This window comes from Malania oleifera, chromosome 2, assembly GCF_029873635.1.
Source record: "Malania oleifera isolate guangnan ecotype guangnan chromosome 2, ASM2987363v1, whole genome shotgun sequence".
Lineage (NCBI taxonomy): Eukaryota > Viridiplantae > Streptophyta > Magnoliopsida > Santalales > Ximeniaceae > Malania > Malania oleifera.
The window spans coordinates 136,622,422-136,694,510 of NC_080418.1; the positions used below are offsets into that span (position 1 = coordinate 136,622,422).

At 36.7% G+C, this 72,089-nt stretch overlaps 2 protein-coding genes across 6 annotated transcripts; one reads left to right on the forward strand and one right to left on the reverse strand.

The window, feature by feature from the left end:
• The first annotated feature begins 8,555 nt into the window (after positions 1 to 8,555).
• Positions 8,556 to 13,586, forward strand: LOC131149093 (non-specific phospholipase C2). Its single transcript, XM_058099175.1, has 2 exons — positions 8,556 to 9,710; positions 12,666 to 13,586. Exons 1-2 carry the CDS (start codon positions 8,639 to 8,641, stop codon positions 12,929 to 12,931), a joined length of 1,338 nt encoding a protein of 445 aa, XP_057955158.1. The 5' UTR covers positions 8,556 to 8,638; the 3' UTR covers positions 12,932 to 13,586.
• A 1,020-nt stretch (positions 13,587 to 14,606) lies between these two features.
• On the reverse strand, positions 14,607 to 60,280 carry LOC131149094 (hydroxyproline O-arabinosyltransferase PLENTY-like). Of its 5 annotated transcripts, none has more exons than XM_058099177.1 (9): positions 60,244 to 60,280; positions 56,331 to 56,973; positions 54,755 to 54,822; positions 54,460 to 54,661; positions 54,274 to 54,371; positions 54,081 to 54,150; positions 53,906 to 53,977; positions 53,581 to 53,694; positions 14,607 to 14,934 (listed from the first exon to the last, which is right to left on the reverse strand). In XM_058099177.1, exons 2-9 carry the CDS (start codon positions 56,736 to 56,738, stop codon positions 14,860 to 14,862), a joined length of 1,107 nt encoding a protein of 368 aa, XP_057955160.1. In that variant the 5' UTR covers positions 56,739 to 56,973; positions 60,244 to 60,280; the 3' UTR covers positions 14,607 to 14,859. The 5 variants fall into 5 exon arrangements, with proteins under 5 accessions (XP_057955160.1, XP_057955159.1, XP_057955162.1 ...); XM_058099176.1 differs by lacking the exon at positions 60,244 to 60,280 and adding an exon at positions 57,411 to 57,489; XM_058099179.1 differs by lacking the exon at positions 60,244 to 60,280 and adding an exon at positions 57,221 to 57,444.
• Positions 60,281 to 72,089: the final 11,809 nt, after the last annotated feature.

Genomic DNA, 72,089 nt, shown 5'->3' on the forward strand with positions numbered 1-72,089 from the left:
TTCCATTTTTCGCAACCGTCATTTCTACCGGAGCGGATTGGTCGTAGGAGCGGTGTAGGCATATTTCCTGGGGTAAATTAAGTTTTTACTTTTACCTCAATTTCTTATAAATCTTAAGCTTAGTTAATGATTGGACACTACCACGAGAATCTAGGGATTATTTTTTACAAGTCTAACAGAGCGGATTTCTCGTGAGATCGTCGTAGGATTAACCCCAAAATTGGGATAAGGGGATTATTAAGGGGCTAATTATTATTTAATTAATATAGATTTAGAAATGCTAGAATATTAGGCATTTTGAAGTGGAATTTGGTTTATTGAATTCAGGGTTCGGATAAGCACCACGGGTGTAATTTCGGGACCCTGGAGGCATAATTTAAGAAACCAGATAAAGGTGTTAAATATTAGTTTAAATGTTAATTTGTAGTATATGGAGTCTAGGGAAGGTTATATGGGTATTATTTTGGAAAATGAGTTAATTAATCTGGGAAAAACGTGAATTGCTGGATTTGAGTTTCGGGCGCTAGGGATGTAGGATGGTTTTTAACGAGTCTCCCAGTAAGCCAGGTAAAGAGAATAAATTATAGCAGTAATTTTATATTATTGATTGAATGAATATGTGAAAAATAAAGTTATGGTATTTTTCCTTGTGAAATTAATATATTATGAATATTAGATGAAAACTGTGTGATATATGACGCATATTGAAAAATGTGAAATATAATGATGAGTAATTTCAAAGAAAATAATGAAATGAGAATTATTGATATGTTAGTGGAGAATAATGAAATGTGATATTTATATGTGAATAGAAATGATTTTTATGAAAATGAGATTGTATAAATTACTGATATAGGTATTTTGAGAAATGTTGAAATACGTGAAACACGATATATACTATTATGAGGTGATGAAATGTGTGCAGAAAATGATGAGAATATTTTTATTAAAATGAATTGAGATATACTGATATGAGATTAAATGTGTATATTGATATGGAAATATTGAAACGTGAAAATGAAAATGTGAATTCTGAAACGTATACACTAGAATATAAGTACTGGGGAAATGTGAATATTGTAAAGTGCGAAGGCTGCAATGGGATCATTGAAATATGATTGATGAAATGCCAATAACGCATAATGATTGCGGGTATGTGGTAATGATAACCTTGATGGATGGTTATGGAGAACCCTAATGATGGGTTGTGATATTGAGCATGGTACCATTGCTAGTGGTGTAGTGCAACCACACTGACTCTTGGAGTGTATGACGTGACAATCGACTGAGCTTTTTAGTAGAGTTGTTGTGCCCCCCCGAGTTCGGATTAGGGCTATAGGCTGGCTAGTCGTACTACAGACGCGAGATATGTGATATGATATTTTAATCTAACTGGATTGGCCAACCGCGGTTAGATCCAATTTTCGGGCTGCACAACATTGACCATGGGGGGAAGCATGGCATGGAAAGAAAGATCCTCAAGGTAGCCATGAGTTACAGACATGATGTTGGTACTAGATACCAAGGATACTCATGAGTTGGATAGTGAAATGGAAATGGAAAGTGAAAGAATAATAAAAATGGGCTAAAATGAGAAATGAAAGAAATAATGGAAAATGAGAAATAGAGAATGATAAAATTGAGAAATTGATCCGTGTGAATTAATAATATAAATAAGTGAGGCAAAGTGAAACTCTCCGCCTGAAGGCTTACTAAGTAAGGTGAGTGCTTTGATAGGTATCAGATGTGGCCATACCTGACTGCATAACGTATTAAGGCAGAGAGAAGTTACTCGTATGAGCGAGTAATCTTCCTTATTTTCAGGAACTTAGCGGGTAAATATGTTTTGAAAATGAATGAACTTGAGAAATGGTTTTAAAGTTTATAAAAGCTTGTGTTGTATATCTATATGATTATGAGAATGTGTATATCAGTGTATTTTCTCAGATGAAAAGATGATTTGGCAAGTAAAGTATGTTATAACTGAACTTATATTGTCACACACTGTAAAAAATTTATTCATTCTTACTGAGATGTGTCTCACCTAAATTATCTAAATTTTTTAGGGAACATGGATAGTCAAGGTGATAGAGTTCCGAGACCATAAGGAGTTGAGACCTTGATACATAGGGTGAGTTCTTGGGCTAGGGAGGTGTAATTCCCATAGGATTGTATTGTTTTTGAGTATGTGATGGCAATGTATACATATGCATGTTGATACTCTGGGTATAGTATTTTGATTGTTATGTATATACCGTCTTCCGCTGTTAGGTTGTATAAATGAAATGACTATTTACCTGATACCCAATGCCAGTCGGGTCATATAGGTGGTAACTGGGTTGTCGACGTAGCTGATTTGTGCATATTGTTGATGATGTGTGAATATTTATTATTGTTTGTATAAAAAAAAATTGGTATAAAAATCGAGTCATCACACAAACCTCGTAAAAAACTCGATCTCACTCTTAACCTTTACTCTTTAAATTTTCAGCATATATAAATTGTGTTTCTAAGTGCAGGTAGCTGAAAATTAAGATTGAGAAATCCTTTAATTTAAGAAAACATGTTGATTAATCTTTTGCGGAAACCTTAAAGAGCGCTGATTAATCGTTTGCGAAAATCTTGGTTAAAAAAAGTGCACCGATATTCATTCATATAGGGTTTTATTTAAAACTCTAAACTGAGTTTTTGCAAACACTAAATCAAGGAAGTGTTGCAACTCTTACAATTGGTTAAGTATTGTGTGTTTGAATGATTGGTTGATTGATTGATATTGTTAAAGGTATTTGGCTTGTATTTAGTGTGGATTGTGGTTGGTTTTGTTGAGAATTTCACTTGTGAGTTTGTCACACATTAAAAAAATTGAATGGATGATGGGTGCTTATATACATGGTTGGACCCAAGACCTAATAGGTTTAAGCTTTTGGGTCAAGTTGGTGTTCACCCATGTGTATCAAGCCCACTCATGGGCCCTAACAGGTTTATTTAAGTATTTAAAATCAAAACATTCTTATGTGTTTGTTAAGTATACAAAAGATTGTGAATTTGTAAAAAGACTTAAAAGAATTTTATAAACCCAATTCACCACCTCTCTTGGGACTACACCTTACCTTCCATGAAATATTCAGGTTATTACAAGTGGTATCAGAGAAATTTGAATGAAATTTTCTCAGATCGCCACATTTATGATCGCATAAATTGAAGAAAAAAGATTCATATAGCCGACCTCCACCTAACGGACTTAAGACTTGATTTTGTTGTTATTGTTGTTGTCATTTCAAAATCAGACTACGTATGTCCTATTCCATTGCCTCCAAAATGATTATATTAGAGCTTAAAGGATTCTTCAAGATCCATTCTAAAATATGCTAGTAGTTTGGAGATTTTATTGAGTTGATTATTGCATCATTATCCTAGGTGATACCATCTAACCAATAATAATAGGACAATAAAACTCTAACTTTCTCAAATTAAAGAGAACCAAACACAACAGTACAACTAGTCATTGAATTAATGGCGCCAACAAACATGATATCCAGCTAGTACTCAATATTTATTTTATTGATTTTTTTTTCTCTTAATTATCTTCATGTTATGGACTCCTTTTCTGGATAAAGATTAGAATTCTAATCTTATCCATGGCTACCGATGAGAGTGTGTTTATACCATCAACAAATAATTTTATATTACTAATGACGATGAGGTAAATCTGATATTACCTTCCTTTTATATCTCTATTTTTTAGAAGTTGAAAGATGTCATCACATTAAGGGTGCACTTCTATAACTTGAATTATAGAATAAAATCACTTAGAGTGGATCAATGGGCGGACAACTTTCATCTCTTCAAGTTAGGCGTTGCACCATAGTATTCAAAGTGACGCGATAATGGCTGGAGTCCTCGAGTTATAAAAAAAAAAAAAAATTATTTTATTTCGTAGAAACTCTGAAACATCGATATTTATAATGCAAATTAAAACAAATACACTTTAATTGGACATATTGTGCTAATTGTGCTTCTAGCTCGTTTTTATTTAGGTGTCAGAGAGTTCCATCTACACCCTTGTTAATTTTACTTTGGTTGGGTGTATCTAAGCCTTAGTCATATTATAAATATTTAAGATCATTAGAGTTAAGTAGTAATCAATCCTGCAAAATATTTTTTTAATGTCTTCTCGAATTGATTAAAATTTGAAATAAAAAAACAATCTTATACATTAAAGTACCAAAATATAGGCAGCTAGATATGATGCTCGTATGATTTTTTTTATTTTTATTATTTTTTATTATTAAGCAGTTTTAAAATAAATTAAGTAATTAATTTGTAATACTACTAGGATTAGGACATAAAGAACCTTCCTCCAATGAAAGGAAATTAAACAATTTTCATGTATGTCAATGTGGCCCATAGTTTTACATTCAAGATTTGAGTCAAAACGTTGATTTTACTCATTTATTTATTTTTTTAATGGGAACTTGTGTATTAATCATGCAATAAAAATAGTCGAGCTGAGTTAATTCAAGTAGTAAGAGCGACTTGCGATTCTGGTGGCCCCAAGGTCATGTGTTTGTTTCTCCCTTGAGAGGTTACCCCAATGAATTACCAAGAGTGTGTGAATGGGCGGACCACTTTTATCCTTCGGGTTTGGTGCCGTACCATTATATATTTAAAGTGGCACGATGATGGCTGGAGTCTCCGAGTCATAAAAAAAAATGCTCAAAATAAAATTTCTTAATTAAAAATTAAGAAATATATATATTCTAAGTCAATTTTACTTTAGATTGGGCAATTAGAAGCAAAAAACTAAAAATTGAAAACTAATAATCTGTTCGGTTATTGTTGAGAATTCCACTTGTGAGCTTGTCCCATATTAGAAAATTAGAGTGGATCATGGGTGCTTATATACATGGTTGCGTCTAAGACCCAATAAACTCAAGCTTTTGGGTCAAGTTGGTGTTCACCCATGTGTATTAAGCCCACTCAAAGGCTCCTCTAGTCCTAACAAGTGGTATCAGAGCCGACGGTTCGTAACTCTGGACGAATGACATCATAAAAGTCGAGACGTGAAGCTAATTCTCTTGACATGCTAACAGTTGGAGGACCAATTGTGTGACCGACGCCAATAAGGATCATCTAGCCCTGGGATGGATTCGAATAGGGTTAAGACGTGGGAGGTAGGATTGGTTCGGAGGCACGTGGAATGCAATTTGAGGCACGTAAGACACCAGTGGTAAGGCCCACTTGAGCAATTGTTGGGGAATTGGGCTTACTCCCATAAGGGAGATGGTTTCTGTTCAAGGGGTAGCGGTTGGAACTCACAAGTGAGGGGGAGATTGTTGAGAATTCCACTTGTGAGCTTGTCCTACATTGAAAAATTAGACTAGATCATGGGTGCTTATATACATAGTTGGGTCCAATACCCAATAGGCTTAAGCTTTTGGGTCAAGTTGGTGTTCACCCATGTGTATCAAGCCCACCCATAGGCTCCTCCAGTCCTAACAAGTGGTATCAGAGCTGTCACGCCCCGAACCCAATAATGGGACCCAAAGGTGAATTAGTAACCTAACCTATCCCTATATCATATAAAAACACCAATGATACAATAATGAATGAGAGTCTGACCCCGTGGGGTTCCCGTACACCCTATGCACATGTACATTCACATACATGACACATACACAACGGAAAATGTTCTTTCTGTACATACATTGTACCATACCAGAGTCTATACAAGAAGAGTTTAACTCCATAATACAAAACATATACCTAGGTGCTAGCCAAAACCCAAAATGACAACCCAATATAGTCCTAGTACTTACATAAGTACTTCATGCAGTACACCAACCACTACGCTTCTAACACAAGGACGCTAGTTCCAGTTACTCGAAGGACCTGAAAAATATGTACGTACGATAGGGGTGAGACACCTCTCAATAAGGCAGATCCAGGTTATATTGGTGTGTGACATATGAGTGTTATCATGACAAAAAACATACACAATTCAATACAGTTCTAGTATTTTCTCAAAATAGTTCCAGTGTAGTGCTCATCACACACACACACACACACACACACACACACACGATTAGGTAACCAAATGTTGTCACACCCTTCGGCCCGAAGCTGACCCGCATTACACTGCGTCCCCGGAACGTGGCATAGCCCCAGGCTTCCATGGCACCGTACTGGTACATCGGGTGGATCCACACCCTTCGGTGATCAGCCGGAAAGACAGTGTTGCACGTCCTCGGATATAGAGTCGGACACTCTTGCCAGCCACTTGCAGGTGATATTTCACACCCTCGGATATAGAGCCGAACACTCTTTCACAACTTGGAACAATTTGGAACCCCGTTCCTATATCTCATTTTAGAAAAATCACAACTCATGCATGTTCATATAACAATTCAATCCACACCCATTTGGTAATCTCAATATGATTTTCAAAATACAGTTTAAAACAAGTCAAGACACGACCATCTCCATAACACAATATATATCACAATATATCCACGATTTTCTAACGAAACCAGAGATGCAACCCAATGCCCCCTTTTCCCCAAAACTGTAACATGAAAATCCCATAATTTTACCCGTTAGATTTTCCCAAATAAGTAATCAAAACATACACTGGACCATAAACTACAGTTCTACCGAATTCGATTTTGAAAATAATCGATATAAACAGAATCCCCTTACCTTTCCCCAAAAATTCAAACCCGAACTCTACGACTCCTAAACCACGAACTGAGTTCCCAAAACCTATAAATCGCAGTACAAAACATACTTACAATCTCATTCCCTATAGAACTACCAAAACGAAAATGAAAACCGAGCCTTATCTTGATTTTGGGTCAAAACCCAAAAATGCTCGAAACGAAGATCTATTCCATAAATCTCAAAGAAAATCCTTCCCTGATCCTTGTAGTAACGTCGGATTGTCAATTCCAGCAACGTATGACGAAGAAATCTAGAGAGAGAGAGAAAGAGAGAGAGTTTCGAGTTCTTGGAGAGAGAGAGAGAGAGAGAACAATTGATATCTTAGTTTCTAAGCAACCAAAAGGATATTTATAGCACCTTTGACTCGCCCAATCTCGTCGACAAGGCGGCGTCTTCGCCGAAGAGTCAACAAAGGCAGTTCATCGACGAAGCGGTGGTCTCATCGACGAGCTTGAGATTTCCGGATTTCTCGAAACCTCTCGGCTTCTCCTTGTCAACGAGCACTTGCATTTTTTCGCCAAACAGCAGAAGGGTCTTCGTCGACGAAGCCTGACGAACTCAGGCTTCGTCAACGAAGCTTGCTCAATTTACTGTTTTGCTCTTTTCTTACTTATTTATTCCAGATCTCACGGATCGAGTTCTTACAAGAGCGGATGGTTCATAACTTTGGGCGAGCGACATCATAAAAGTCGAGACGTGAAGCTAATTCTCCTGATGTGTTAACAGTTGGAGGACCAAGTGTGTGACCGAGGCCAATAAGGATCATTTAGCCCTGGGATGGATTCGAATATGGTCAAGACGTGGAAGGTAGGATTGGTTCGAAATCACGTGGAATGCAATCTGAGGCACCTAAGGCGCCAATGGTAAGGCTCACTTGAGCAATTGTTGGGAAATTGAGCTTACTCCCATAAGGGAGATGGTTTTCGTTCAAGGGGGAGCGGTTGGAACTCACAAGTGAGGGGGAGATTGTTGAAAATTCCACTTGTGAGCTTGTCCCACATTGGAAAATTAGAGTGGATCATGGGTGCTTATATACATGGTTGGGTTCAAGACCCAATAGACTTAAGTTTTTAGGTCAAGTTGATATTCACCCATGTGTATCAAACCCACCCATAGGTTCCTCTAGTCCTAATAATTATTATTCATAAAGTTAATATAAACTAAAAATTTGATTAAACAAAATATTATTTTTGATTTTAAATCAAATAATAATTACAAATATAATGAACATAATAAAAGTATAGAGTAATATAAATTAAAAATATCATAATAAAAAAATTATAATTATTTGCTTAATTATTGTATTTTAACAAGAACAATCTTATGATACTTGAGTATTAGTATAAATTAAAAATATCATAGTGAAAATATTTTGTAAATATATTTTATTCTAATTATATAATAAAATTTATACACTCACTTTATCTTAATTTTATTTAAAAACTATAAATAAAATAAATAATTCAATCTAAAAAAAATTTAATTCTGATTACTAAAATGTTCTAATAATAAATTGTCAAAATAATTATTTTAATTTTTATAAATAATTTAAAAACATTTTTATAATTATTTTTTTACTATAAAAAAATAAAAAACAAAAAATAAAAAACATAAACAATACCAAGCCCCAGCCAAACCAAATTTCTTAATACATGAGACATCCAAAGCGTCCAATAATTCAAGCGTAAAGTCGAAGGAAAGGACGCCCCACAGATCGTTCCTTCCTCCCAGTTGCAGTTGCAGCCAAAAGATCAAGTACTATATCAGACACGTGATTTTCTTAACAATCCTCCACGCGTCCCCCACTATTTAAACCACTGCCGCATCGGAAAAAAAAAAAAAAAAAACAGTTCACTTCACGAGCTCCATAACCAAATCGCAACCTCACCACCACCTTCTCTCTCTCTCTCTCTCTTCCATGGCCAGACCTTCACTGTTCTTCCTCTTCACGCTCATTATTCTCCATCATGCATCCTCTTCTTCGAGCCCAATCAAAACAGTGGTGGTTCTGGTCATGGAGAACCGCTCCTTCGATCACATGCTCGGCTGGATGAAACAGCTCAACCCCGAAATCAACGGCGTCGACGGCACCCAGTCTAATCCGATTTCTGCCGCGGTCGGCGGCGGCGGCTCCCCTCGGATCTTCTTCAAGGACCAGGCTCACTTCGTGGACCCAGACCCGGGCCACTCCTTCCAGGCGATCCGCGAGCAGATCTTCGGATCCAACGACACCTCCGCCGACCCTCCGCCCATGGACGGCTTCGTCCAGCAAGCCTGCTCCATCAACTGCTCCTCCATGCCTCAAGCCGTCATGAACGGCTTCGACCCTGACAAGATCCCGGTCTACAAGTCTCTCGTCTCCGAGTTTGCCGTCTTCGACCGGTGGTTCGCGTCGGTCCCTGCGTCGACCCAGCCGAACCGGCTCTTCGTCCACTCCGGAACCTCCGCCGGCGCCACCAGCAACATCCCGAAGCTCCTCATCAAGGGATACCCCCAAAAGACCATCTTCGAAGTCCTGGACGACGCCGGAATCTCGTTCGGAATATACTACCAGAACATTCCGGCGACGCTGTTCTACCGGAATTTGAGGAAGCTGAAGTACGTGACCAAGTTCCGGTCATACGACTTGGTTTTTAAGAATCACGCGAGGAAGGGGAAGCTTCCGAATTATGTTGTGGTGGAGCAGCGGTACATGGACAGCAAGTTGGAGCCTGCGAACGACGATCATCCGTCGCACGATGTGGGCCAAGGGCAGAGGTTCGTGAAGGAGGTGTACGAGACACTGAGGGCGAGCCCGCAGTGGAACGAAACCCTGTTCCTGATCACGTACGACGAGCACGGCGGGTTCTTCGATCACGTGCCAACTCCGGTTCACAATGTGCCCAGCCCGGACGGGATAGTAGGGCCCGAACCGTTTCTCTTTCAGTTCAACCGGCTGGGAGTTCGGGTCCCCACCATTGTCATCTCTCCTTGGATTGCAAAGGGAACCGGTAAGTGTAGTGACGAAATTTCTTCTAAATACTTAAAAGAGTTCATATCATTAGATTATTTAATTTATTTATTTTTTTAAAAAATTAAAAATCAACAATTGAAAAATAATAATTTTAATGTGTCTTTATCTTTTTCAAAATTTAAGCCCGAAATCATGCAAAAATTTTAAACTTTTACCTTCGAAAATGGATCTAGATGGTTGCAAACTTTTTGAGTAAAATATTTTTGTGATTCGTAATAAAATTTATATATGTTTTAAAAAGCTTATAATATATTATTATAATTGACTTTACAAATGTTAAAGTATGAATATTTGAAATTATTCATGAAATGTAAATACTCACATTCTGATTAAAATATAAAATATAAATATTAAGTATGACTTACCATGTTAGTGTGTTTAGATATAAGGATATGATAAATGTTAAGAACATATAATATGATATAACGTGAATATTCTTGTCAAAATTCTACCAAATATTAATTTTAATATCTATATAAAAATTAAGTACATATATAAGTCACAAGTATGAATAAGTTTATCCTATGTTTCTTCTAATTCAAATTTTATAATTTATCATCTCAAACATTATCTTATATAATTTATGAAAAATTTAAACATAATTTATCTTTTTTAAAATGGTTTGAAATTTTAAAAACAAAAAAAAAAGAATTTCTTTCACGATATAATTAATAGGTCATTTAAAAAAAATATATATATATATATATATATATATTCTTTCATAATTAATTAGATTTGGAAACTTTTATGTTAATAGGTTTAAGTTGAAGCCTAATTTATATTAGTGGAAAGGGAAAAGGGTAGTGTGAAATGACACCCACATTACCCATATATAATGCCCATACCACAAAATCCCTTTCTGTCGGCATGCTTGTGTGACCCATCATACATACATCCCAATCCATTCTAGCTCTCCGTTGCTTCTGGCTGTCTCCCTCTTCCTTTTTGCCTTTTTCTAATTCCAGTGCGCTGTGTAAGAAAGCAAGTTGCAAGTTGCACGTCTGTTTAATTCCTATCTCAACACGATCATTCATTGCTGACATGGGAGGATGGCCCCTCACCTTTTTCAAACACTGCTTTCATAAAAGATGATAATAGATCCATATGCTTTTTAATGTCACAAAATTTAAGGCAAAGCTGTTCAACAATATATATCTTTTTATTTTGTATTTTTTGGCAAGAGTATGTGGTAGTAAATGCCTGCAACAAACAATAAATTTGAGAATTAATGGGAGAAAAAGCAAATGGGGTTGTGGGCATTGATTATTATATTAATTAATACAACAACAACAACAAAGCTAAGCCTTGGTCCCGCTAGGTGGAGTGGGCTATATAAATCTTTTTTCGCCAATTTATACGATCATGGACCATTTCTTTTGATAGATTCAATGATATTGAATTCTTACTCATTATCTCTTCCCACATTATTTTAGGTTTACCCATACCCCTTCTACTATCCCACACAATAACTAAGTCACTCTTCCTCACAGGTACACTATGTGGCCTACGTTGCAAGTGTCCATACCATCTGAGTCGTCATTCCTTTATCTTATCTTCTATAAAAGTTACACCTAACTTACCACGAATATGTTCATTCCATAATTTATCTTTCAATGTTATACCACTTATCCATCTAAACATTCTCAACTCGATAACTTTTACTTTATGGATATTATGTTTTTTCGATGCCCAACATTCCGATCCATATAATATAACTGGTCTTATAGCGCTGTCTTATAAAACTTATCTTTCAATTTTAAGGGTATTCTACGATCACAGAGCACGCTGGAAGTATTTCTTTATTTTACCCAACCTGCTTTAACTCTATGCATTACATCATTTTCGATTTCTCCTTTAACTTGCATAATAGATCCAAGGTATTGAAATTTACAAGTGTTATTTATTTCGTAATCAAGTTTAACTTTGTCTTCAATATTCTGCCTATCATTACTAAAATTACATTTCATATATTTTGTCTTATTTCTACTTATCATAAAGCCTCTAGATTCCAAAGTTTCCATAATTCTAACTCAACCTCTACTCTGTCCCTACTTTCGTTAAGTAATACAATATTATCTGCAAACAACATAAACCATGAGACTTCCTTTTGAATACTTTTAGTCAATTGATCCATCACTAAAGTAAAAAGAGAAGAACTCAAAGCAGATTGGAAATTCTCTAGTTTATCGATCTATAGTCCTTGCACTAGTCATTACTCCATCGTATAAATTTTTAATGACATCGATATACCTACTATAGGCACCTTTTTTTTTCTTTCTAAAACTCACCATAAAACTTCCTTAGGTATCATATTATATGCTTTCTCAAGGTCAATAAATATCATATGCGAGTCCCTCTTCTTTTTCCTAAACTTTTCCATTAATTTTCTTAAAAGATAAATATCTTTTGTGGCAAATCTCCTAGGTATAAAACCAAATTGATTTTCTAAGACATTCGTTTCTAACTTTAATCTTTGTTCAACTATCCTTTCCCATAGTTTCATAAGTTTAATTCCACGATTGTTATTACAATTTTGAATATCTCCTTTATTTTTGTTTATAGGTATTAAAGTTGTTTTCCTCCATTCATCTGTCATTTTCTTATTTTTACAATTGTATTAAATAAATTAGTTAACCATATAATTCCGCTATCACTTAAGCATTTCCAAACTTCAATTGGGATGTTATCTGATCTCATAACTTTTCCATTTTTCATCTTTTTAAATACAAACTTAACTTCGTTAACTCTAATTTTGTGTATAAATATCATATTTTTAGTCTTTTTCTCATTTAACAATTCTAAATTTAAGCCTTCTATTTGATTTTCATTAAACTTACTAAAGTAAATTTCGCCATCTTTCTTTAATGTCTACATTTTTATTATATTAATTAATGAATGGGAAAAATGATGAATATCAATTAATAATTTGCAGTTGTGCACGGGCCAAACGGATCGCCGACCTCGTCTTCGGAATACGAGCACTCCTCCATTCCGGCAACTGTGAGGAAGATATTTAACCTCACTTCTCCATTTCTCACCAAGAGGGAGGCATGGGCCGGCACCTTCGAATCCATTCTCCACACTCGCTCTCAACCCCGAACTGATTGCCCACGTAAATTACTTAATTGCTTATCATATTTATCCGTATGTCTGATGAATATTGATGATGAGGCGAGGCACGGTGTGCATGTGTTTTAATCAACAGAGAAGCTGCCGTGGCCGGTGAAGATAAGGGAAGGGGAGGCGCAGGAGGAGGCGGAGATCAGTGAGTTTCAGCAGGAGCTGGTGCAGCTGGCGGCGGTGCTGAAAGGTGACAATGTGCTGACCACCTTCCCTGAGAAGATAGGGAAGGGGATGAAGGTGAGGGAAGCCAAGAAGTACATGGAGGGGGCGGTGAGAAGGTTCTTCGCGGCGGGGCGGCTGGCGTTGAGAATGGGGGTGGACCCTGAGCACATCGTGCAGATGAGGCCCTCGCTCACCTCCAGATCTTCCAACATTAATACTGATACCCATCACCATCCCTGACCTGCAAGAATTATACAGTATGCATGCATGCAGGGGTGTACGGACGCGCGCGCCCGTGTGATCTGTGTGTGTTCCATCATTAATTAATTGGCTCAGTAAACTGATCATAGTTGACCGAAATGTTCAATAAGGATATACAGGTTCCCTTGAGGGATCTTACGCACATATATAACAGGAGGAGAAAAGAAAGTTACACATATAAAAAAAGGAAACTGTTTGTGGAAGTCAAGTTCAAGATTAATCTCTAGCTAGGTTTGTAATATTGTATTATGCATAATGTTGTAATTGTCTACATTAAAGCATATTTAATGAATTAATAATTTCATCAGCTACCTAGCTAGCTGGCCCTGCGGAGGGGAATGCAATTTCAATTTATAACCAGACAATTAATTAACACCTATAGTAAGAAGTAGAAATCATAATTAACAACTAAAATAAGAAACATGTATATATACACACACATACACATACTTGTAATTGTATTTGAAGTGATTAATTCAATTTGGGAAATGGACCAACAATTTGAGAAATGGACTAAATGGTAGTTCGCCCATCGATCAGCATGATCAGTTATGAAGCAGCAGCAGCGAATCCTTTCAAGTTGCAAGGCTCAGTTTATGCTCTCGCTATAGTAGAACAAAGCATTCTCATTTACTTGCGTACTTGCACTTAATTGCCAGTCAATCCAATGGAATTGAAGACAATTGTGGAATGAAGCTTCCTCATATTGATTTTAGGCATTATTTTGCATGTTCTCACCAAATCAATATGCCAGCTGCTATGATGATGATGATGATGATGATTATTATTATTATAGACATTGTTTCACAATGACTAACATTTCCTAGATAATATTTAATTGGTTCTTTCGTCAGTTATCACTTAGGCCAGTTATATTAAATTTGTAAAATGTCTATTAATTTTTAGAGATTAAAAAAAAGAAGCAAAGTGTTGTTATAATAAAGTAAATAATAATGCAAAATTTTTAATTCATCCATAACCTGAAAAATAAAAATAGATAGAGGGCAATTACTTTCAAATTTTACCTTGATAATTCTATTATTATCATATTTTTGCATATTAATTTTGCTTTATCACAACTCTTTTCTGTTTATCCAATCCATATTATGACCATTCTTTCTTAAGAGTAGTCAGTCTGCCAGGGCTGTGGAGCACATGAGTTCATAAACAAGCAGTCGAGCACTAGCTAGCAGTACTAATGGTAACTGAACTCATTTGGCCCTGATATATAGCTAGTTAATTGTTGCGTGTTTGGATTGCTTCATACGTTTCATTCCAATCACACAATATTACTCTTTCCAGTTCCCAGTGTGCAGCTTCATTAACATTGAGCAAGCAAAAAATTCAACTATATATTTAAAAATGTAGTCTATACGTTTACAAAAGAATTTACAGTCTCGCGGTTTGATTTCGGACAGACAGAAACAAACACAAAAAAAGAAGATATTTTATGACTGGCCAAGTGAAGGCACTGCATTTCTCATTTGAACTATGCTAATGTTACCCGTGCTTGATATTCGTGGATCTTCCCTGGAAGCCACTGGGATCAATGATCAAAATAGAGATTCACAAGGTGGTCATCATGCCACTACTTGCTCGGTGTCCCATCCTGGAATATTAGCAGAAGCCTCATTCACCATCTTTACAAGTCGTACCTGCCAACATGTATCCGTTAAGACATGAACCACGATCTATGTTTCATATAGTGACCGCCAGGCATAGTCACTAATCACCAAAAGAGATGACCCTATAAAGAGATATGACCATAATCATGCCTGATATCATTCGTTAAGCACATATTCAGACATTGAGTAGGAAGCTCAGTAGATCTCCTTGGGTTGGAAAATGACCAACTAGGATCAACAATTTGACATGGCAGAAACTAACAGTATTCAGCAAATGAGAAACCACAGCTCAGAAACAATATTAAGTACTTAACAGTTGTTTCTTACCATGGTGATGACATCATGAGAAGGAAAAGAACATGAAAACTAATTGGAAAGAATCCTATATTTGTAGTTTTACTCATCCTTGAACTTCTTGTTAATTCTGCAGTCAATACTGCAATGATTTTTTTCCTCTGCATAAATTTTTACATTGAAAAAATACATTTAAATAGAAATATTCCAATCCTATTTTGGAAATACAGATATCACAGCAATTAGGATTTACATATACAGCTATCTTTCCTGAATTAATCTCTCACAGCTCACGTCAACACTCCCCCTCAAGTTGATGCATACAAGTTTCTAATGCACAACTTGTTAAGTGAGTTGTGAAACTCTATGCTTGATATCGCCTTTGTGAGTATGTCTGCTAGTTGGTCTTTGGACTTCACAAATGAAAATCGAATTATTTTTGCTTCCAGGTTTTCCTTGATAAAATGTCGATCCACTTCCACATGTTTTGTACGGTCATGTTGGACTGGATCGTGAGATATTGCAATAGCAGCTTTGTTGTCACAAAAGAGATCCATTTCTGAAGTAGAGGTGAAGACTAGTTCAGTAAGTAGTCTCTTGATCCAGAATAGTTCACAAAGCCCTTTTTCCGTTCCACGGAATTCTGCTTCAGCACTGGAAAGTGCTACCACCTTCTGCTTCTTGCTTCTCCATGTAACAAGATTCCCATCAACAAACATAAAAACCAGAAGTAGATCTTCTATCTGAGATATTTCCAACCCAGTCTGCATTTGTATGACCATTAATTCTTAAATGACTATTCTTTGAAAACATTAGTTCCTTCCTAGGCAAGGACTTCAAGTATCTCAGTATTCGGGTTACAACATCCATATAATCTTCACTAGGATTATGCATGAATTGGCTAACTACTCATACAACATATGCAATGTCTGGACAAGTATGTGAGAGGTATATGAGTTTGCTAACTAACCTTTGGTACCTCCCTTTATCCGTTGGTACTTGATCTAAGTATTCTCCAAGTCTGTGGTTTTGAACAATTGGGGTATCCACTGGTTTGCACTCCAACATTCCTACCTCAGTTAATACATCCAACACATACTTCTTTTGGGAAAGGAATATTCCTTGTCTGGACCTGGCCATTTCAATTCCTAGAAAGTACTTGAGTCCTCCCAAGTTCTTCATCTCAAATTCAGTGGCCAACTCCTTTTGTAATCTGGATATTTCTTCTTTATCATCTCCTGTGATAATCATGTCATCCACATATACTATTAACACGGTTACCTTGCCCAATTTGTGCTTCAGGAACAGTATATGGTCTAAGTTGCTTTGCTTGAATCTGTATTTCCTCATTGCCAGACTAAACCGCCCAAACCACGCCCAAAGCAATTGTTTCAATCCATATAGTACTCGTTGCAATTTGCACACGACCTTGGTTTTAGTGGATGCCGTGTAGCCCGGAGGAAGGTCCATGCAATACACTTCTTCTTCAAGATTGCTGTGTAGAAAGGCATTTTTTACATCAAATTGATGTAATGGCAAGTCAAGGTTAACTGCAAGAGATAACAATATCCTTACAATGCTTAGTTTCGCAATTGGTGAAAAAGTCTCTTGGTAGTCAATCCCATATGTCTGTGTATAGCCTTTTGCTACCAGTTTTGCTTTGTACTTTTCGACTGATCCATCTGCCTTGTGTTTGATGGAAAATACCCATTTGCATCCTACAACTTTCTTCCCTTCAGGTAAAGGAATTATGGTCCATGTGTTATTCTTTAGTAGTGCCTCCATTTCTTCCTTTATTGCCCGAGTCCATTTTGGATCAGACAAGACTTCCTGAATTCCAGTTGGAACTTGACTTGAGGAAAGTACATGCACAAATGTTCTGAGGGGTTCAGATAATCTCCTAGTAGACACGTAGTTGGCAATTGGATACTGTGATTTTCACTCTTCAATATCAAGAGAGTATCTATTTAGTAGCTTGCCACGATTTTCCCTGAAAGGTAATGTATACCTAGCAGGAGTATTCAAGTCACTTGTATTTGAAGGCGTGTCTAGAGTTCTTACCTCAGGGATATTCTCAGGAGATGGGTCTGCAGGTACTGGGGAAGGGGGGAGCTTGATTCAGTTTCTCAAGGTGTATTATTTCCTGAAGATGTATTATGCTTTATAGGCCCATCCGGCCCTGTAAGCTCAACCGACCTTGGGCTTGGTGCTTCATCTGTGGGCTCAACCGGCCATGGACTTGGTGTTTCATCCACCACTGTTTCATTGTTTGGCCAGTTAAAGTGCAACCAATTTTGCTTTTCATCTCCTATCTCCCCCTGAAGAGAAGAATTGGGGGCTGGCAAAAAAGTGTAGGACTCCAAGAAGGTGACATCCATAGTCACATAAATACGATCAGTAAAGGGATCATAGCACCGATCGCCCTTTTGGTGCACAACATAGTCCAAGAAAAGACAACGGAGAGCACACGAATCCAGTTTGATTCGTTGATTTTTGTGAAGATGCACATAAGCCACACACCTAAATACTCGAGGAGGAAGCATTAGGGTTGTGGGTAGGGAGACATGGGATGCCAGAACCTGAAGCAGAGTCTTAAAATTTAAGACTTTGGAAGGTAGTCTGTTGAGTAAATATACAGCGGTGGACACCGCATCAAACCAGTATCGAGTCGACACATGAGCTCCATGTAGTAAAGCTCATGCAGTTTCGAGAATATGACGATTCTTCCGCTCAGCTATGCCGTTCTGCTGAGGAGTCTGAGGACACGATGTCTCATGAATGAGTCCATGGTGTTTGAAATAGGTGCGGAAAACATATTCGCTGCCATTATCAGAATGGAGAATGCGTAGCTTGGCTGAAAACTATGTTTGGATCATTGCAAGGAATGATTGAAACATGTGTAACACTTCATCTTTATGTGTTATCAAGTAAAGCCAAGTCATACGAGTACAGTCGTCAACAAAAATAACAAACCAACGAACACCATACCCAATAGGAGAAGGACCCCACACATCAAAGTGAACTAAAGCAAAGAGAATAGTGCTTTTATTCATACTTAACGTATAGGAAATACGGTGACTTTTAGCTAAAATGTAAGTATTACATTTAAGGTCAAACAACACCATATTAGGGAAAAGATGGTAGTAAATGTTGCAGATAACTAAAATTTGGATGCCCCAAACATCGATGCCATAGCTAGATTTGTCGTTCCTTCCCATCACTTTGTATATGATGAGCATGACCAATGCTGACATCTTCCATGTAGTAAAGGCCCCCCCTTTTAGTACCATGCCCAATTATCTCCTTGGAAAGAATATCCCGAAGAAGACAAAATGTAGGATAAATTACGACAACACAATTTAATTCTATAGTAATTTGACTAACAGACAGTAATTTACGTGAAAACGATGGTACAAGTAGCGTATTCGATAATTGGAGGGAAGGAGACAGATACACAGAACCGACCCCTATGACTGGAAGACACCCCTATTAGCATTTGCAACACTAGTGCGTTGCGGTGGAGATGTCGTGGCAAAATTGGTAGTGGAAAAAGTCATGTGGTTTGTGGTTCCGGAGTCAAGAAGCCAGGCACCACAATCAACATCACAGGAGGAGATAACTAAACCAAAATCAAAGTTACCTATATTAGAAACGGATTCTGCATTTTGGGAAGACTCAGCCTGGGGAATCAAGGAAAGGTGGGGTTCGGCTGATACTACGACCACCTTGCCCGTGTTCACACCCACCGAGTCCTTTTTCTTTGCCTGCAACTCATACCACCAATCAGGATAACCAATTTTTTAAAAACAATTCTCACTTGTGTGACGCTAGTTACCACAATGGGAGCATTTCGCTCCACTAGGAACATTCCGTGACCTAGAGGTTGTGGTGGATTTTCTAGTGAGCTGGCTGGAGACCGCAGCAAAGGGTGAGGTGGTTGAACTCAATTTCAGCCCCTTGATGGCTAGAACCGTGCCAGAGGTATTGTCGGAGTCACCAGCGCTTACGACTGCCTGCCGAAGAGCCTCCTTGCAAACATGAGCATAAGCTTGCTTGATGGAAGAAAATGGGCGCATCTAAAGCACATCGCTACTGATGTTGTCAAGGCGATCATCAAGACCATCAAGGAAGGTGTAAACACGATCCTCTAGGAGTATGTTGTTGTAGTGATGGATGTCGGTGGCACATTCCATTGGATTTAGATGATGGAAATCTATTTCCTGCTAGAGTCCTTGTAGTTCGGTGTAGAACTTCTCGAGAAAGCCGCTGACTTGTCGTAGGCGAGTCACACGTTGCCAAAGTTCGTAGACTTGAGAAGTATCACTGCCATCAAAATTAGTAGTAGAAATGGCATCCTTGATTGATTTTGCAGTTGGAAATCGGATGAAATTACCAATGAGTGCCGGATCCATAGAATTTTTCAACCATCCTTTGACAATGGCATTGTCGGTACGCCATTTTCGAAAGGATGGATCTGACTACGGTAGTGGTGAACAATTGCCGTTGATATAACCCAGTTTTTCTTTGCCGGAGATGTACATCTTGACAACTTGGGACCAAAGGCCATAGTTGGTACCATCCAACTTGATACTGATCGGTACAGTAGTAGTATCGGTGGTTTGGATCGGGACTGCAACTTTGCTAAAAAATTCAGTCATTTTCGTGGTCAAGTCGGCTAGGATGGAGGAAGATGAAGATCCATCGATATAGGAGTTAGTATCGGCCATGGAGGAATTTTTCCCTTATATTAATCAACATGGGTAAGAGAGTTAACAAAAAACAAGCAATATTCTTCTTGACATCAATATGAGGACAAAAGTATCATACATGGGACTATCAAGGCAAGTTGGCGAAGATCTAACACACATATCAAGTGTGGCATGTGGAATAGTGGGCTAACTTGATTGTGAGTACTATGCAAATCAACAGTTGACTGACAAGAGTGAAGTTTACAGCTTTGGGGTTGTTCTTTTGGAATTGATTTCTGCAAAAAAGCCTGTCTCAGCAAGCTATGGCGCTGAATGGAGTCAGTGCCAGAGCACAAGGAAGAAGAGTCGCTTGCGGTGGAGGAGTCGGAACAACAAATACCAGAGAGATCAGCGGCGAAGCATGGTTGCGACAGCAACGGCGGCGATCTGGTGGCCAACAATGGCGAAGTGTTGAGGTCGCCGAAGCGTCTGAAGGGTCAGGACTTGTTGTTCATGATTGTGGTGCCGACGAGCAAATCGGGAAGGTCGAGGATTCAGAAGATTAGAGAAGAGACCATGGCGTCTGTAGTTGCTGTCATTGCAGTGATCGTGATTCCAAACACCCTTGCCGATGAGGTGATGAACAGGAAAATTTTTTTTAATCAATAGATAATCGGAGCAGAGGTCCTACAACCTGCTCTAATACCATGTTAATTCTGCAATCAATATTGCAATGATTTATTTCCTTTGCATATATTTTTACTTTGAAAAAATACATTTACATAGAAAACTTCCAATCCTATTTTGGAAATACAAATATCACAACAATTACTATAGATATTACAACAGTTAGGATTTACATATACAACTATCTTTCCTAAATTAATCTCTCACAGCTCACGCCAACACTTATATATATATTAGTAGCACGAAGAAACTCAAACTGCTTGATGCCAAAATATAGTAGCAGATTAAGAATTCATACAAAGAAGGATGCTAAAATGAGAAGTTAAGGGCCCATTTAGATGTGGAAAACAAATTTCACTTTGCATTTTAGTTTTCTTAAAAAGTACAAAAAAAATAATTTAATTTTTCATTTTTACAAAAAACATATGAAAAAATGAACAATAAACAGTTTTGGCACTGTTTTATTTTTCATTTCTAATTTTTCAAATAATTACAAAAATGCCACCATGTTTACAATTTTACAAATTTATATAGGAAAGTTGGAAAACAAATTTGATTATTTTTCTAAATTTCTAACTCTCACTTTGTGTATGGCAGAATGGAACTTGAATCTTGAACTTTAATTTGTGTGGATTATCTAGAGTTTCTTCTAAATTCACACTAAAATTCAAATTTAAGCCTCAAATCCATGATTCCAAATATTACCTCATACAAATTTTGGAAAATTGGAAAACAAGTTGTCTTTTTTTTATTTTTATTTTTTTATGCTTACTTTGAAATTTAGAAATAAAAAATGAAAATTTGTTTTGCACATTTAAACAAACTTCTATTTTTTATCTGATGTGATATGTGGCTCACATATTGAGTGGAAGGCATATACAGAGAAAACATGATGGAAATCAAGTAGCAGTAGGGGAAACCATCGACGATAGCTCTCTAACCGTCGACGGTTTGGAGCACTGTCTGAGAGATTTTACTCTCTACCTGAAACAGTTGACGGTTTGGCTCAAGAAACCCAGTGTAGATTTCAAATTTTGAATAAGGGATGTTAAGTTGGTTGGGGTTTGAAGGGAAAACCTCTGCAACTTTATATATACGTTGATTGCATGGTTTTAAATAAAGGTCGCGACCGTTACGTAACGCCGTTACGTAAAGGTTTTTTGGGTTACCGATACTGTTACACACCGCAAAATCGGTGGGAAGAAAAATCACGGCCGTAGCGGCCTTTACGGACCGCGACCGTTACGTAAAGGCCGCTACGGCCGTTACATAACCGCTGCAAGACTGTTACACCAAAAAAATATTTTATTTTTTACTTTTTCTTCTCACTTTTTCTCTCTCTTTCATATATCATTCTCAATATACCAAGTGGCAAGAGGGGGAAAAGATTATAATGAGGATAACAATGATACAAAATTTACTTTTTCTTTAAACACTCACAATAGATGCATTAATTAACAATTTCAAAATACTAACTTGTTAGGAATTTTTTTTTAATAATATTAGTAATGTGATATTTATGTTCTTTATTTTTCAACTTCAACCTTCTTTCTTTTCTAGCTATTTTATATTTATATTATTCGTATGTCTTATGTGTCTAGTAGACTAATGGAGTGTATAATGTATTTTATTTTATTAATTCATTTAGCACACATAAGAATTTATCACAGATAAGAACAATGAGAAGTATAAATACGCGCACACACGTAATTTTCTATCAATGATGGTTTAAAACAAATGTAAACTTGTTGCCCTTACCAAATAACTTAGTTACTCGAACTAAAGGGTCCAAAATACACAAAAACCCTTTCTAAGAACGGCCAAAAGCTTAAAACATGCAAGTACGCTAATATGCACAAGGTTGTGCGTGCTTCAAAAAAATTCACGGCCGTTACACCCGCTTCCCGTTATGTAACATCCGCTACTCCTGCTTCCTGTTACACTTGTTACCGTTACGTTACGCTACCCGCTACCGCGATTTAAAACCATGGTTGATTGTCATGTATTTGTAATTGTTGATGTATTGTTCATGTCCTTTGGACAAGAAGATAGTGAAATCATTGCCATTTGCTCCCGTGGATGTAGGCATAGCCGAACCACGTAATTCCTTATGTATTTGTTGTTATTGCTTTCCATTAATTGTTGTGGATTGCTTTTGCATAGATTACCATTGAGTGCTGCGTTTGTGTGATCATATATTCCGTTGTGCAATTCGTTTTTCACAACAAATTGGTATCAGAGCATTGTTGTAATGGCCTTTGGAACTTCGTCTACAAAATTTGATGTTGTCAAATTTGATGGAACCGAAAATTTCGGTTTATGGCAAAGAAGGGTGAAAGATTTGTTAGTGCAGCAAGGAATGGTGAAGGCCTTATACAAAGTTCAACCGGAAAGCATGGATGAAGCAAGTTGAAATGAATTGGAGGCAAAGGTAGTGTCAACCATCCGACTTTGTTTAACTAATGATGTGTTGTATCACGTCATGGATGGGGATTCTTCGGTAGCAGTTTGGTGAAAACTAAAAAGCCTATATATGTCTAAGTTTTATTGAACAAATTGTTTCTTAAGAAAAAAGTTGTATTGACTTAAGATGGTGGAGGATTCGGATTTGAACCAACACATCAACTCATTCAATCAGATTGTAAGTGATCAGATGCGTGTTGATGTGAAGTTCGAGGAGGAAGACAAGGCGCTAATGCTATTGAATTCCCTACCTGCGTCTCACTAGTATGAAAATTGGGTTACTACTCTAACATGGGGCAAAGAAAACCTGAATTTGGAAGAAGTGACAAGTGCATTGCTCGGTTTTTTTTTCATCAAAGAAAAATGGTCAGTGATAAAATTTCACATGGTGAATGGCTTGTAGTGAAGAGTAGCTAGGAACGTGGGAAATGTGAGTCCCGGAGTGGATCTCGGTTGTAGTCCGAGAAGGACATAAAGTGTTTTAAGTGCGGGAAAATTGAGCACATAAGACCGGAGTGTCTCGAGTGGAAGAAAGGGAATGCTCAAAATCAAGAGGATACTTCAAAATCTGCAAATGTAGTGAAAGGAGACTCGAAAAGCAGCGATGTTGTTATGCTACTTATTTCATCAGGTTCAGAATGCCTCACGGATTCTTGGATCTTAGATACCAGATGCTCTTATCACATGACACCAAATAGAAATTGGTTCAACACCTACAGGTCATTTAATTCTGGAAATATTCTAATGGGAAATGATGTTGTATGCAAAATAATTGGAATAGGAAATATTAGAATAAAGATACATGATGGTGTAGTAAGAATTTTATGTGATGTAAGACATGTACCAGATTTAAAGAAGAATATAATTCCATTGGGCACTTTATATTGCAACGGGTATGGTTACAAGTCTGAAAGTGGGATATTGAAAGTGTGTGAAGGCAACTTGATGGTGATGAAAAGGCAAAAGTAAGTGAAAAATATCTATGTATTGCAATGTAGCACAGTTGTAAGTGTAGCTGTAGCTATAGAATCTGAGTCAGATGTTCTGTGTCATATGCAATTAGGGCATATGGATGACTACATGTATTCAGATGTTTAGGGATCGGTGATGGTAGCATCAAGGGTTAGACATATGTTTTTCATGAGTTTATCATGAAAGGTCTTGGTGTATCTCATGTGGCACAAGTCAAAGATGTTTTCCAACTTGTGGATGAGGTGGAAAACTAGACCGGGAAAGAGATCTTCAGGTCAAACATTAGGGCTAAGTATGCTGGTTTTATTCAAGGAGTTTTGTGAGTAGCATGACAGATTGTATGCAAGGCTTGCAAGGAACTTCTTGGTGAAGTTTGTGAGTGTGACACGTTTCTCGTTTAATTGATTGCCAAAGGTATCACTAGATGAGAGAGTTGCAAGAGAGGTGTGGAAATGTTATGCGGTAGACGAACACTTCAGTGTGAGAGTGTTTGGATGTCCACAGGTGCACTTTTCTAGTGAGGTGACTTGGTGTAATTTCCAGACTGTACATCTTTCTAGGATATAAGAAAGACGGGTTCAAGTTGGGTCATCTAAAAACAAACAAGGTGGCGATCAGTGGAGACATGGTTTTTGGTGTAAAAGTCATGGTGCAACATACTCAGGTAAAGGAAGAGAAATAGATGCCAGAAAACTGCAGCAGCAATGAACATGATATGCAGGTAGAGCTACAAACTCAGGGCAGAGATAACATGGTTCATATTGTAGGGAATTTTAACTTGGGAGACCAACAAGAAAACAACGGGTTCAGATGCACTATCAAACCACCACTCAGGTATAAATTTGATGTTTTGATGTTTTATGCATTCATCATTACCAACAAGGTTCCTACTATTTTTCAAGTTGCAATGCACAGCAAAGGAAAAAAATAGATGGATGAGTGCTATGGTGGAGGAAATGGAGTTACTGCATAATAATCGAATGTTGGAGTTGGTAGAGCTTCCAGTGGGGAAGCGGGTGATAGAATGCAAAGGGGTGATGTTTCTGTTGTTTGTGGATGACATGTTATTTACTGGGAAGGCTTTGACTGAGGCTTATCATTTGGGAACTCTATTGAAAGGTTTTGACATGAAGGTTTTGGGTACGGCCAAATAAAGTCTTGGTTTGAAGATTTGCAAGGACAGAGCTGTAGGGAGATTTGTGTTACCTCATGGTGGCTTTGTGGACAGAGCTGTAGGGAGATTGGTGTTATCTCAGGTGGTTTTGTGGACAAAACTGCAGGGAGACTTTGTTTGTCATCACAGGGTGGTTTTGTGGAGAATCAATATAAATTGTCTACCGCTTGGTACCCAAGGATGGACGGTAATGTTTGGGATATGTCAAAGGTCCTCTATGTTGGTGCAATGGGGTGTTTCAAAGGCAACATAGTGATCCGTCAGTTGTTAGATTTGTTGTTGTAAACTATGCAGGGGGTTTTGATGACAGAAGGTTTACAATAGGGTTTATGTTTACTATTGTGGGAAGGCCTTCTTGTTGGGAGTCCAAGGTACAGTCTCAGGGTGTAACATATACAACTGAATCAAGGTTCATGGCAGAAGCCAAAGCTGCCACAAGCAAGTTCAAGCCTTGGTTGGACTTGGGTTTTTTCTAGAAGGGAGACGGTCCCAACCTAATGTCTCAAGGTCAAGGTGGAGCAACGGGTTCATGTTTTTCAGTTTCTCCTAAGGAGCGTATGTTCGCCAAGGTGGAGATTGTTGTGATATGTGGCTCACATACTGAGTGAAAGACATGCATAAAGAGAAAATATGATGGAAATCAAGTAGCAGCAAGGGAAACCGTCAACGGTTTGGCTTGGGAAACCCAGCGCAGATTTCAAATTTTAAATAAGAGACGTTAAGTTGGTTGGAATTTAGAGGGAAAACCTCTGGAAACTTTATATATATGTTGATTGTGATGTATTTGTAATGGTTGATGTATTGCTTATGTCCTTTGGACAAGAAGATAGTCAAATCATTGTCGTTTGCTCCCGTGGATGTAGGCATAGCTGAACCACGTAATTCCTTGTGTATTTGTTGTTATTGCTTTCATATAATTGCCGTGGATTGTTTCTGTATAGTTTACCATTGAGTGCTGCGTTTGTATGATCATATATTCCGCTATGCAACTCGTTTTTCACAACACTTTCTTTTTTAATTTGAATCTTGAAAAACTAAAAAATAAATTAAATTTTTATAATTCTTTGAAAACTGAAAAATGGAAAATGAAAAATATTTCCACAACTAAATAGGCCCCAAATGTGTGTGGTTAGTCAAATGGATTAATGCAAAAAGTTCCTCTTCCCTAGAGCTTTCAGCTGATTTCAGATAAAGATGCCTACTTCTCAAAACCACATTCAATTACAAAAGATGTAAGAAAAATTGGCAGCAAAAAGGACCCTTAGCCCATGTTTGGTTCAACACAAGTAGGATAAGGACTAGCCAAGAAAAGGGTTGGGGGGGGGGGGGGGGGGGGCAGCCCAATCATTTGGGATAGGATAGCCAATCCAACACCCCCCCCCCCCCCCAAAAAAAAACCACCGCCAGCCCACACTAGCAATCTCCATAACTCCAAAAAGGAAAAAACCAAAAAGGAAAAGAAGGAATGGAGCTCAGAATCATCTTCTTTGGTGTTTTTTCCCCAACAATCGCAATCATATTCTTCGGCATCTTCCAATATCGAACCCAATGAGCCTCTGAAGGTTGCTGCAGCTCTGCATGGTGCTAGAAATACCAAGACCGGTGGTGGAAAGGTCAATGCCGTGGTGCGGGAGGTTTCGACAGCAAAATAACCCACCTATGAAGCTGAGAACTGGCTTAGAGCCAGCAAAGAAGAAGAGCAAGCACAAGGAGTCCCCATCATGTCTTGTAGCCATAATTTCAGATCTGGCCAAGATTTTAGATCTGCCATTAGTATACTATATCCAATAGGTATTTTGGTCATTTGAGTGATTAGTCTATCCAATAGGTGTCGGAAGTGTTGCAATTCAAACATGGACATGATAATAATCATAGCCAAACCAATGTAGTGCCAAGATTCTCCTTTAGAGATGTACTACTCATCCATCTTACTATTCCAGGTTATGCAACCTTTGCTTTTTTGGATGTTTTTCCAATAATCCTTTCCTAAAATTGGTATATTTGCTCTTGATAGCCGCTAAGTCTATGACTTCCTATGATGAATTCTTCTTAAAGTAACCACCAAGGGTGCTAGGTTATTGGTAACTAGTAAGGGCTTATTCCTATGTGGGTTGGACAGTTAGTGGTTGTAAATTCAAATCCAAAGGGGAATGGATGGATTTAGGTTATTACTTGTTAAGTCACCACTAAGCTTTAAGCTAACAATTGGTGAGCCAACAATGTATATCAAGCCATCCAACATCATGCTCATGTTTGACCTGATCTAACTATCTCACAAGTAAAAAAGCAAACAAATTGAACTTGAACATGTGTGGAAACATAAACAGCACAAAGCGCACTATAACAACAAAGCAATGAAAACATAGATGACAAACTGGAACGCATAACTTCCTAAACTAAAGCTTTGGTACCACAGTAAGTCAAAAATTGACCTAAAGCCTTTGCTACATGGTGGGCCAAGCATGTATATCAAACTATCCAACATACCCGTTATCTCATGTCTTCACCTTGATATCATATAACTATGCCCCACTAGGGTCAACCTCTGACTCAACTCCCAATTCAGCGGGACCTATCTGTATAGGTCCTCCTAGCATTGGTTCCCCTTTGGTTAGGGATGTTGGAAAAAATAGTGTGGAATAATATGTATAATAATAAAGCATAAATTAAAAAAAAAATAAAGAGGAAAAGTAAGTGGATGGCTTGTGCACGGAACAATCCATTGCGTTTGGGGGTTCCTACAGTTTATGTCTAGGAAAGGTGCCACGAATTAATTATCCTCTCCAAATCTTATTTGCCTAGAAAAAGAATATAACAAAAAATACTTGTGACCATGTCAAAAATTAGTACGAGTCCAACTACCCTAACATATAGAGATATGTGGAACGATTCGATGCTGAGATATTTATGCACATCCATGACCATATCCATATCCATGTAACATAGGCTTGTGTGGTCATGAATCCGAGTTAATATTAGTCAATTCTACCTCATAAATAGACATCTACAACCATAGCATCTTCAACAAATTTAGCAAGAGAATGTTGTAGAAAATAAAATATTTTTATACTTCCATCCAATATATGTGTGTGTGTGTGTGTGTGTGTGTGTGTGCGTGTGCGTGCGTGTTTGTATATTAACACATATTATACCTTTTAAATATATTGAAGAACATAGGACTTTATTTCCTTTAGAAGCAAGTATAAGTTCACAAAATAGACAACGGCATTAGGCAACTCAATGCACAAACTAAGGCTACATTTCGACAATGAATTTAAAATTTCAATGGGAAATTTGGAATAATGAGAATAAAAATGAAAGAAGTGAAAAAATTAGTCATAAGATTTCATGGTCAGAATATTAAGTTTCAAGAAACAAGCAGCATAAGCGGTCATTTCCATGAAGCTGGTTTGTGTGTTGGCAATGATGATGACATGATTTCAACCATTGTGGTCAATGGTGCAGCAGTGGAGGGGTGGTGCTAATGGTGGTGTTAGTCATCATGATGATGGTATAAGTGGAAGCGACAACAATGATGATATTGTGGCAGTTGTGGTCTTGGTGGTGGGTTTGTAAAATCCTTTGGTAAAACTCCACACCCAACCTAAAGCAAATTGTTGTCATGACAGAGTGAAAAATGATGACCATATGAGATATTTGTTATATTGGGAATATTATGATTTGTAGGAGGGCTTTTTGGTAATTTTAGAATTATTTGGTGTCAGGGGTAGAGGGTTGTAAATTAGGTAGTTTTCAGAATGCTTACAGGTGCCACTAAGGTGTTGTAGTGCCTCTAAATGGGGTAGTAGCCTACCCCAAATTCCAAATCCCTCCCCACCCCATCCTACCTCAACGCTTGAACCTAGAATGTCCAAGATAGAGCTCTCATAATACTTTTTAAGGGGTCGGTATTTGGCGACGAGCCCAAGACTAGAGATTAATATTTGTAAGATAATTGGAATCACTGCATTTGACACCATAGAAAACCTATGTGGAAGAGATCTCAAATAACTTTGGTGATGAGATGATTTTCCAACCAACTGATCTTTGTCCTATCCTTGAGGAGAGTGAACTTCAAGGCTTTGAGGAAAATTTAGACTCAAGCAGCTCATAGAAAAAAATGCCCTTGATCCAGCTAGCTTTAGGTAAGTTATATTACAATATCTACTACATGGTAGTATACGATAATTGTACAAATTATTTATATGACATTAATGATATAATATGATATTTTTGTGGTTTACCAAAAATAAACCACCCAGCAGGGGATAGAATTATGGTTTTCTCTCTCCCGCATTGTCCTCATCACCTCTCATCTCGCTATTGCTTTTTGTTATGGTGCTCTCAGTTCTTGATCGTGGGAGTTCGTTCAGTCCAGATCAATGTTACCTAGAATGTGGAACGTTCAGGTTCGAGGAATATGAATGGTATTATGGCATAGGCTCATAGCACATACTCTAAACTGTGGAAGATATATTGGTGAAAAAATTGTAATGGCAGAAATAAAATTAAAATGTGATGATTCCCCAGTTTTACCTAATAAAAAGTTATGCTATGTGAAAAATATTGAACTAAAATTTTGGATAGATTTAGCTTTCAAGAAAGAATATGTACCATGTTTTGTGATGTTGGTACCAATATGCGGTTCACTAGGGTGTTAGTGTTTTCTGGTAATGATGGTCCAGATTGAAGGGAAAATCCTTCGATCTGAGATTGGATGAAGTGGGGAAGGTTGCATCTTTTTGTTCATTCTTGGACAAATTGATGACACAATTTGGTGGGTGCTGGGTAGGACTTTCATCAGTTGCAGCAACATTGTTATTGAATGGATTTTCATCACTTTTTGGAAGGTTGGGAAAGGGTTTTTGAAGCTTTCGGGTAGGTTATGTGAACTATTGGATGGCATTTCGCGTGATAAGGGAAGATAAGTTCTTGGAACTAGGGCATGGATGGAGAGGCAAAAAGTATTCTATCTTCGTCCCCAGGAGAGTCCAAAGGTGATGGGTGACTTCAAATTGGGGAAGAATTTAATGCTCTGGGGAATTCTTTTCTTCCTAGCAACGTTGGTGAAGGTAACAAAAAGATCATTGAGAACATAGTTTCAGAAAGTACTGATGATGCTAGTATTCGTTTGAAGGGTGCGTTGGAGGCTGTGCGTTTTCGTTGTGGGAAAGATGCAAGAGAAAGTCCTTTGGCTTGCTTCACATGAAGTGATTCACAATGCATTGAAATTGCTCTGAGGGATTCTGGCCGTGGAGTTTTGAGTCCAAAGGCAGCTAAGGTTTCAAGCATGGTTGAAGGGATGATGAACGCTGGGTGGGTTGGGCCTGGGTCTTTGATGATTATTTTAGAGTTGGGCCAGCAATATAAACCTATCAAAACCACTGGTGGCCAGTTGGTTAAGGAGGCCCATAACCAGATTTATGATTCTATTTTGGGCTTGGTTAATGAGAAGGAAACTCCTACGGGTAAGTCTCAGCTGGGCCAACTTAATGGGCAGGCCCAAAATTTTATCCCTATTGGTACTAATACCCTGGTTGAGTGTCAGGTTCCCAATCAGAATGAAGCCCATAGTCTTTCTTTTAAAATCTATGGGAAAGTGGGGCTTCATCTACCTTCAAAGCAGAAGCAAGTTTCAAATGTCACAGGGCTTCGCTCAAATTCAAATCAGATCTATGGAGGTCAATAGGAGCATAGTAGCTGTTGTGCAAACAGGAGAGAAAGAGGTGGAATTAGAAAGGTCGGTTTCTTAAAATTCAACTAATATTCTAGAGGGAAAATTTTTTTCTCCCTTTCAGAAGAAAGATGTAAGTGGGCAGGGTTTCAGGGAGGAAATAGGGGGAGTTTTTTCTAGAATCTTGTTCTTGTCAGGATGAAATTCAGGATTATATTGTCGGTTCAAAGGGAAGTTCAGCTAACGAGGAAGTGAATGCAGATAATTTGAGTCGTCAAAATGTTTATATTTGTCATAAGGAAATGCAAATCGGTTTTGAAATGAGGAAACATTAAGAAAATTGAGATTATTTTGGTGAGATCACAGAAGAAGTTCTTAAGAGAGACTCAAAAGGTGTTCCAAGGATAGTGGAGAAGCTAGTTGATGAGAGGGCCAATACTTATACTAGCAAGGATAGATAACGATGGGGAAGAGGGGGTGTCTCAAATGATGATGGCGTAGAGAGTAGTGATTTTGTATTGACGGTGGCTTACTTTTGGATCAAATTCAGGATCAGCATGGATATTCTTCCGATTCTTCTTTTGATCGCTTTGTGGACCTATCTTACGTGTCACTGCCCTCAAGAAGGTTTGGATGGAATTTAGTATTTTTGAGGAGGATGTTTCTAACGAAAAGCAAAAGGTAAGAGATGGAAATCTGCCTGCCGGAATTAAAGAAATTTCTGGGAAAGACCTTCAAGAACTATTGACAGTAAACCATAGCAGTTAGAGTGACTCAATGGAGATGTTCGCCTTTGGAATGAAGATGGATGAACAGGCACTTGAGCCTGGAACTGATGAAGTTGACTTATTTGCTCGGCCAATCGTCGGAATGTGAACGAGATACCATAAGGGCCCAATATCTCAATAGCACCTCTAGAACTCTGAGTTTATTAAATAACTTGGGCCCCAATTTGTTTGTTCATAGAGGAAATGAAATCAGGCTTTGATGGTAGTAAATCCAAGCTGAGGAAGGGTCAGAGGGAATTGGCTAATTTTAAGTGTTTGGTGAGCTATGATGGGAAGGGCTGAAAGAAGGGTCTTCTTGGCTGATTTTGTTTATTTATTTATATATATTTATTTTATTTCAGTTTTTATTTTCTTTTTCTGTTGTCTTTTTGAGGATATAGTATACTCGCCCTGATTGTATATTCTCTCACTTAATATATCTTTTTTTTTTTAATATAAAAAAAAAGAGATATTATACAAATATATAGGTAATATAATATATATATATATAGTCAAATGATTATACATGGACTCTATAAATAAATATGAGGAGTAATTTTGGCATTACATGGTAAGTGACATTGGATACTCATAGCATACCAAACAAAATTGTTGATACATGCTGATTTTCGGTTACTGAAAATAGTAACTTTTGAAATTCCCACACCGACTGATGGCAGAAGAGACAGTCCTTCATAGAGGTGGAAGCCAAATGCCCTCATTATTAAGGAAAAGAATCTGATTTTAATTTAAGCAAGTGTGTTTATTTAATTCTAAGAAATTACTCTATCTATTTACATGTACTGTAAACCAATTAGGGTTGTCATGCTGAACAACAAATGAGGAATACTGCCAAGAGAGAAATTAGAACAGAAATCGAGAGAAGATGAGGGGAGAAGAGAGGAGGAAGAGGCAGACAAAATGGGGAGAAACACAAGTTGACTTACTATTTTCAAACTCACCAAGAAACTACCTCTTACATAGCCTTCACACCCTAATTGTAAAAAGCCTAAAGATACAGAGAAATTACAAATAACCCTTAAAGATACAAGAAATTTCAAATTAACCCATCAAATACACATCTATTTACAGACCCACCCTACATACACATAAGCCTAGTATAAATTAAACAAAGCACACATAATAACTACTGATAAACTAAACACGTTAACAATCCTTATCCTTTGAAATTGGTTTCCAAATTGGGCCAATGTGATCCATCCAATTACCTGCTTTCCATCTTACATCAAGTTACTATGGATTTTGAGGTATTGACTTATTTAATTGGAGTTAAGGTATCATCCATAAGTGTGTGCATGCTTCGACAATCAACATCAATTGGTAACAGTGCCTTTCTAGCTCTACCATACCCCTTGTCATCCCTTCTGCTTCAAGTCCATCACCCCCAATTGTAGTCCAGACATCCTACTTGTTATAGCCATACTTCATCTCAGCGTGTCATCTCCCAAACATCACTCTTAGAGAGCTGATATCAGAGCTACTCACCAAAAGCATCATATCAGTTCATGGACGCCATGGTTTTAAATAAAGGCTGCAACCGTTACGTAACGGTTTTTTGGGTTGCCGATACCGTTACACACCGCAACATTGGTGTGAAGAAAAATCACGGCCGTAGCGGCCGTTATGGACCACGACCACTACGTAAAGGCCGCTACGGCTGTTATGTAACCACTACAAGACTGTTACACCAAAAAATTTATTTATTTTTTTACTTTTTCTTCTCACTTTTTCCCTCACATAAATCATTCTCAATATACCATGCGGCGAGAGGGGGAAAAGATTATAATGAGGATGACAATGATACAAAGTTTACTATTTCTTTAAATACTCACAATAGATGCATTAATTAACAATTTGAAAATACTAATTAGGAAAATATTTTATTTTGATAATATTAGTAATGCGATATTTATGTTTTATATTTTTCAACTTCAACCATCTTTCCTTTCTAGCTATTTTATATTTGTATTATTTGTATGTCTTATGTGTCTCATAGATTAATGAAGTGTATAATGTATTTTGTTCTATTAATTAATTTAGCACACATAAGAATTTATTACAAATAAGAACAATGAGAAGTATAAATGCACACACACATATGTAATTTTTCTATCAATGGTGGTTTAAAACAAACGTGAACTTGTTGCCCTTACCAAAGAACTTAGTTACTCTAACTAAATGATCCAAAATACACAAACTATTTCTAAGAAGGGCTAAAAGCTTAAAACATGCAAATATGCTAATATGCACAAGGTTGTGCATGCTTCAAAAAAATTCACGACTGTTACACCCGCTTCCCGTTATGTAACATCCGCTACTCCCGCTTCCCGTTACACCCATTACCATTACGTTACGCTACCCGCAGCCGCGATTTAAAACCATGATGGACGCATAAATCAAACACATGCCCGTTGAATTGAGCACAAATTTCTTTCGTCGAAGAGCATCCAACCAACTCAAATTCACTTGTTTCAAAAAAAACTTGCCATAACAAGATGCATGTCATCACAGCATACTGAGTTCTTCTGCATCGCTGTTGTTGACCAGCCAATGGCATCTTCTTTGCAGTCCTTGCCATAGGACATCACTGCCTTATTGCTTCAAATTGAGCATAGTTTTAAAGCCCAGAACCTAATAAAAATAAAGACTACAAAGTAGATGGAGAGAAGTGGATTAAGGATAGAAAATTTTAAAATTTTTAATTCCACTTGATGCAAATGACATCAATACATAGCTATTTATAGGCTTTACATGGATCCTAGTACATGTATCCATAATAATTGCAATTAGTACATTTATTGTAGCCTATTTATCTAGTTACATGAATCCCTATAGATACATTACCCAATTCAAAAGAATTTTCAAATACTTGAACCAAACAAATTGAATATCAAGTTAAATTAATTAATTAATTATTATTTTTTAGAATTTCCAACAGTCCTTCCCCCCTCCCCCCTTTAAACTTGATATTGACTTCAACCCAAGAAGACTCCTTAAGTTGTTTAATCCATCAAACTTGAGAGACTTGGTGAAGATATCTACAAGACTACAACATGGTCTAGAGACTTCATAAATTTGAGTTGTACTTTCTTGTTTCCAAAATGCTTTCTCTGATGAAGTCCCCCTTATATCTATATGCTTAATCATGGAACACTGAATTCCTTGCCAATGCTACTGCACACTTATTATCCATGTACATCTCTGTTGGTTCTTGCACCGTCTTCAACAATTTCTTAGCCAAATTGAATTACATATGCATGATATGGCTGCAACACACTTTACTTCACAAATTGAAGTTTGTTTCTTTCATACCAATGTGAATGTTGTTTGTCCCATGAAAAATACAAATCCGGCTGTACCCTTCCAATCATCCAAATCTCCAGCCTAGTCACTATAACTGTATCCCCCAAGCTTGAAAAATTTAGAACATGAATAACATATTCTAAAAATCCAGCATACCTAATTACCTGTGATGTACCAAAGAATCCTTTTGGTTGCCTTCAAGTGGGTTATAGTTGGTGCTTACATATATCTACACACCAACCCTACTCCAAAAAGAATATCTGGCCTTGTACATGTCAAATACCAAAGGCTTCCAACAATGACTTCAAAAATAAGTAGGAACAACCTTACCTTGACCATGCTTCGATAACTTTACTCCATACTCCATGGGGGTGCTGACCGGCTTACATTCATTCATCTAGAATTTCTTAAAGACTTCCTTCCTTTGCATACCTTTCTTGAGAGATGAAGATTCCTTCCTCCTTTGCATTACTTCTATCCCAAGATGGAATGAGATGAATCCAACATCTGTCATCTCAAACTCCTCTGCCATTGCTCTTTTAAATTCTGCAAACATGCTTAGATTATTTCCTATAAATATTAAGTCATCAACATACAAACATACAAGCAATATATATCCATTTCAACATGACTTAATATAAAGGGCATGTTCACATGGGCATTTTTCAAAATTATTTTTTTGAAAATACTTATCAATTCTACTATATCAAGCCCTAGGCACCTACTTCAACTCATAAAGCACTTTGTTGAGCCTTAGCACATTCTTTTCATGCCCTCTCACTTGATATCCCAATGGTTGTTCCACATACACTTCTCCTTAAGTAATCCATTAAGAAATGCTGATTTGACGAACCACCCATTTATTCTAACCTACCAAGGAGATAATGAATCGAATTGTTTCTAACTGAGCAACTATTGCAAATACCTCATTGCAATCAATTCTTGGTCTTTGATCATATCCTTTTGACACAAGTCTTGCCATGCACCTTTCAACCTCTCCATTGGTATTTTTCTTCACCTTGTCAACCCATTTGACTCCAATTGTTTTATTTCTATTCACCAAAGTGGTTAATTTCCATGTAGCATTCTTTTCAATTCTAGTAATTTCTTCATTCATGTCAATTCACCACTTCTCGCTTTGCATCAACTCATCAAAATTTGGTGGTTCACAATCAACAAATAAGCAGAAAAGGATTAGATCATCCATATTTTAAGTTAACTCGTAGATTTCTTGAAGGCTTCTCATCCGAGATGGTCTCTTTCCGATGATGATGAATATCCAAAAGGAGGTAACATCGGTGTTGGAATAGTAGTAGGCACTTCAATCAATCTATATTTTTGCTCCTTATTTTCTTCAAATGAAGGAAAGAAGTCATACTTCTCCTCTTAAGTGTCCAAGTCCCATTTGCTTGCCTCATCAAACTCAACATCTCAATTTATTATAACTTTTCCACTGCTTGGATTGTAGAGCTTGAATCCCTTTGAATTCAAATCATACTTGACAAAGACACATTTCTTACTCTTGTCATCAAACTTGGAATGCTTCTGATATGCTACATGTTCATATGCCATGCTCCCAAACACTTGCAAATGGGTCGCTTGGCTTTTTTCCATTTCAAGCTTCTTGTGGGGTTCGTTTTCATACACTTCTAGTTGAACACCAGTTCAACAAATTCACTACACACTCAATTACTTCAGCCCAAAATTCTTCAAGCATTTTCTTGCTTTTCAACATACTTCTTGCCATATCAAGAACTGTTCTATTTTTGCAATCTGCAATAATTTTGTTGAGGAGACCTTGGAGCCGTTAAAGGACAAATTCCGTTTCAGTCACAATATTGCTTGAATTTATTTTATGTGAATTCTCCCTCTCTATCTAATTGAATAATATTGATTTCTTAACCACTTTCTTTTCAACAAAAAAACTTGAATTTTTTTAAAGTTTCAAACACCTTAGATTTTAATTTGAGAAAATAGACTTAAGTCATTCTACTAAAGTCATCAATGAAAAGCAAAAAAAATTTATTCATACCAAGTGATGTTGGAGCATGACCCACATACATCGGTGTGGATAAGCTCCAATGGCTTCTTTGCCCTTGTGCTTGCTTTGTTCAAGAACCTCTTCCTGGATTGTCTACTGAATACACATCCTCACATAATTGGTGAAGATGCTCAATCAAAGGTAAATATTTCAGCATCTTTATCTTGTTCAACATCTTTATCTAGATTGATTTCATAACCACTTTCTTTTCAACAAAAAAACTTGAATTTTTTTGAAAGTTTCAAACACCTCATATTTTCTTTTGAGAAAATAGACTCAAGTCGTTCTACTAAAGTCATCAACAAAAAGATAAAAATATTTATTCTTACCAAGTGATGTTGGATTAATCGACCCACATACATCGGTGTGGATAAGCTCCAATAGCTTGTTTGCCCTTGTTTTTGCTTTGACCGAGAAACTCTTCCTGAATTGTTTTCTTAATACACATCCTTCACATAATTGGTGGAGATGCTCAATCAAAGGTAAATCTTTCAACATCTTTATCTTGTTCATCAATTTGAAACTATTAAAATTCACAAGTCCATACCTTAGACGCCAAAGGCAAGAGGAATCTTTTATGCAAGCCTTGAAACATTTGGCAACATTAGTTTGATGTTTAACTAAAGCATCCTATTTTCTGTCACCATCACTTTTGCCACCAAACAATTTTTAGGATCTCTTATCAAAAGGTTACAATCTTTGATGTGGATATTGCCTCATAAAAAAAAATAAATTCATTAAACTTGGTATTCGTTGTGTTTTGTTCAAGTATTTGAGAAGTCTTTTGAATAGGGCAATGTATCTATAGGGATTCATGTAACTAGATAAATAGACTACAATAAATGTATTAATTGAAATTACTATGGATACATGTACTAGGATCTAGCAAAACCTATAAATAGTCATGTACTCAAGCCATTTACATCAAATGGAATTAAAAACTTAAAGTGTTTTATCCTTTATCCACTTCTTTCTATCGACTTTGTATCCTCTATTTCCAACAAAATGGTATCAAAGCTTAATATGTGTCTGGTGTTTCAAATGATGACAAACCCATTTCAAGTCCCTCTCCTCACCAAAGATAGTTTTGATAATTGGAGTATTCTAATGAAAGCCTTAATTGAATCTCAAGATGTTTGGGAGATCATTGAAAAGGGTAATGTAGAACCGCAAGATGAGGGTACCTGGAATCAAGCATAGACGGATGCTTAAAAATATTCAAGAAGGAAGGATCGGAAGGCTTTGACCCTCATATATCAAGGAAGGCTCTCACCCTTATATATCAAGGTTTGAATGGAGTTAAGTTTGAAAAAGTTGTAGGTGCAACTTCTTCTAAACAAACATGGGACAGCCTACAAAACTCACAAAAAGGAGTCAATATAGTGGTGAAAGTTCGTCTCCAAACACATAGAGGTAAGTTTGAAACATTACACATGAAGGATCCTGAATTAGTTTCTTATTATTTTTCATGAGTTTTGGGTATTGTTAACTAATTGAGAAGATATGGTGAAGATTTAAAAGATGGTCAAGTGATGGAGAACCAAAATCCAACTTTGTTGTTCTAGCAAATGAAAAATTCAAGGATTTGGAGTCCATGAATACTGATCAACTTATGGGGTCTTTGCAAGCCTATGAAGAAAGGGTTATAAAGAAGAAGCAAGAACCATAAGAGCAAGTTCTTCAAACCAAACTTTCTTTCAAGGAGAGAGAAGTAATTTATGAAAAGAAGTTGTGGACATGGGCGTGGTTGTGGTTGTGGTCGAGGTCGAGGAAAAGAAAGAATAAGTGATTCCAACTCAAATAACGATGAGAGGAGCCAAAATTATCAATTCACTAGAGGAAGTGGAAAAGGATCAAATTTGAGAAGACAAAGGTATCTATAATTCTAACTGATAGAGTGTAGAACTCCCAACAATGTTGAAGAAATGAACAATTGTGTTGGAGAAGAAAAGGAAGAGCTGGAGCCTACTCTAATGCTAGCATTCAAAGGAGATGGAGGAGAAGAAAGGAACACATGGTATCTTGACCGTGGAGCACGTAATCATATGTGTGGAAACAAGATTTTGTTCATGGAGTTGGATGAATTGGTAAGTGAGAATGCTACATTCAGAGACTTGTCTAAGATTCCATTAAAAGGGAAAGGTAAAATCTTAATTCGCCTAAAAGATAAAAGGCATAAATTCATTACTAATGTATATTATGTGCTAAACATGAAGAATAACATTTAAAGTTTGGAACAATTCTTAGAAAAAGGATACAGTATCCACATGAAAGATTGTAACCTTTTAATAAGAGATCCTAAAAATTGTTTGATAGCAAAAGTGATGACGACGGAAAATAGAATGTTTAAATTAAACATTCAAACTAATGTTGCCAAATGTTTGAAGGCTTGCATAAATATTCCTCTTGGCTTTGGCATCTAAGGTGAGGGCATGTGAATTTTAATAGTTTGAAATTGATGAACAAGATAAAACCGGTGAAATATTTACCTTTGATTGAGCATCCCCGCCAAATATATGAAGGATGTGTGCTTAGTAAACAAAGTCTAGGAAGAGTTTCCTGAAAGAAGCAAGTGCAAGGGTGAAGAAGCCATTGGAGCTTATCCACATTGATATATGTGGACTGATTGATCCCCTATCACTTGATAAGAATTAAGTATTTTTTTTTCTCTTTATGGATGATTTTAGTAGAAAGACTTGGGTTTATTTTCTCAAACAAAAATCAGAAGTGTATGAAACTTCCAAAAGATTCAACATTTTTGTTGAAAAAGAAAGTGATTATGAAATCAAAGCTATGCGGTTAGTTAAGGGGAGAATTCACAGCAAATGAATTCAAGCAATATTGTGAAAGAAATGGAATTCGTCGTTCTTTCATGGTTCCAATGTCTCCTCAAAAAAATGCACGCAAAAATAGAAAAAAAAAAAATTTAACATGGAAAGACGTATGTTGAAAAGCAAGAAAACGCCTAAAGAATTTTGGGTTGAAGCAATTGATTGTGCGGTATATTTGTCAAATCAGTGTGCGACTAGAAGTGCCTATAAACAAACCCCACAAGAAGCTTGGAGTGTAAAAAAAGCCAAGTATCCCTCATTTGTAGGTGTAGGAGAGCATAACGTTTGAACATGTAGTAGAATAGAAGCATTCCAACTTGGATGACAAAAGTGAGAAAAGATATGACTCAAAATTAAAGGAACACAAGCTCTACTACCCAAGCAATGGAAAAGTTATCATAAATTAAGATGTTGAGTTTGATGAGAGAAGCACATAGGTCTAGAACACTCAAGAGGAGAAGTATAACTTCTTTCCTGTTTGAAGAAAATGAGCAAGAAGATAAATCGATAGAAGTGCCTACTACTCCACCATCATCGATGTTGCTTAGTGGACAATCATTGTCATCATCATCATCGGAAAGAAGACAACCTCAGATGAGCAGCCTACAAGAAATCTATGAGGTGATTGAAAATATGGATGATCAAACCCTTTTCTCTTTATTTGCTAATTTTGAACCACTAGATTTTGATGAGGCGATGCAAAGCGAGAAGTAAAGAATTGCAATGGATAAAGAAATTTTTGGAATTGAAAAGAATGCTACATGGAACTTAACCACTTTGCCGAAGGGACATAAAGCAAAGGGAATCAAATGGGTTTACAAAGTGAAGAAAAATGCTAATAGAGATGTTGAAAGGTACAAGGCAAAACTTGTGGCAAAAGGATACAATCAAAGATCGAGAATTGATTATGGTGATGTATTCACACCAGTTGCTCAGTTAGAAACACTTTGATTCATTATCTCCTTAGCACCTGAGAATAAATGGAAGATTCATCAAACGGATGTCAAATCAGCATTTCTGAATGGATTACTTGATGAGGAAGTGTGTGGATTTGGATATCAAATGACATGGCATGAAAAGAAGGTGCTAAGGCTCAATAAAGCACTTCATAAGTTGAAGTAGACACCTCAAGATTGGTATAGTAGAATTGACAGGTATTTTCAAGAAAACAATTTTGAAAAATGCCCTTGTAATCATGCAATTTATATTAAGTCAAATTGAAATGGGGAATTATCGCTTGTATGTTTGTATGTTGATGACTTAATATTCACAGGAAATAATCCAAGCATGTTTGCAAAATTCAAAAGAGCAATGGTGGAGTTTGAGATGGCAAATATTGAACTATTGCCATACCATCTTGGGATAGAAGTAATGCAAAAAAAGGAAGGTTGATCCTACTTATTGAAAGTAAGGTTGATCCTACTTATTTTCGAAGTTTTGTTGGAACTCTTTGGTATTTGACACATCCAAGACCAGGTATTCTTTTTGGAGTAGGGTTAGTGTGTAGATATATGGTAGCACCAACTATAACCGACTTGAAGGCAACCAAGAGGATTCTCGATGCATCAACGATATGCAGAATTTTGGAATATATAATTCATGTTCTAATGTTTTCAAGCTTGTGGGTATAGTGTTAGTGACAAGGATGGAGACTGAATGATCAGAAGAGTACAATCAGATTTTTATTTTTTGTGGGACAAACAACATTCGCATTAATATTGAAGAAATAATGTATAGTTTCTCTTTCAACATGTGAAGCATATGTTGCTGCCACATCATGCACATGTCATGCAATTTGTATCAAAAGTTTGCTAAAGTTGAAGATGGTGCAAGAAGAACCAACAAAGATATATGTGGATAACAAGGCTGCAATAGCATTGGCAAAGAATCCAATGTTTCATGATCGAAGTAAGCATATAGATACAAGGTTTCACTTCATTAGAGAAAACATTTGAAACAAAGAAGTATAGGTCAAATTCGTGAAGCCTCAAAACCAGGTTGCGGATATATTCAACAAGTCTCTCAAGTTTGATGACTTAAGCAAATTATGGAGTCTTCTTCGAATGGAATCAATATCAAGTTTAACAGGTGGTCTTGGAAATTAAAAATAAATCAATTAAACTTGATATTCATTATGTGTGGTTCAAGTATTTGAAAAGTCTTTTGAACTGGGTAATGTATCTATAGGGATTCATGTAACTAGATAATAGGCTACAATAAATTTATTAATGCAATTATTATGGATACATGTACTAGGCTCCATGCAAAGCCTATAATAGCCATGTACTCAGTAATTTATATCTGAGGAATCAAAAACTTCAAAGTGTTCTATACCTCTATGTTTGGAGATGAACTTTCACCAATTTATCAACTCCTTTTTGTGACTTTCATAGACTGTTCCATGCTTGTTTAGGAGAAGTTGCACTTGCAAATTTTTTCAAACATAACTTCATTCAAACCTTGATATATGAGGGTGAGAGCTTTCCAATCATTCTTTCTTGAATCTTCTAAAGCATCCTTCTATGTTGATTCAAGGTACTCTCATCTTGCGGTTCTAAGAAACTTCTTCAACAATCTCCTAAAACATCTTGAGATCCTAGGCTTCCATTTGAATACTTCAATTATCAAAATTATCTTTTGAGAGGGACTTGAAATGGGCTTACGATCATTTGAACGCTAGACACACACTAAGTGCTAATACAACTTTGCTGGTGATAGAGGATATAAATTAGATGGAGGGAAGTCGATAAAGGATAGAGCACTTTGAAATTTTTTATTCCACTTAATGCAAATTACTTGAGTACATGGGTATTTATAGGCTTTACAGGAGCCTAGTACATGTATACACAATAACTACAACTAATACATTTGTAGCCTATTATCTAGTTACATGAACCCATATAGATACATTGCTCAATTCAAAAGACTTTTCAAATACTTGAACCAAACATAACTAGATAAATAGGTTACAATAAATGTATAGTTGCAATTATTATAGACACATGTACTAGGCTCCATGTAAATCCTATAAATAGCCATGTACTCAAGTCATTTGCATCAAGTAAAATAGAAAACTTCAAAGTGTTCTATACCTCTGTGTTTGGTGACGAACTTTCATCACTTTATCAACTCCTTTTTGTGAGTTTTGTAGGCTGTCTCGTGCTTGTTTAGAAGAAGTTTCATATATAAGAATGAGATCTTTCCAATCCTTCTTTCTTGAATCTTTTAAAGCATCATTGTGTGCTTAATTCAAGGTACCCTTATCTTGTGGTTCTACATAACTTTTTTCAACAATCTCTCAAACATCAAACATCTTGAGATCCAAGTAAGGCTTCCATTCGAATGCTCCAATTATCAAAATTATATTTGGTGAGAAGAGGGACTTGAAATGGACTTGCCATCATTTGAAACACTAGACACACACTAAGGGTGGTATTTTGGAAATAAAGGGTACAAAGTAGAAGGAGAGAAGTCAATCGCAAATGACTTGAGTAAATGGCTATTTATAGGCTTTACATGGAGCTTTGCACATGTATCCATAATAATTGCAATTAATACATTTGTTGTAGCCCATTGTCTAGTTACATGAATCCTTATAGATTCATCACCCAACTAAGACTTTTCAAATATTTGAACCAAACACAATGAATGTCAAGTTTAATTAATTAATTTTTATTTGTAATTTCCAACATAAAGCCACCGAGTTGGTTGGACAAGTTAGACTAGTGGGTCAACTAGTGGTCAAACTAGTGAAACACACCACGGTCTTAACTTTCGATTTCAACTCAAATTTCGAAGCTCCAAAAGTACAGAAATTTTGACAAAAATTTCGATTTCAATGCCAATTTTGATTTCGATTTGAAAAAATAATAGAAATTCATAGTAAAGCATGAAATTCTTTGTGAAACTTTAGAAATGATTAAAAAACATAATAATATAAGTTTTAGGACTAATACATTACAAATTAAATACATCTACGTTTTGTATGAGGAAGAAAAGTTGTAAAATGGTATGTGTATTGAACATATTTGCAAGATAATGTACATTAAATATATTCAATAAATACAAATGAAATTCATAAATCATTTAAATAAAATTTATTATACAAATAATGATAATTTAGACATGAATGGTTAAATAAAATATTACTATAAGTTTATTTTTTCATATAATTTCAAAAGCACTTGTAAAAAACTTTTGTTTCGATCTAAATTTCTCATTTGAATTCTGACGAAATTTCATCGTATAGTCAAAATTTTGACAAGTTTTGCTAAAATTTTGAGATTTCAATAAATTTTAGATGATTGGTTGAGATTTCGACAGAAATTATGCAAGACGAAAATCGATTGCCATTTTGATTTCGAGGGTGACTGAAATCGGAAATTTTGACAGATTTTTCGATAATTTCGTGGAAATTTAAGACCATGAAACACACACATATTATATGCGTTTATTAGTTTATTTGTTTATATTACACACACACACACACACACATGTCTATGTGTGCCTGTGTTATTTATATTGACGTATACACAAATGGTCATAATCATCTATTAACAAATCAAACTAAAATATTAATAACATTAATTAGATAATATTTATGACACTATTCCTATTATTTTTCAAATATTCATGAAAATAACAATAATAATAATAATAATAATAATAATAATTATTATTATTATTATTATTATTACAATTATTATTATGATTATTTTAGCAGTCAAATAAGGAGTGAGGGTGAGAGTTTGGTTCTTTAAAAATTAAGTGTATGACTAATTTAATGATTAAATTACAGGCATAATATATATGGGTATCTGTATCTGTATCTGTATGTGTGTGTGTGTGTGTGTGTGTGTGTGCAAAGATAGTATCTATATATAGTTTATCTTCATTGTAGTAACAAAAGGGCAAAGCAGCAATGCTGGTAAGAGTTATTCCTCCTTTGACACTAGACCAGGCTTGAGTTTGCAAAATTCTCTTTCTGCCTTTATATTTTATTTTATTTTTATAATAGAGACAAGGATCAACCCGGCTGGCCCACTATGTCCGACCGAGTCACCCAGTTTTGGCCAGGTTGACACTGGTTCACACTAGTTCTGTTTGACAGCATAACCCAGGCCAGCAATTTGACTGGTTTCGGTCCAACCTGGTAGGACCGGCTGGTCCAGGTTTTTAAACCATGGCATAGAGCCCCTGCATCACTTATTGTGCAAAAGAAAGAAGGGAGTTATTTTATTAGATCTTCACCTTGTATCTACAGAGTCAACTGATCTAGACTGGTTTGAAACCATCCGAAAGAACCAACCAGTTGCATGTGTGAAAAAAAAATAATGAATGAAATTATGAAAGAACCCATGGTGAAAAGGGACCAATATGATCTAGTTCAACAAGATGTTAGTGACTTGAAAGTTGAAACTTGAACGACATGAGATCACATCCATGTCCTAGTAGAAAAGACTACCATGGCTTCACAACACAAAAATAAAATAAAATTGGTGGGCCTCTGATGGAGCATGACAAATTTCCAAAAAGGGAAGTTGAGACCTTAGTAGAAAATTGATAGTTTTTTGACCTGCCTACATTGGTGAAACAAAAGGGGGTTGTGGATATTGGATGCAAGTGGTACCTCTATTGTTGTTACCATTGCATGAACTCAAGATAAATATCCATGTAATTTCCACCAACATCCTGTATGAAGAAAAAAATATAGTAATTTTTAATATTATTTGGTATAAAGAAAAAAATATAACTTTATCTTTAATTCAAGATTGACCCTAAGGCTCTATTTGAAATTTGGAAAATCTTAAAAAAACAAAAGGAAAATATGAAATAATCTAGTTTTTCATATTTGGTTGCTAAGAAAAGTAAGAAAGAAAACAAAAAATATACTAAATTGATGGATAAAAATATAATCTTACACATCATTTACATTTGATTTTTTTAAAATTTTAATCATAATAAAATAAAATTTAATTTTGATGGTCTCTGATATAAAGAGAAAACATAGTAAAAAATTAATTTTCTTCTTAGTTTCACAATAAAAAACTTTCATCCAAACAGTTGCTGTAGAAGTACCAGCATCCAACACACCATTGATATTGGATGCAAGTGGTACCTCTACTATTGTTACCATTGGCATGAACACAAGATAAATATCTATGTAATTTCCACCAACATCTTGTATGATTGGCTTAACCAGCTACAACATGTTTTTATTTTCCAAGATGTTCTAGCACACTTTTAAGGACTAAAATTTTGAATTTCAATAGAAATTTGAAGAAATTTCGATTTGATAGAAATTTTTATTTTGATTCAAAGAAGCATTGGAAACTTAAAATAAAATAAGGAAACTGTAAATGAAACTTTGGGAAATATTAGTGACATAACCTAAAAGACACCACAACATTAAACTCGGCAAATACAAAAAGACATCAAGAGATCAATGGAAAGGAGGTAACATCCATTAATTAAAGCAAAGGATTAGTTAGCACAACAATCTTTACTCCTTGGTAACATATCCAAAATGTAACCCTTGCAATCCATTAGTAGGGAAATCAATATGGAGGTATCTTGAATGCCTATTAAAAGGACCCCCTAAGGAAGGTAAGGCATCTCATCTCATCTCATTCTCACTCACTCCTTTACTATTGCAATCATATAATCATTCCAAATTCCTTGAGTTAGGTATCGGAATGGTCTACTGAAGTACACCCTAGGTCCTCCAAGCCGTGTGTCTTTCATTCTTGGTAGGTGATCAAAGTCGTGATTGATCCAAATTCTCTTGGACAAATTTTGGCAGCAACAGTTGGCGCCGTTTATAGGAAACTTGGAAGGATTTCTTTCTAAAATTCAATCATGACTGCATCACACAATTATGAGTCTGAACCAATTGCTAGGGATCAATCGTCCCATTCAGTTCAATCCCCACCACTAGACAATTTGCCGATAGCCTTCCAAGGGAAGGTGGAAGGCATGTTTAGGCATGATCTTACAAAAAAAAAATCCTATAGAACATAAGGTCTGCTCAAGCAAAAACGACATCTAAAGGTAAGACGGTGGTACCACATGAAGTTGCCTTGAAAATTTCAAATCTGAAAAAGAAGGTAGAAGGAACCAACAATGTGGGCATTAATGAGCAACAATCCCAAGAATTTGAAGAAAAACTCAAGAAAATTGATTAACTGGAAAAGTTAGTAAAAGTAGTTTGCAGTCGACAATAGGGGAGACCTCAGCTAGATATTTTGATCCCCCCTTTACCAAGGAAATAACGGAGACCCCCTTGCCCAATAAATTTAAGATGCCCAATGTAAAAGGATATGATGGGTCGTCATATCCCCAAGACCATCTCAACACAATCTTCGAAATGTTGATGCAATTTCAAGGTACACTTGATGCCATTATGTGGCAAACATTTGCGGCAACCTTGAAGGGGAATGTTAGAGCATGGTACTAAACATTGAAGCCCGACTTGGTCTTTCTTTGAGATGGAGGAGCAGTTTGTGGGGCATTCTGTCAGCAACCGAAAAATGGCGAAGAGTTTGACCCACCTTATAAGCCTTGTTTATAAAGAGGAAGAGATGTTGAAACAGTTCATGTGCTATTTTATCAATGCAACTCTAGAGATCATAAACCTAAACAACATAATAACAATAGCCGCCTTGACAATGGATCATTCCTAATTTTCATAGGGAAGAAGCCCTCGATCGATATGAGAGAGCTAATGGTGCGAGCCCCGAAATATATCAACATGGAGGAGCTTATTATGACAAAAAGAAGCATATAAGATATAAAGGGAAAACATACTAGAGATGTTGATGAAATCGTCGAGGGAGGAGTAAGGAAACATACCTCTAATAAAAACTTCCCTTCCAAGTATGGAGAATAAAAAGAAGGGGAGAGGAACTACTTATAGGAGAAAAAGAGGTAGCACCGAACCACGAGGCTTCGTGAGATGTGAATCATGTTGAGGAATTCTACCTAGAAAATAAGCACTGCTCAGCAGAAAATTGGCCCATTTGATGAGCATTGTTCATTAGGCCCAAAAATGTCCATCTGATGAGCACCACTAATGAGGCAACAAGATACAGACACTGTTCAGCAAAAAATTAGCCCATCTGATGAGCACCGCTTATGAAGAAACACTATAAGGCTACTACTCGACAAAAAATTACTCCATCTGATGAGCACTGGTTATAGGGCAACAATAAGCAAGCACTGCTCGACAAAAAATTGGCCCATCTGATAAGTACTGCTCATGAGGTCCAAAAATATTCATTTGATAAGCATCATTCATAAGACAACAAGAAATGGGCATTGCTTGACAAAATATTGGCTCATCTAATAAGCACTGCCCATAAGGCCCAAAAATGTCCATCTAATGAGCACTGCTCATGAGGCAACAATAGATAGGCACTGTTCCACAAAAAATTAGCACATTTGATGAGCACCACTCATAAGACCCAATGTCCATCTAATGAGCACTGCTCATGAGGCAACAACAGACGGATATTATTCGGCAAAAAATTGGCCCATCTGATAAGCATCCCTCATTAGACCCAAAAATGACCATTTGATGAGCATCGCTCATAAGGCAACAAGAAGGAGCACTGCTCAGCAAAGTATTGGTCCATCTGATGAGCACTGCCCATGAGATCCAAAAATGTCCATCTAATGAGCACCACTCATAAGGCAACAAGAGATTGACACCACTTAGCAAAAAATTGGCTCATCGGATGAGCACTGCTTATGAGGTCCAAAAATGTCCATTTGATGAACACCGCTCATAAGGCAATAAGAAATGGGCACCAATCGGTAAAGCAGTGGCCCATCTAATGAACACTACCATGAGGCTCAAAGATGCCCATCTGATGACTTCATCCAAATCTTGTGATAGTAAAAGGACTTATAGTAAATGTTATATACTCTCGGGCCAAAAAGGCAACTCTAAGACTCAAGAGTATGGAGGCAACTGACATGACCTAAAAAAGACCCTAACATTAAACTCAACATTAACTTACAAAAGACAAAAAAAAAATGAAAAGACATCAAGGGATTAATAGGAAGGAGGTAACGTCCATTAATTAAAGGAAAGGGTTAGCACACCAATCTTTACTCCTTGGTAACATATCCAAAATGTAACCCCTGCAATCCATTAGTAGGGAAATCAATAGGGAGGTATCCCAAATGCCTATAAAGAAGACTCCCTAAGGAAAATAAGGCATCTTATCTCATTCTCACTTACTCCCTTACTGTTGCGATCATATAATCCTTCCAAAATCCCTAACTTAGGCATCAGAGTGGTCCCCCAGAGTACAACCTAGGTCCTCCAAGCTGTTTTTTCTTCATTCTTGGCAGGTAATTGAAGTCATGCTTGATCCAAATTCTCTCGGACAAATTTTGGTAGCAACACTTAGAATAGATTATTTAGAAAAATAAAATAAAAAACAACCTAAATTTTACTCATTTTTTACATTTTTTATTTTCCATTTTTAGAAAATATTTTCTCATGTGCCTAAAAGCTTGGCCAAAACTCCTGATAGTCGGGAGTTTTGACCAAAATTTCAGGAATTTCCAAAATGCTAGTCAAAAAAATATTGCAAAAAAGATATTGAAGCCCAATTTCATTTTGAAGCCTCCCAAAATCTGATCTCATCTGAAATTTCAGCAAAATTGCCAAAATTTAAGACCATGCTTGTCTTTAAGGGATATGCTAACACTTGGTGAGGAAAGTCACAGGGCAGGAACCATTGGGACAGATCTGTAAGACTGGGTGAAAGAACTTATAGTCTATAAATTTGTGCTGGTGAGCAGTGATAGGGAGTTCTACTCTAGGCACTGCTCTCATCCAAGGCAGAAAGCACATTAAGACGTACAACCCAGGAGTTTCTTAAACTAATTACTAGGTATGAGGGTGAGTGATGCAGGACAAAAACTAGAATTCAGAAACAGAAAGAGAAATGAGGAAGAATTAAGGGTGAGAAACAAAGAGATAAGAGAAGGAATAAGAAACGTGTTGGGAATAAAGAACAAATTCCTAAAACCTGTGAGATACAAAATAGAGGAAAAATAACGCCAAAGAAAAATCAATCACACGCACAAGACAATATTTACGTGGTTCGGCAATTTTGTCTATGTCCACGGAATTGCAGGGATTTCAATATTGTCAGGAAGAAAACACAGAGAATGCGGCGATACAATGCTCTCCCTCTCGCTCTCTCACAGGTATAACAACGCCAACCTTAATCACCCGAAAGCCATCCTTTTTATATGTTGCGCCTAGGGTTTCATTCCGAATGGGCTGCAAAAATTTCCCGGGGGCGTTGCCCCTGGACCCCCACGATTACGGCTTGTGCCTTACGGCCCAAGCCTTAGGATAGAAATCTCTAATTAAATAGAGGTCAAGTTGTCATCCAAATTAAAACACAACTAGGCTCCGCAAAAAGCCCAACAAAACGAGAAAAGGGAGGGAAAGAAGATGGGAATAGAGACTAATGCAGGCAGAAAATATAACAGAAAAGAACTTAAAACGGCAAATAAAAAAGCAGAACTATAGAGAAATTAGAAAAACAGATCAGAGATGGGCAGGAGAAGGAGAAAGAAGAAGAAGAGGAGGAAGAAGGAGAGGAGAGAGTGAGCACATGTGAGAGAGAGAGAGAGAGAGAGGGGGAAACTGACAGGGAATTCTCAACTTAAATCTGATAACTGATTTATACAATGCACAATCACACTATTTATACACTCAATACTACAACTAACAGAAATAATTACACAAATAACCCAACTAAATAGAACATTGTAAACTAACCCCAAAGTACTTAAAATGCACAAAATAACCCTAAATTAACTAAAATTATAAAATATCTAAACTTACTAATTTAAAACAAAATCCTTAATTTCTAAATCTTCAACAAAAAAAAAATCATTGGTTGCCTAGAATAATTCGCACATGCTCCTCCATCAGTGAGTAGCAACAAGTTATCTAAAACATTGGTGCGCTGAGACATGGGATTCAGATAAAGCATAACAACCAACACTTCAATTCCATTGACAAAGTTATGTAAATTATGTCCTACTTGTATGAAAGACAGTTGGAGGAAGTCGGTGCAGCATGTTGAGTCAAAAACTGCAGCTGCTCCTACCACTCACAAACTAATGGAAGCCAGACAACCTGATAAACCCTGGTTGGAGCGCAATAAGTGTGGGAAGAGTCGCACATAGCTTTGGTGCCCCAAAAAGAAGCCTCCAGATGTGGTGGAAGAGAAGACAGAAGACAAAAAGCCACCTATGTGTACAAGTTTCTAAATCATACTAGCAGCTAAAGGATGCTTCGGCAAGTGAGCCATCCCCCCTAGTAGAAGTCTGTGCTGTTCTTTGCCACTGCATGAGAAAACATGGTCCAAGAGTGTCACCTAAGTTGAATGAGCTCTTCCAACATGTTGGGTCAGTTAGCTATAAAGGAGTTGGTAGCCTTTGCATGTTCTTGTAGACTCCCAAGCCAAATCAATTTGATACCGACTTGAGTGATTCAATGATTGGGTTGGCACACATTTAGATCAACATGGTGAAGGTATCTAGTTCTTGAATAGATAGTATGTCTTCCTGTGTGGATGTGGTGTTGGCATTGAGGGAAGTTGTTTTCCAGTTGGGTTATTAGTTTTATGATTTGCATGCTTGTCATGCATTATTAGGGAGGAAATCATATGAGATATGATGGTTGTGAGAAATTGAGAATGCTATGAGCATGACCCACTCTATTATGAGAGCTCCATTCTCAACTCTTATCCCCATATGCCAAGGTCACTTGAAAGTGTTGGGTTGTCATGGATCCATTTCCATTCACCAAGTCCATAGCCAATGTGTTTCTATAATTCAAGGATGTCGCTCTTGTATATTTATATGCATGGTGTAATGGTCAACTCCGGCGAGGGATTGCCCACTTTGGTTCAGTGGCATCAAGGTTTTGCCCCGTAAAAAGGCATCTCACGTAGTTGGAGCTAGAACCAACCTTATTAGACCCAAGATCTCCCTGTTACACATGTGATGTTGGACCTCCATGTAGAATCCACCCAAATGATAGTAACCCTATGGTGGCTCTAATCCCAACTCCGAGGAGGTATTGTCTGCTTTGATCCACTAGCCTCACGATTTTGCCTCATAAAAGGAGCTTAACATAGTTGGAGCCTGAACCACCCTTGTAAGCTCAAGATCCCCCTAATACATACCCAATGCGGGACTGTGACATATAGCAAATCCATCAAGGTTAGCTTTGGATTTCAAAGAATTGAATTATCCATTTGGACTTAAGGTATTACATGTGAGTCTGCACAAGCTTCAGCATCAAATGCTCCCAAATTTTTTTAAAATATTATAATATAAATTTATATATGCTCCCTCCCCCCAACTTTTGAGATATTTTACCTAGCCCCCTCCTAGGAAATGGTACGCCTATAATTTTTTGTAGAACTATGCAGTGACTCCAGTTAGGCCCCATAGAAAAATGATTGGCTCTATTGCTAATCACTCGAAATGAGATTATGTTTGGGATGACGATTACTAGCAAGCTAACATGACCTTGGTGATCCCATTTGGATCATGAAACATCCCTTAACTGTTGGAATTAACTTTGGAATCATTGGACTGTGCCCTAGGGAACTTGACTTTTGAATATTTCTAATTGCAGATTCTAGGCAAACCCTCAGGGAGTAAGGTTCTTCTTCTTTCCTTTCATTCCCTTCTCCATCATTTTGATATTTGACTCTTATTGTCTCTTCTTTTATTTGTCTCCTCTAAAATAATTGTTTCTTTTGTAAGAGCCCCTTCTTTGTTAAATCTAGATAATCATGAAATTTTTCTTGGACAACCCTAATCCTAGTCTGTTTTATCTTTATAGTGTAACCCACCTCTTCTGCTTTATAATTCCGGTTTATAATCTAATATATCTAACCTGATCCTCATAAAAATGCACCTAAGAATTTTATCATGAATAAGTGCTAAAAAAATAAGAGCATGTGTTCAATCTAGCCAAGGCATGGTAGGACATTGCACGTGCCTAAAGAAAAGTAATCACATGTTGCCCAAATTGAAAAATTTAACAATGTCATAATATGATGAGGAAAAAGAAAATAACGAAAGAAAACAACAACTTAACCAGAAATCAATAACACAACCTCCAATGGTAGTCCTAGTGAAGGATGCTGCCAAAAAGATAAAAATGCTACTATATAGTATTAATAGAAAGCGAAGTTATTGCATTGGATGAGTGACAAAGACAAAGAATGTTTGTAACATTTATTGAATGGAGCCATAAATATAAGATAACAACCTTATTATCACAATACCACATTGACTTGTCATAATCTAATATTGCATGACAAACATCAGCAATGAAAAAAAAATCCATGATTCATAGCATGCATTGAAACATGCTCATATTAATCGAAGTGTATATTCTGTGGCTTTTGCAAAATAATATCTAGCCCACTGACTACATTGTTGACATAAACCCACTAACAGACTACATCGTTGACATAAACCCACAAAATAAGCTTTGTAAGCATAGAGGAGTCCACTAAAGTAGGGACTTCCTTCCCTTTTTGTTTCTATCTTCATCTATATCTTATTTCTCATGGATTGGATGGCATTTTTCCTGCTGAGCTTGATTTCAAAAATGATTTTGTACAAGATTAATCTATTTTATGGATTGCTCCCTCCTAAACAAGGTCTAAAGCAACAAAAATGATTATGGTCTTGTAGACATACCACACTTTCAGGAACACCTGGAGGAGGTAAGGAGAGGTTCCTTGGTGGAGGACCACTGAGATATGATCTCTTGTCAAAACGCCATTCCCCAATCCTTCCATAGGTCAGCTTTCCCTAAATGATTACCAAATTCAAATAAATAGCTCAAGCAAGAAGCAATATCTTACAAGCAAGAAACAATATGTATTAACAATAAATAAAGTACAGCATCAAACAAAACTCATGAAGGTAGTATGGTTGTCTCTGTTTGAGTTTCAAATTTCAGTGATAAAACCATGTATTTGTGTGTGTGTGTGAGAGAGAGAGAGAGAGAGAGAGATCTTGCCTCCAAATTGTAATCACATCCGTAAGTGTAGTGGAGTATAAACTTTTTCCCAGTTTCCAAATCCCATGGTGGCTAAAACATATAAGATGCATGTTAATGATCTGTTGAGGAAAATTAAAACGGAAAGAACTCAAAATAGTGAAATACAATACAATTCATGATATATTGCACAAACCTGTAGCATAAAGTCTTTACGAAGAATATGTTTCACGCCATGCAATGCAGATGCTATCGCATATGCATACCTGAATTTTTAAGAGCAAAATAACAGCAAAATCAAAATCTATAAAAGATCTCAAAATCAGAGAACATCCATTTCACAGAGCATGAACCCAAAAAAAAAAAAAATCTTTGGTAGTACAACTCACATTTCTAGCACCCATCCAAAAGCTTTATCTGTCTCAGGGTCATCCTTCATTCTCAATGAAACATTCATCCATGTCGGTGCAATTTTCTCCAGCAGGGGCTGAAATAGATAATATTGTAAGTCAAATTAGTCCTTCACAATCATAAAATTAGTGCTAATCAGATATATTAGCAAGATGATACTCTACCTTACTAATTATCACAGGAGAATTGCCAATTGGATCAACATTTGTCACAGGACCATTCTCCTCAGGATAAAACTTTCTTATAATTTTTTCGTTTTCAGCAGGTTTAATGTAGAAAAATGGGTATGCTGCCGGATAATCTCCACGTGCGAAGTTAGGGAGAGGATTTACAAATATGTGGTCAGGCTCTGCCATTAGAATGTATCTGCATCAGTCATAGGATGCACCACCTTTCAGAAATCTTAAAAAAGAAAGCTAAGTATCCAGTTTGCTAAAAATGAAATAAGTAAAGACTCACTCTTCATCAATGGTCACTCTTTCCAGCCACTGCACAAATGCCCATGGTCTATTTAAGACAATGTAACCCTGGATACAACATTGGACATTCAACTACAGTAAAAACAAAATACAAAGAAAGTTCTAGAAAATAAAAAGCTGTAAAGTATCAAATACAAACAGGGAAAAGAGGAATAAAGTTACAAAAATGGCAGCCAAAACCAGTAAGTGGTATGTATACTGTTGCAATGGTGGATTATGAACCACAATTACAAGGTGAGATGAAAAAAAAAGGCAGATAACTTTGACTCAGTGCATATAAGGTTTTGATTAAACATGTACCATTGTGCAACAATTTCACTAAACTGTTCAAGAGCTTTTATACTACTCACCTGCTCACTCTAAAAACAAGAAGTGGGCGTTACATTGAGTTTCTATGCTTTGATTAAGTGCACTGCTCCAGACCCACTTATGAAAGGAGTTGAACTTGATATGCACATGCTCCCTCACTTCTTGATCTCTCTCCTGCCACTTACCCCACAGAAACCATGCCCTCCCATTACTGTCCACAACTCTTCCCTAAAGCAGGTACTATTTTGCTTTAAAGCGTAATCAATAGCTTTTCTTTTTCCTTAGCTGTCTTATAAAAAGTGTAAGAACTGGTATGAGAACTGTCCAATAAAACTTGGTTTAGGTTGCCCAAGTTGAACGCATTTATGATCTATTTTCCGGCAGCTCTATTTTTTTTTTTTTTATAAAAAGGAAAGATTTATTGTTTCAAAATGTGAGCCAGGAATTATGTAATGGAATAAGATAAGAGAACAGTAGCACATTTAAGGCTCTTCCAGTCCTAGCATCTTCCCCTTCCCTGCCCCCCAAATTGTATGAGCTTCTGGAAAGTGGCATTCTGTCATAGGCTAAAGTAATAAAATACATTAGGGTCTGTTTAGTTGTGAAAGCAGTTTTTACCATCTGTTTCCAGTTTCCCAAAGAGAAAAAAAAACAGTCGCCTTGTTTTCCAGATTTCCAACATTTGTATATGGGAAACTCAAAAAGCAATAAAAAAAAATGCTTCCCAAATTTCTTAAACAAATGTTGAAAAATTGGAAAACAAGACTGCATTTTTTGGAATTACTGGGAAAACTAGAAATGAAGAATGAAAACTATTTTCCACAACTAAACATCGGCTTAATTTTCTAAATGTTTATTTTATTGTATGCAAATTGTTTGATGCAATGGCCAATCAGCATTACAATTGCACTGATACTTGGCCTAATAATGTAGCACAGAGACGAATGCTTAGTTTGTCTTTCCATGGATTTCATTGACTCCCAGAAGAGGGAAAAAAACTTGGACAATGAATTATCAATAGTTCATCTTTCCCTAAGAAAAAAATTTAGTCATAGAACTCCAGAAAGTTTTTCTAATTACTTTCCTGCTCATGAAACACAATGCAGGCAGGACAGTATGAAGAAATGACTCAGTTGCATGTGTTCCATTTTGCAAGTCTATTGGATTTCGTATAACATTAATTATTATAAGTGAATGAACTCGAGGTAAGAGAAATTCAAACAATGTGATAAGAAAAAAACACTCACCCGATCAAGCCCATCTGGAAGAGGATCAACAACAATTGTGGGAATCTCCTCCATCAAATTGTCAGGATTTCCTGAATGCAAAACCCGAGTAAAGCCTCCCATGTCTGATCCAGCCGTGCTTTTAAACTTTTTATACCAGTAGTACATAATGCGGCATTGCCATTTGCTATAAGGAGCATCAGTCGCCGTAACGACAACATGGAATCTTAAATTCCCTACACTCTCCTTTTCAGATTTTCGAAGAAACTCATCAAACATTTCCACACCATCGGCCGCCCAACTCCCAGAACCAATTGCTTTGTTGTGCATTATCATAGTCAACAAATTATAGGTTGCAAAGAAAAACCCCAATGACAAAATAACCAAAAGCAATGGGGACGCACGGCCCATGTTTTTCCTCCCAATCATCTCAAATGTACAACAGAGAAAAAGGGAATCCCAAATGTTCCCAAATCGCCCAACTTGACCAACCCCAACACTACCCAATTCTCATATACCCAGCAGCTTTCAAATGCAAATCCATTAAACCCACAATTCCATTCGATTCCCAAAAACTAAATAGGCAGCAGTAGCAAATAAACACAGCCGACAATTCAAATTCCTAATGATTTAAGCCGAAACCCAGATAAATGCAAGCATAAATCTGCAATACAATTACAAGAAGAAAGTGAAAAAAGAGTATGAAACGAGCATAATTAAAAAAAAAACTACAGAATAGAAATGAAAGAAACACATAGATATGCTCATTCTACACCAATAAACACCTAGAATGAAAGTGTCAAACAAAAATTGACACCAAATATGCATGAAATTGGCAAACATAGATTTATGATTCCACAAAAGGAACACAATGGTTACCCCAAAACTCACAAACAGAACACTTGGCTTACTTGCACATAAAGGAGCCGGAAGGGTACCCCACCCAGGCCAGAACCCACAAACAGAACAGAATCGGAAAAAGATAAAAAGAAAGATCGGACAAGTGAAGAAGAAGAAGAAGAAGAAGAAGAAGAATTGCGTGGAGTGCAAGAGAACAGATCAATGGGAGACATAGCAACAGAGGTGGAAGTACCATAGTACCTGGGAGATGCAGAGAGTGAAAGCGCCGAGAGAGGGAGAGATTTCGGACTTTGACCTGTAAATACGCTCAAATTTTGACAGTTGCATGTGTACCAGTATGATTACAAATTACTATACTTTATTACTTTTTTAACACTACAAAATTGTTTCGTTAAATTAAATTGTACAAAATACATTTTTATGACCCAACAGTTAAACTTTTCTCCATCAAGCCAAATTCTAATTCTTTTAAATAATTATTTACTAACGGATCAACATATAATTTAGTTAAATTAATTAATCGATTTTAATGGAATATAATTCACTCTAAATTGAATTAAGAGGGATGTACAAATGGTTATTAGGTATCTAACCATTCGTTCTTTCTAATATATTTATAAACTTTGATTTACTTGAATTTAGCCCTAATCAAAAGAATGTCCTTTTTTCATTCTAGATTCCAAAAGTATGTTCAGTGTTTTTTTGTTTTATTATCCATAAATCTTCATATAATAAAATTTGCAATTTGATTGAAGGAGATCATCATTACTTAAAAAGTACGAGTGGAAATCCCGTGCAAGTTCAGTTTTAATAAGTTTCAAATTTTAATAGTCGAACTCAAATATTTATAAATCAAATTATTAGATGATGATATCTCTACAGTAGTAGTAGAATTAGCATCACGTCTCTATAATTTGATTTTTTTTTTGTCCATATACATAAATTTTCATTAGTATGGTATGCACCTATATAATTATGAACAATTCAAAATTAAACAAAAAATAATTGTCAAACATTTTACAAATACATCAAAATATTCTTAAATTTATGTGAGAAAAATTTTGCATCACAATACTTTGATATTCTATATCTATTTATAATATAAGAATTCAATTGAAGAACATTACTAATATCTATGTATGGGACGACTTTAAAAATAAAATAAAATTCAACAATGAAGTTGAAGTCATATAACTAAATATATAAGTTATTTAAAAATTGAAAATAGACATTACATAATTTTAAAAATTTATTAGAATTGATAGTAATTGCATAACTCAAAAAACATAAAATTTCTTTTATTAAAAAACATAAAAAAAAATTAACAATGAAATTAAATAATTCAAAAATTGATTATAATATATGGATATTACAATGTTAATATTTTCGTGATGTGCATTTAACAATATAATACAAATTTAAAGTATTCCTATGTTACAATCAATTACTTTTCATTGATTAGACTTAATTTGACGATACTTTTCTATGCTTCTCTAGTATAACTTCCATAAAACCTCTTTATAATTTTGTAACTTATTTCTTAAAAATTGGTAACAAAATTATTGATTTAAAATTTTTTTTACAGTTATTGTTAATACCTAAATTAATAAATTTGGTAGTCATTAATAAGTTTCAAAATTTACCATCCCAGCTAAAATTGCAAATCAAAATTTTGTATGTTGATATTTCACCAATATTGGCATTTTTTTTTTTTTTGTCCATAATAAGAAATTTCATAAGTGCATAGTATGACAGACACATCCTACAATTATATGAAATTATATAAATATAAACAATTCAAATCAAATATTATTTTCCAAAGATCTTACAAATATATCAAAATATTATCAAATTCATGTAAAAATATCTTATCATCACAATTGTTTGGTTACCTACTTATCAATAATATAAGAATTTGATTGTAAAAGTTGTGACACCCCATTTTGTCTAGGGGCCAAATATAATAAAAGAAAATACTTATTTTATTATTATACACTATATATACGACTACAATAGAGAGAAAAAATAATTAGAAAAATAAAAAAAAAATATAAAGTATTGTACAACACAACAAAAAGATAAATGCAAAAAAAAAAGGGTGGGAGATAGGAGTCTTGGAACATTGGCTCTTGCACGTTTGCAAAGAGAAAATCAAGGGTTACTTGTTGAGAATTAAATGCATCCCTAGACTTATAAATTGAGGTTCATATGGAGAGATAAAGATAGATAGAGAGAGTAACAACCATAGATATAGAGAGGGTAACAACAGTAGCAATATTGAGCAATTCACAGAAGCAAAAGCAATTCATAAAGGAGCAATTCACAAGCAGAAGCAAACGATTGAAAGAGGCATCGGTATTCTATTTAAGATTGAAGGAGTGAAAGACACTGAGTAGGTATTTTGAGTTATTTTTGTTCTTTGTTATTTATTCAATATTCATTCAAAAATAAGAATAGAAGCACTCTGAGATCAATCGGATTCGACCCGGATTCAATCTGTTGGCCCAACCCGCTAACTCGACTTGGTTGACCTAACCTGCTAACTCGATTTGCTAACCCAGACTCCCTAGGACCCAAGTCCACCTGGACTTGGGTCCATTAACCCAATCCATTGTTCAACAGAAACCCAAGGCCCCCTTTTTTTTTTTTCTCAAAATTGAAATTTTTAAAACTAACAAGCCTAGGGCCCATTTTTAAAACAAAAATCACATTTTAAAAACAAACAGACCCATGGCCCATTTATTAAAACCCAGATTGCTTTTTCAAACAAACAAGCCCAGGCCTAGCTTTTAAAACTCACATTTTTGTTTCTTTAAATGTTGGGCCTCACACCCATTTTTTAAAATAAAATCCATTTTAAAAAAAAAACTAAGTGCCCAATTTTCAAAACCCAAACACACAAACCTAATTTTGTATGCCCAAATAGTGGATCGAGTCAACTCAGTGGGCTAACCCAGCTTGGTGAGTTGGATCACCCCAGAACCTAGCAAATAGTGCAATTTCAAATCCAAAACACATAATATGATTGAATCTCAACGAATAAAGAAAAATCAAAGGGGGAAGAAGGGGGAACTTATTTATGGGGATTTGAGGATCTGTAGTCCCGAAAGAGCTAACCTGCAAAACAAGAACAAAAATGAAACAAAATCAGTTAAATAAAAAGCATAACGGAAGGAAGAAGAGAAGAGGAGAGAGAGAGAGAGAGAGAGAGAGAGAGAGAGAGAGAGAGAGAAGATTAGGGAGATGAGAAGAAAAAAGAGAGCAAAAAGGAGATGAAAAGCAGATAGGGAGAGAGAACATATAGACAAAATAGTAGAGAGAGGGAAGAGCAGAGCAGAAGGAAGAAGAGAGGAGAGAGAGGGGAGGGAGAGAGAGAAAGAATAAGTAGAGAGAGAGAGAGAGAGAGAGAGAGAGAGAATAAGAAGATAGCGAAAAATAATTGGGAGAGAATGAGAGAGGAGAGAGAAAAAAAGCATTTTATATTGGGGGTTAATGGGCCACATGTCACCACCGCAAGGTGACACATGGCGCATCCTGGACCAAGTTTTTTCAAACTAACATGGTTTCATCTAGATTGTCCAATTTGTGTTTCTTTGGATGGTTGGATTGTTGCCACGTTAGCAATCCCTACCACTTGTTTAGGGCCACTTAGAGGCTATCATGTGGTAGAAGCAATCCCTTGCTTTTTGTACATAGGCCAATATTTTCTGATATTGGGCTTGAAGCTGATTATACTCAACATCCCAGTTTTTCAGTTGAGATTAAAGTTCTTGTAGGGTTTTTGATCTCTTTCGTTTGCTTAATAATCCATTGGGACTTAAGAAGTATCCCATGCTCCTTTCTCTTCATTTTCTGAACATTTAATTTTGCCTCAGTGGCTCTCTCCTCGGCTAAGTGAAGTTTCTCTTGAAGCTCTTTTCCTATAGCCATATTGCTTCTTATGCCTCTATTTCTACTTTAGACTGAGGTGGGATCCCAACAACTGAAGGTCCTACGTGGTGAGTAGGAGCTATCTAGGGGCATGATGGTCAGAAATTCATGACATGAGGATTAACCCTGCTACTGCACCAATCATCATATTTTACTCTTCTCTGGTGACATGACTACCTGAATCTACCTAGTGAATGATTCTCCAAGTTGCAATAAATTTCTTAATTCACTTCTCAATCCATTCTTGATTGTAGGCAAATTTTAAGCTGAACAAACCATGTGTCATAGGTATAAATTGAGTCCCGCCTGCCTTTTGAACATAAGGGGAGTGTAGGCTATCCCTCCTCATGGGTCTGATAGTGGCACTCAAGGGAAATCTCCACACCTGTACAATAAATTAGCATATCTTATCCATAGTGCCTGCCAAACAAATCCTTATGTCACCAAATTATGTATTTTTTCAATCTATTCAAACTTGTTAAGGAGTTCTTCCCACTTTGCTTTCATGAAATCAGCCAGCAAGAATCGAAGTCTAAAGTACATGGCATAAGAGTGGCATTTTTTTCATGGTAAATAACTCATGAACTAGATATATAATAACGGGATGTAACATCTCAACCGTCCTTCTCCTTTTGTCCTGCAGTGATTGATGGGTCAAACGTCTCTACCAAAATTCCTCATATTGTATTGGATCTATTTTGGACTTGGGCTACGAAAGAAGCCATCCTCTTATCAATATAATGATGACCTGATTTTTCCTACCATTTTTTTTACAATAATAAACAATCGCCTAACAAACATCTCTGATACCATATATCATCATGGCCTGACTCGATCGAAGTGGGGTACCCGGAAATCTATCCATTAAAACATACAATCCATGCAGCGGAATACACAAAGTGTTTGGGTCCCATATACAATACCAGAGTACTATAATCCTCAACATATATATATATATATATATATATATATATATATCCCCAAAATTCACAAAATACTTTAGGGGTTATACAAAGCATATCCCCAACTCTAAACACTTACCCTGAATATTAGAGTAACAAGATCTCCTCTACCTCGAAAGCTCTCTCTGCTTGTTTGTCTTGATTTCCTAAAATGTTTAAATTTTGGGTGAGACACCTCTCACAATCATATTCTAGCTCATAAGTATCCATTAATATATAATACAACACATCTGTAACTCATGGCTGTTCATTTTTCATTTCATTTCTCAAATTCATATTATAGCTCGTGAGTATCCACCAGCATATAGCACAACGCGTCTGTAACTCATAGTTGTTCATCATATTATAACATTCAATTATTGTGTCTGTAATGAGAAACCATCCTAAGGATATTCATGTCACATCGTCATGTATTCACCCCACATGACCGGGCTGTGCGGCCCATAAGCGCGGGACCTAACCATGACTGGCCTACTAGGTTAGATTAAAACTAAATGCGTTTGTAGTACGATTGACCTACCTAATCCTGGTCTGGACCCCAAAGGGGTAACTCTACTATTCTCAGGCCTAATTAACTGTCTCGCCACACTCTATACAAGATGTGTGGTTGTACTAATACATATGCTAGCAACGGTACCGTGCTCTCTGTATATCTCTGGTCCATTAGGGTTCTCATTTCCACATTTCTGTACTCATATTTCATTATGTATGTATAATTCTCATCATGTCTGTATACATTTCATTTCATCACATCTGTGCAACATATATTTGTGTATGTTTCATATCTGTATCAAACATGTCTGTATTCATTACATTTTGTCATTTTTGTATAAAAAATGTCTGTATATCACATTTCATCATTTCTCAGTAAAACATATCTGTGTATGAATCTCATATCATCATATCTATATAAAACATAGATGGGTTTCTCATATCTTCATATTTGTATAAAACATATCAGTATATCTCATAGCAAAAACATATCTATATACCTCATAACACCATATCTATATAACAACATCTCTGTATATCTCATAACATCATTTCTCAGTGCAAATAATTTATTTCAGTATAAATCACATTCCTAGTATAAAACTATTATTTCACATTCCTCATGCCATACAATTTTTGACTGATAATCATATTATAGTAACCGTCCGAAAATATGCATATCATAATATTCCAAAACCATATATATCATTTTAATTTTCACATGCTTTAATTCAACGAGTTAATTCCCAAAAATGTCTATTATAATTTATTTCTCTTACCTGCTTACTGAGAAGGTGTTTTCTAGGATCCCTAAACCGATGTCGGTGCCGATCGGAGCTCAAAACCCCCAAACCACATTTTTCCAGCTCAATCAGCTCAACCCCAGAACTATAATCATTTAAACATCCTTAGGCCCATACACTCCATTTAATCAGTTAAATTCTAAGTAGTTAGCACATTTTTCACCCTTACCTCAACTTTGGAGTGGTGCCTAGGAAACCCCAAAACACAAAACTACTTCGATCAAACGGCAAAGAATCGTCGCTGGGATCCCAAAATGGTGTTTTCCAATTAATTCGGGCTTGATTCTAGAGAGAAATCAAAGAGAGAAGAGGTGCTGGTTGTAGCCCTAGAGAAAGAAGGAGATAGGATTTATTTTCTCTCAAACAAAATGACTTGATTACCTTATATAGCCCATTGACCCGCAGCAAAACCATCAACAGTTTGCCCTGAACTCGTCGATGGTTTTGTCTTTAACCAAACCTAATTTCACCATTTTACCCTTGCCTGGCTACGCTAACTCAAAACCGTCGACAATTTTCTGGCCTCCCACCAAACCATTGATGGTTTGGTTTGCACCAAACCATCTTCCATCTTTTCTTTGTTTTTCTTATTATTTAAATTTTCTGGGTCTCTACATCCTCCCCTCCTTAAAAAAAAAAGTTTGTCCTCAAAATTTGTTGTCTATCGCATTTACCAACCTTAAGGAAAAGCACCAAAATTTTATTAATTACCCTCACTTATGAAGGAGGAATACCGTGGTTACAAGGAAAGGTCCTAGGAGATTATAATCAATCACATAAAAAGAAAACTCTCCCAAAATCCTTCATAACCAAAATCAAAACACTAACTACTCTACATTGTACAAGTCAATAGACATATATTGTCATTTACATTTACTCTTACTAGCTCAACTATGGGCTTCACTAAATAGGTGTGGATATCTCTGGAGCATCTTATCCTCCAATTGCCATGAAACTTCTTCAACTGCATGATTGCGTCATAAAACCTTTACCAATTGAATCCTTTTTGTGCATAATTCATGTTCCTTCCGATCCAAAATCTGCACTGGTACTTCTTAGTATGTCAAGGTATTCTTAAGCTCTAGTGCCTCATAGTTGATTACATGTGAGGGATCGAGGACATACTTCCTCAACATATATACATAGAATACATCATGGATCTTAGATAGCACCGGAGGTAATGCTAACATATAGGCGATTGGACCAACTCTTTCTAGTATCTCAAATGGTCCAATAAACCCAGCTTACCCTTTTTCTCAAATCTCATAATTCCTTTCATCGGGGCAACTTTCAAGAACACATGGTCCCCTGCACCAAACTCCAGCTCTTGTCGGCGAGTGTCTGCATAACTTTTCTGTCGACTCTAAGTCGTCTTGATCCTGTCTCAAATAAGTTTGACTTTCTTAGAAGTTTGTCGAACAATTTATGGCCCCAAAACCAGCCTTTCACCAATTTCTTCCCAATATAATGGAGATCGGCACCTCCAACCATACAACGCTTCGTATGGTGCCATCCCAATGCTGGCCTGGTAGCTGTTATTATAAGAAAATTCAATTAATGGCAAAAACTGTATCCAACTACCTCCAAAGTCCAATACACAAGCTTACAACATATCCCCAGTATCTATATGGTTCTCTCTGTCTGTCCATCAGTCTGAGGATGAAATGTTATGCTGAATGTTAACTAAGAACTCATGGCTCCTTGCAAACTCCTCCAAAAACAAGATGTGAACCATGAGTCTCAATCTGATATAATAGACACTGGCACACCATGCAGTCTAACTATCTCCTCTATGTACAACTTTGCCAGTCTACTCATGGAGTAGTTAACTCTGATTGGAAGGAAGTGGGTAGTCTTCGTCAATCGGTCAATGACTACCCAGATGGCGTCCTATCCATGAAGTGCTGGTGGTAATCCTGTGACAAAGTCCATCGAAATGTGCTCCCACTTCCATTCGGGGATGTAAAGTGGCTGCAATGATCCTGCCAGCCTCTGATGCTCAGCTTTCACCTACTGGCCTGTCAAACACTACTCCACATATTCAGCGATTTCTCTCTTCATATTACTCCACCAAAAAGGCTCTTGTAGATCCTTCTACATCTTAGTGCTTCTAGGGTGTATTGTATAAAAGCATCGATGTGCTTCCTCCAAGATAATCCTTTTAATTTTAGCATCAACAGGCACACAAAGTCTGGTACGAAACCTTGAAACTCCATCATCTGACATATTAAACTCTATTCCCTGACCATTCTACACTTTATCCATAATTTTAACCAATTCCACATCTTTCATCTAGACAACTTTAATTCTTTCCTGTAAGGTGCGCTGCAGCACTAGATTAGTAATGAAGGCCTGATGATTTCCCTCTACCAACTCCACACCAAGTCTTTCTAAATCCATCTAGATTGGATGTTGAGTCACCACAGCTGATACTGATGAACCCATTGATTTTCGGCTCAAAGCATCATCAACCACATTAGCTTTTCCTGGGTGGTAACTGATGATGCAGTCATAATCTTTAATCAACTCTAGCCACCTCCTCTGCCTCATATTTAATTCTTTCTATGTGAAAAAGTACTTCAGGCTCTTATGATCTATGAATATCTCACACTTACCCCCGTACAAATAATGTCTCCAAATTTTCAACGTGTAAACCACTGCTGCTAACTCCAGATCATGGGTAGGGTAATTCTTTTCATATTCTTTGAGCTGCAGTGAAGTATATGCTACAACTCTTCCCTGCTACATTAGAACACACCCGAGCAATTTGTGTGACTCATTACTGTAAATTAAAAAACCTTCTTCTCTCAAAGGAATCGTCAGAACCGATGTAGTGATGAGTCGCTGCTTTAATTCTTGGAAATTCTGTTCACACTGATCTGTCCATTCAAACTTCACTCTTCCCGATCAATTTTGTCAAAGGGCCTGACAATTTAGAGAAGCTTTCTATAAATTGACGATAGTACCCTGCCAATCCCAAGAAACTCCTGATTTCCTACACATTTTTCAGTCTTTTCCAGTCCACTACCGCCTCAATCTTGCTCGGATCCATAGAGATGACACCCCTGGGTATCACATGTCCGAGGAAAGTGACTTGCTTCAACCAAAACTCACACTTGTTGAATTTGCATACAACCTTCTTTCTTTCAGCACTTGCAAAATTATCCTCAAATGTTTCCCATGCTCCTCGGGGCTCTTGGAATACACTAGAATATCATCAATAAAAACCATAACAAACTGATCCAGCTACTGATGAAAAACTCTATTCATCAAGTCCATGAATACAACAGGAGCATTTTTCAGTCCAAATGGCAAAACCAAGAACTCATAATGGCCATACCGAGTTTTGAATGTTGTCTTCAGAACATCCTCTATCTTGACTTTCACTTGATGGTACCAGGATCTAAGATCAATCTTGGAGAAAGTTTGTGTCCCCTAAAGCTGGTCAAATAAGTCATCAATATGGGGAAGTGGGTATTTATTCTTAATGGTCACTTTATTGATTTCTCTATAGTCGATGCACATTCTCATCGGCCCATCTTTCTTTTTCACAAACAATACTGATGCTCCCTAGGGTGACACGTTGGGCCTGATAAACCCTTTGTCTAACAATTCCTATAACTGTTCCTTCAACTCTTTTAATTTCATCGGCATTATTCTGTACGGCGCTTTAGAAATCGGCACTGTTCCTAGAGACAAGTCAATAGTAAACTTTACCTCACGATCAGGAGGTAGTCTCGTCAAATCCTCTGGAAACACATAAGTAAAATCCCTCACTATCGGGATATCTTTCAACTTTAGTTCCCCTTCCGACACTTTCTTTACACAGGACAGGTATCATTGGCATCCCTCCAATAGCAACCTCCTTGCCTAAATGGCTGATAATATCTATGGTGGGGTGTGCACACATGTCCCCACAAATCTATACTCCTGCTCTCTTGGAGGTCTGAATACTACCTCTTTCTGATAATAGCCAATGTTGGCATAGTGGGCAGCTAGCCAGTCCATTCCCAAAATTATCTCAAAACCATGCATATCTAAGACTACCAAATTAGTTGGCAATGACCTCTCCTGAATACGGATTGGACAGTCTCTAAGTACCTTCCCACACAACACTATGGTTCCGATCGGTGTAGCCACTAATAAGCTGACATCTAGTGCCTGAGTTTCTATTCCACAAAATTTGATAAACTCTTAGGGTTATGAAGGAGTGAGTTGCCCTTGAATCAAGCAAAACAATAGCTTTATATGACAAAGTTGAAATAATAACTGTCACTACATCGCCTGCAGCCTTAATGTCTCCTGGTGTTAGAGCATAGACCCTCGTTAGGGCAGTATTCCTTTGCCGACCGCCTCAAGATGCTTGGTTATCTCCTTGGTGTAGTCTAGGAGCAGGCACATTGCCCAGTGGTGCATGACAGTCTCGTGCTATGTGTCCAAGTCGACTGCATCGATAACAAAACACTTCTCTGACCCGACAGTCTCCTGAATGACACCTGTGGCACCTAGGACAGGGAGGGTGCAATGGTTTGCCCTGTACAACTCGGTCTCCCATCCCTTGTCTCTGACCTCCTCTGCCACCATGCCTCCTCCAAGGCCCCTGGCTAGTACCTGTCTGAAAATTGAAAGGCGTGGGCCTCTTCCTTTGGCTCTGTGCCCCAGCACCCCCACTGTAGGTTGGTCTCAATCACTGTGGACTTATCTACTAGTTCTGAAAAATTCTGCACTCGAAATGCCACGACTTGCTTATAAATATTCTGTCTCAAGCTCTCCTTGAATTTTCTCACCTTCTTTTCCTCGTTTAGCACCATGTATGGGGCAAATTGGGACAACTCTATAAATTTGGCTGCGTATTACTAGACCGTCAGGTGCCCCTAGGTCAAATTCAAGAATTCCGCCACTTTTGCATTTTTTGTGGTAGCAAGGAAATACTGCTCGAAGAATAATTCTCTAAAGCGACTCTAGGTCATGGCTATAGGCATAAGCCTCTATTTCTCTAGAAATCTTACTGATCTCCACCAACGTTTAGCCTCTTCTATCAACTTAAATGTAGAAAACAGAACCTTCTGCTCATTGGTACAAGGGAGAACAACCAACGTCTCCTTAATCTCCTGGACCTAGTTCTCAGCCACGAATGGGTCAACCTCTCCGGAGAATGACTAGGGTTTCATACGTGTAAACTGTTCAATCGTGCATCCTTGTTCCCTTGAATTCTTGGCCATTTTTGTCATCACTTTCTAGGTGACACTACGTAGCACTGCATCTGAATCTCTACCACCCATATTAGAAGGGTCTACTTCATCACCACCACCAACATTCGTATTGCTGTTCTCAGGGTCCAACCTAAAAATGGAACAAAGCAGTCTTAGAATTCTATCATCATAGCACAACTATACACTCATCTGACTAAGATCTATAAGATATTCTCCTATAACCATTCATCTTAACTTCCTTATATTTTCCAATTTAAGATTCAGTCTTACCACTCAGAAACAAGAACCGACGATAGTTTACTATGGTTTTCTTAAAGTCGTCACCCTAGGAAAATCATAGAAACCACCACGGAATTACCTGCCTCTAGGTTGCAAGATAGAATCCTAAATTTTAATCTCTACCTCCAACAATGACTGACTCAAATCCCAGATTACCCATCCTCTACTCTTATCAAGATCCATTCTTATACTCTGGTATTAAATTCCGCTAAAGTCTGTAGAACCTAACAACCTAGCCTCTGATACCAAACTATGACAACTTGATTTTTCCTACCATTTTTTTTACAATAATTAAAAATCATCTAACAAACGTCTCTGATACCATATATCATCATGACCTGACCCGAAGTGGGGTACCGAGAAATCTGTCCGTCGAAGCATACAATCCATGTAGCGGAATACACAAACTGTCTAGGTTCCATATACAATACAAGAGTGCTATAATCCTCAGCATATATATATATATATATATATATATATTATAGTTTCGTAAACTTTCATATCATTTCTCATAATCATATATCAACATGTTTCCATAAGTTTTCGTTTCTCATAATTATATTCTAGCTCATGAGTATCCACCAGTATATAACACAATGCGTCTGTAACTCATGATTATTCATTTTTCATTTCATTTCGTTTCATTTCTCATATTCATATTATAGCCCATGAGTATCCACTAGCATATAGCACAATGCGTTTGTAACTCATGGTTGTTCATCATATTATAACATTCAATTATTGTGTCTATAATAAGAAACCATCCTGAGGATATTCATGTCACATCGTCATGTATTCACCCTACATAACTGGGTTTTGCGGCCCGTAGTTGGGACCTAATCGTGGCTGGCCTACCAGGTTAGATCAAAACTAAATGCGTTTGCAGTACGATTGGCCTACCCAATCTTGGTCTGGACCCCAAGGGGTAACTTTACTCTTCTCGGGCCCAATTGATTGTCTCGCCACACTCTATATAAGATGTATGGTTGTACTAACACATATGCTAGCAACGGTACCATGCTCTCTGTATATCTCTGGTCCATCAGGGTTCTTATTTCCACATTTCTGTACTCATATTTCATCATGCCTGTATAATTCTCATCATTTTTGTAGAATTCTCATCATGTTTGTATACATTTCATTTCATCACATCTGTGCAACATATATTTGTGCATATTTCATATCTGTATCAAACATGTCTATATTCATTACATTTCGTCATTTCTGTATAAAATATGTTTGTATATCACATTTCATCATTTCTCAGTAAAACATATCTATGTATAAATCTCATATCATCATATCTATATAAAACATAGTTGGGTTTCTCATATCTTCATATTTGTATAAAACATATCAGTATATCTCATATTATCATATCTGTATACCTCATAACATCATTTCTGTATAACATTTCTGTATATCTCATAACATCATTTCTCAGTGTAAATCATTTATTTTAGTATAAATCGCATTCCTAGTATAAAACTGCTATTTCACATTCCTTATGCCACACAATTTTTGACTGATAATCATATTATAGTAACCGTCGGAAAATATGCATATCATAATATTCCAAAACCATATATATCATTTTCATTTTCACATGCTTTAATTCAACCAGTTAATTCCCAAAAATATCTATTATAATTTATTCCCCTTACCTGCTTTCTGAGAAGGTGTTTTCTAGGATCCTTAAACCGATGTAGGCGTCGATCGGAGCTCAAAACCCTGAAACCACATTTTTCCAGTTCAATCAGCTCAACCCCAGAACTATAATCATTTAAACATCCCTAGGCCTATACACTCCATTTAATCAGTTAAATTCTAAGCAGTTAACACATTTTCCACCTTTACCTCAACTTTGGAGTGGTGCCTAGGAAACCTCAAAATACAAAACTACTTCGATCAAACGGCGAAGAATCATTGCTGAGATCCCGAAATTGTGTTTTCCAACTGATTTTGGCTTGATTCTAGAGAGAGATTGAAGAGAGAAGAGGTGGTGGCTACAGCCCTAGAGAGAGAAGGAGATAGGATTTATTTTCTCTCAAATAAAATGACTTGTTTACCTTATATAGCCCACTGAATCGTAGCAAAACTGTCGACAATTTGCCCTGAAATCGTCAACGGTTTGGTCTTTAACCAAACCTATTTTCACCTTTTTACCCTTACCTGGCTATGGTAACTTAAAACCGTCGACGGTTTTCTGGCCTCCCACCAAACCATCAGTGGTTTGGTCTACACCAAACCATCTTCCATCTTTTCTTTGTTTTTCTTATTATTTAAATTTTCTGGGTCTCTACAAATATGCCCTAATTCTTTAGGAAATATGACTAGACCATAGGTTGTCAAAGCCATAGTACCCATGAGGATTTATTTCGTCTTTTTTCCTTCTATTAAGGACTTCAAACTTTGCTAACTGATACTTTTTTTTTGCCTTCACTAATTTTCTTGTCCATTCTTTAAGCCTTGATTACCGTTGCCTTATATATTGTCTTCCTAAAAAAAGCTTTGGCATTGTGCTTGTACATTTTATAAAGTGTGGGTAGCTTCATCCAATGGAAGAGTGATGTGTGTTCTTCTATGGTTGGGTGTAGAAACCTGAACTCTAAAAATAAGGAAATAAAGAAGAAAAGAAGATAAGAAAATTTAAAAAGGGAAAACAACAGGTCTCGTCGATGAATCTCCGATTTTCTTCAATGAGTTCCCTTCTATTTCTCGTTGATGAAATTCAGGTGTTGTCGACGAAGAGATCCCAAATGACAGGAAAATATCATACTTTAGGTTCGTTGACAAACCACTCTTTCATCGACGAATGTCGTTCTGCAGTTCGTCGACGAAGGTTCCATTTCGTCGACGAATTGTGCTAGGTCAATAGGTTATAAATGGGTTTTAAAATTTCTTCTTGATTAAGAAAGCTAAATCTCTCTCTCTTTCTCTCTCTCTCTCTCTCTCTCTCTCTCTCTCTCTCTCTCTCTCTCTCTAAACCTGTGCCCCTCACTCTCTCTCTTCGATTTTTTCACCATTTGTTGCCTAAATCAACAATCGGAAGCTGCCACAATGATCTAACAGCATTTCTTTACAAGTCTAGCGGAGTGGATTTTTGAATGGGGTCTTTCCAGGCATCACTCCAAAGTTGAGGTAAGGGTAGAAATGGGCTATCTATTTAACATGCAATTAGTTAAATGGGGTGTATGGGCTAGGGGATGGTTAATGATTGCTGATGTGGGATTTGAGTTG

Excerpts from the sequence above, each read along its gene's own strand:
- LOC131149094 (XM_058099177.1), bottom strand. The coding sequence starts at position 56,738 with ATGATTGGGAGGAAAAACATGGGCCGTGCGTCCCCATTGCTTTTGGTT. Across the intron at positions 54,823-56,330 it reads TTCCAGATGGGCTTGATCGG|GGTTACATTGTCTTAAATAG; the intron begins GTGAGTGTTTTT and ends TGTTGTATCCAG. Across the intron at positions 53,978-54,080 it reads GTAAAGACTTTATGCTACAG|CCACCATGGGATTTGGAAAC; the intron begins GTTTGTGCAATA and ends TATATGTTTTAG.
- LOC131149093 (XM_058099175.1), top strand. The coding sequence starts at position 8,639 with ATGGCCAGACCTTCACTGTTCTTCCTCTTCACGCTCATTATTCTCCAT. Across the intron at positions 9,711-12,665 it reads TTGGATTGCAAAGGGAACCG|TTGTGCACGGGCCAAACGGA; the intron begins GTAAGTGTAGTG and ends AATAATTTGCAG.